We start from the raw sequence: 61,222 nt of genomic DNA, 5'->3' as shown, positions 1-61,222 counted from the left end.
AGAGAGAGGCTGCAGGGGCTCCCTGCCAAGCAGATGGCCTAATGCGGGAGTTGATCCCAGGACCCTGAGATCATGATCTAAGCCGAAGGCAGGGCTTAATTAACCCACTGAGCCACCCAGGTGCCCAAGAGGGTGTTGTTCCTAAAGGGGGAAGGTGAGGAGGTATGGGGATGGATGGCATTTTTCCTTTTTTGGTAACTGTGCCTTTTGTAAGTAGCCCATTGGTGACTTGGGACCTAAGGCTATTTCGGGGTGGGATGGACCTGTCAGTATTCAGCCAGGGTGTGGCTCTGTGCCCTTTCCACATTCCATTGCTCAAGCTGGCTGCCTAAAAGCCACCTCTGCAGTTATTCTCTGCTGGCTTTCCTTTTCTTTGTGATTCAACTTTCCAATGAAGAGCAGTACTCCAAAACCTCTTAGCTCTCATTGGTTCTCTTTGTTGTTTACAAAAGCCCTTCTAGGTCACACGGTCTCCTCATTGAAAGGACTGTGACAAGGACTTAAAAAGACTTAACAGGTGCAAGAATGCATCCAGAGGCAACTGGGACCTAAACACTTAAATAGTCGTATAGAAACAGGGATGAAAAACAACCCTGAAAAGCATATTTTACAACCCTCATCTTCAGATTTATTCCTTTTCTTAAAAAATATTTTATTTATTTGAGAGAGAGAGAGAGACAGAGAAGCAAACACCCTGCTAAGCAGGGAGCCTAACGTGGGATTCAAACCCAGGGCCCTGAGATCATGACCTGAGCCAAAGGCAAATGTTTAACCAACTGAGCTACCCAGGCAACCCTTTAACCTTTATTTCTAATGACTTTCTTGGTATATGAGTTGTATGGCTGAGTGAAATTGGATTTGAAGGTTTTCAAGGCACTGCTAGTAGATAAAAAAAGCTGACTTCGGACATCAGAGCCAAGTTTCCTAAGTTTGAATCCAGGCTTAGCCATTTCCCAGCTGTGTGACACTAATCAAGTCACTCATCTCCCTGTACCTAGTTTTCTCATCTGTAAAATGAGGGTAACAGTGTTACCTCAGAGGATTATTGTGAGAATTAATTGAAATACTCTTGGTGAAACATTTAGAATAGAATTTGGCATACAGTTAACCCTGTATACGTGCATATTCAATAAAAATTTTAAAATGGAAAAAATACACAAACATTTCCTTCTTTGAATATAACTTGAAATGGGGCAGAGTATGATTTCGTGAGGCCAAAAGGCATTGTAAGAACAGTAAAGCATGCTAAAATTGAGCGTGCCTAATATTGATTGCCTTTTATTGGATACCATAGAACATTAAAGGATGATGGCGGTAGAAAACCCAAGGTGGGGATTGAGGAAATGATTTGGTTTTATTAAAAATGTATATTTTAGATTAGATAATATTTTTACAGAGAAAATAAATTTCACTCCAACATTTACAAGTTATCACAAAGCATAAATTGAGTCCAAATTAATGAGGTTTAGCTGAAAGGTTTAAGCCAGCAAGATCTGACACATTAAATTGAAATTATACATGGAATTAAAGCACACAGAACTCATTTGGGAAATGATTCATTCTTTTTTGTGTGTTGCCAAGGTTCTATTTAGCACATCAAAGAAGATTTTGCCACTTATTAGCTGTGTGACTTTGGGAGAATCACTCAGATTATCTAAAGACTCTTCCTCATTAGTAAAATGGAGTTGACAACAACTCCAGAACCTGTCCCCCACCCGCCACCGCAACCCACTTCCTTCTGGGGCAACTGGAAGATGAAACGGTTTTGTATTCAGTAGAGCTATATGGATAACACGGAGTGTGTATCTTAGTTTGGGTTTCCCTGACAGTAGAGCGTATGGCAAGTGTTTGGAAATGGGGTATTTATTAGACAGGTTATCCATGGAAAGATAAAGGAGCAACGGGGAGTGTCTGACTGCAAAACCAGAAAGAAGCCAGTTTCCCCTCTGGACAAATAGGCTCAGTCTCTATGAACCCTATGAGGAACTGCACAGAATTCCCTGTGGAATTGCACCCCCCCCATCCCCAAAGGGGAGGAGGCTGGAGCATTTCTCTAGACTGCCATCCTCCATTGGTTGATGTTCTTTTCTGAGTACAAGAAAACCCTGATTAGACCTATTCGCAGACAGGAGAAAGCCTTGAGATGGAAAACTATAGTGCCCTTAAATTGGCACCACGGGAGTGTGCAAGGTACTGTTCATGTTAGCTGTACATGAGGTCGGAGGTGAACGGAGGAGGTGTGGCATAGACAGGAATGCTCTCTCCTGCAGTAAGGCATAGGGAGTAATAATTCACTCTGGTCCATCAGTGCCTTTTTGTTCGCTGGGCTGCGCTACAATAGAGTACTTACTCTATTCTTCAGAGCAACGCCTGACTTCTCTCATCAGCTCTCTGTAATCCTTTAATTCCCCTATTTTCCCAGCACAGATTCTTCCAGCTTCACGGTGGGAGGCAGAATTTAACAAGTCTGCATCCACCACCATTTGCCTTGCTCTGACCACCATTATTAAAATTGGCATTTTGTATTATGTATGTCCCTAGCTAGCTTTTCTCTGTTTTCATGTTTATCATATTCTGTTGTAAAGGTATTTGAATTTCTACCTTTTCTCTCCCTACCATGATTTATATCACACTGTAAACTACAAGTATGTAATATCAATTAATTTTCAATGCAAATGATTTAATTTTCTCCAACCTTCAGAACATTTTAAAAGTTTATATGGTGGTTAATTTTAACTATCAACTGGCAAGTGCCCAGATACTGAGTTAAACATTATTTCTGTGTGTGTGTGTGTGTGTGTGTGTGTATAGGTGGGTGGGGGGTTGTTCTGTATGGGATTAACATTTAAATCACTAAATCGGGTGGGGAGCCTGGGTGGCTCAGTGGGTTAAGCCTCTGCCTTCAGCTCAAGTCATGATCTCAGGGTCCTGGCATTGAGCTCTGCATTGGGCTCTCTGCTCAGCAAGGAGCCTGCTTCCCCCTCTCTCTCTGCCTGGCTCTCTTCCTACTTATGATCTCTATGTGCCAAATAAATAAATACAATCTTTAAAAAATAAAATAAAATAAAAAATAAATCAGTAGACCAAGCAAAGCGGAGTGCCTTCCCCAATGTGGATGAGCAGTATCCAATCCATTGAAGGCCTGAGTAGAAAAAAAAAAAAAAAAGTGGAGTAAAAAAGAATTCTCTCTCTGCCTGACTGTTCTTGAGCTGGGACATGAATCTTTTCCTGCACTGGGACCCATACTTGGACTCTGACTGAACTTACACTGTTAGCTCTCCAGGGACTGGAATTCTGAGCCTCCATAATCAAGTTAGCCAATTCCTCAAAAAAGAAAAAAATACACACACACACACACACACACACACACACACACACACACACACACGGTTCCGGTTCTGTTTCTCTGGAGAACGTGACAAGTACAGTTTATTTTAGTTTCCAGTGAAATTTGATAAATTCCTCACTGACTTATAATCTTTTATGGTTCTGGTTTCATTTCGTGGGGGAAAAAAAACCAACAACAACAACAACCCGAGGGTACTTTAAGTAACTCTGCTTGTATCAAAAGAAAAAAAGAGAGAGACTCCTTTGATTTTGTATTCTTTTTCCCCCTCAAAATAGCCCATCCAAAATAAATAGAGGGTTAGGGTTGCTCTTATACATTGCCTTAAACTCCCAGCTCACAACTTTATTTCTTATACCTGGGGGACCTTTAGCAGGAAGATGCAGAATGTGTTCCTTCTTTTAATATTTTCATAGGATGAAAAATTTTTTTAAGATTTTATTTATTTGAGAAAGAGGGGGAGAGAGAGAGAGAGAGCTAGAGCTTGAATGGGGGTAGGGGAAGAGGATAGGAGAGAAGCAGACAGCCCACTAAGCAGGGAGCCTAATCCCAGGACCCTGGGATCATGACCTGAGCTGAAGGCAGAGGCTTAACTGACTGAGTCACCAAGGTGCCCCGCACAATAATCTATTTAAAAGGCATGTTAACAAAAAATTTTTTTTTCAAACAAATAGTCTAAATTTTTAAAACTCATACTGTAAGTATGGATAGAATTAAAATTTGGAAAATTACTAAATAAAATACAGTTATTGGTTGAAACTATTAACAGACATCTAAATAAAAGTAGGGGTACTAATTCATGTATTCATAAAAATAAGATTCCTAGATGGCGATTAAAGTGAGTTGAAGGAGAATTATGGATGATCAATGTCTTCTTTGTCTAATTTCAATATCTGTATTACACATTTCAAAGTATTACAGAGAAGTAATGTATGTTAGGACCAAAATTATAAATATATTCCTGGAAATTAAATATCAGTTTTTCTTAAACAACAAATGTCATATTTTAAAAGCATCTTCAAGACACATGTTAATGATGAAGATCACAATATTAGCTATACCCAGTCAGTAATTTTCCTTTGAAAAATTATCAGATATTTCAGAAAGTTTCATCAAAATAGTAAAAAAAAATCATCATCAAAATATAGCTAAAGGTAGAGCATGTTTTTAAGCTATCTTATCCTCCAACAGTTATGCAAAGTTTATAAACACTATAAAGTCTAGATTATTCTTATCTTACTATAAACTATGATAATTTTAATAATTTTAAGCATATAAACATGAGTGAAAAGATGGATTAAAAACCACTAAAATACTATTATCATGGATGGTGAGGCAAGTAGAATAACATCCCCACAAAGATGTCAATGGCCTAATTCCCCAAACCTGTGAATATGCTCTTTTACACGGCAAACAGACTTTTCAGATATGATTAAGCAAAGGATCTTGAGATGGGAAAACTATTCTGATTATCTGACTGGCCCCAATGTGATCACAAGGGTCCTGAAAAGACGGAAGCAGAGGGTGCTTGGCTGGCTCAGTCAGTAGAACATGCCACTCTTTTGATGATCTTAGAATTGTGAGTTCAAGCCCCTTGTTGGGCATGGAGCCTATTTTAAAAAAGAGAGAGAGAGAAGCAGAAGAGTCAAAGTCGAAGAGGAGGGTGTGATGATGGAAGAAGAGACTGAAATGATATTGCCAAGACCTAGGAATGCAGGCAGGCTCCTGAAGCTGGGAGAGGCAAGGGAGAGAGTATCCCCTAGGGTCTTTATAAGCAATAAATCCTGCTGCCACCCTAATCTTAGCCCCATGAGACCCATTTTGACTTCTGACCTCCTGAGTAAAATAATCAATTTCTTCTTTTTTTTAAGATTTTATTTATGTATTTATTTGACAGAGAGAAATCACAAGTAGATGGAGAGGCAGGCAGAGAGAGAGGGAAGCAGGCTCCCCGCTGAGCAGAGAGCCCGATGCGGGACTCAATCCCAGGACCCTGGGATCATGACCTGAGCAGAAGGCAGCGGCTTAACCCACTGAGCCACCCAGGCGCCCTTCTGACTCTTGTTCCTTGCTCTTATGCTCTCCAAACCCTCCCTCTCTCATTCACAGGGTGCCCTACATTTGTTTTTATTCTGCAAACCTACCCCAGCCTCCTTTCTGAATTTAATGTTCTCTGAAGATACTTAGGAGTTACTAACCCATAACTTTGATTTGTATAGAGCTTTAAACTTCTGGAGTGCCAAGTATAGCACTGATACATTAGGTATCAGATCAGCTATCTGCAAATACAGCCTAACATGTCCTTACTCCAATTCCCAAGAGAGGTGTTCTGATTGTCGAGTATCCACTCTTGATCCAGTCAGCCATAGCACAGGAAATAAAAGCATCTGCCCCCAGTATGGCCACCAGGCCCAAAGCAGAATCTCTTATAAAAGAGAATGAAACTGGAGCCAATGGCAGAAATTTGACCTATAGACATTTTATAAATATATTTACATGGCAACTATATTTTTATATGTCAATGTGTTCTGTGTTTTACTCAGTTACAGCTAATTCATTGAATCTTAATTATGTGAATTGATACTAAGTTCTTATGAAGAGCACCATGCACTGTACTGCCAAAAATAAAACAGCAGGGCTATAAATCTTTTACTACAGAAGCTAAACATGAAAACAATGGAGCAATTTTAATTGCTTATCACAGTACAAGCCATTCTAATTAGATGATCTTGTCAAAATGTCTTCAGTGGTAGTATGACATAAAGCTATTTTCTGGGACAGAGTTAAAAGAATTATTTGATAGCTTACAGAAAGCAAATCTTTGTTTCGACCTGGAAGTAGAGACATCCCAGCTCTACAGATAGAGGGTAATTATAAAATGACTCAGCAATTTTCCTCAATGGAAAGGATCTCTGGTAATAATAATACCCAAAATTCACTACTTCACTGCCCATCATGGCTAGGAGCCAAATATTGGAATCCTCTATAAAATCTCTTTTAAAATTCTCAACTATTTTTAATCCTCATTTTATAGAGAAGGAAACAAAGGCTCAGAGATAGAACAATTTGCTCAGAGTCAAATAAGGAAGAGGAAGAACCAGAGTTTGAACCAGATCTGTCTGATCCAATGCTAATATTCTATCCTCTGTATTAAACTATACCACGTTTGTCACTGTAGTGATGACAGCACAATAGATTCTCTTTTGTCAGTTATAAACAATATACACAGCTTAAAATGTATACAGTGTCACTCAATGCTATTATAAATATATTATAAAATTGATAAAAGAAAAGAGCAAGGGTAATATTTTTACAAGCTTTATTATAGTATCTTTACATTCTTCACAAGTCACTTACTTGAATTGGAGACTTAACTACACCATCCCTCATTGCTTTCAGTCTAGGTCCATCTGTGTACCAGCAGTGTTGACAAAATAGCTATCTGATGAAAAAGCACAGTATGTATCTGGGTACATTGTCAGCTCTGTTTAAGAGGCTTCAGTATGCAGCAGATGTTACACCAAAGGCAAGACTGTTCTACTTGTGATATGAGGCACTTGTTCTGGAGTATGGGGGTCTTGAAGGTCACCTGATTTATACAGCTCATTAAGAGAAGAGAATATTAAATTAAAATTTAAAAATTAAAGGGGTACCTGGGTGGCTCAACCAGTTGAGCATCTGACTCTTGATTTCAGCTCAGGTCATGATCTCAGGGTCCTGTGACCGAGCCCTGCTTCAGGATCCCAGCTGATGGGGGAGTCTGCTTGTCTTCCCTCTGCCCCTCCTTTTGCTTGTGAGCTCTCTCTCTCTCTCTTTCTCTCTCTCAAATAAATAAATAAGTAAATCTTTAAAAATAAATAAATAATAAAATTTAAAAATTAGGTTTGAAAAGGACTATTTATTGGGGGTTCTGGCTGGCTCAGTCAGTGGGACATGTGACTTTTGATCTCAGTCTCACACTGGGCAGAGAGCTTATTTTTTTTTTACAAAAGATTAAATGAAAGAAAAGGACTATATATTGAAAATGGGAAAAGAAATAATATCAAATTATAAATTTTGAGAGCTGATATATATGGTATGCACCAAAAGCTGGCATATTGAAAGGTATTTTGAAAGCTGGTATATACTGAAAGGTATATACTGTAAGCTCAAAAAAATCCAGGAAAAATATATAACTTAATTAATTGCTTGAGATATCTGTGAAACATTTTTATCCCTGATATTTCTTATCTGTATACTTATCTATTCCCTTTACACGTTGCAAGAATTTTATAGTGCCATTTTCTATACATAAATCACTTTATGATGGTTAATTTTATGATGGACTAAGGGATGCCCAGATAGCTGGTGAAATATTATTTCTGGATGTGTCTGTAAAGGTATTTCCAGAAGATTAAAATTTGAATCGGTAGAATGAATGAAAGAAATCTCTTTCACCAGAAAGAGATATGATCCAATCCACTGAGGGCCTGCAGAGAAATAAAAAGTGGAGAAAGAAATGGGCTCAGAAAGAAATGGGAGAGGGAAATGGTGGCTCAGTCGGTTAAGCATCTGACTTTTGATTTCAGCTCAGGTCATGATCTCAGGGTCATGATCTCAGGATTGTGAGCTGGAGCATGGTGTCAGGCTCTGTTCTGAGCATGAAGCCTCCTTAAGAATCACACCCCCCCACCCCCCCACCCCCCCCACCCCTGCCAAAAGATTCTCTTTCCCTCTCTTTCTGTGCCACCTCCCCCCATTCTGCTCTCTTTATTCTTTCTCTTTCTCTCTCTCTAAAAAAAAAAAAAAAAAGAAAGAAAGAAAGAAAGAAAAAAGAAAAGCAGAGGAAGAACGGATTTACTCTGTGCTTGAGCTGGGATGTTTTTCTTTCCTGCTCTCCAGTATCAGTGTGCCTGGTTCTCTGGCCTTCCTCCAACTAGGGTTTACACCTTTGGCTCCTCTGGTTCTCAGGCATTTGGGTTTGGACTGAAACTCATCACCAGCTTTCCTGGGTCTCCATGCTGCAAATGGCAGGCCGTAGGACTTCTCAGCCTCCATAACTGCATGAGCCAATTCTTCATAATAAATTTCTTTCAATGGGCACCTGGGTGGCTCAGTTAGTTAAGTGTCTGCCTTCAGCTCAGATCATAGTCCCAGAATCCTGGGACTGAGCTCCACATTGGGCTCCCTGCTCAGAAGGGAGCCTACTTTTCCCTCTCCTTCTGCTGCTCCCCCTGCTTGTGCTCCCTGTTTCTCTCTCTCTCTATGTCAAATAAATAAATAAAATATTTTTAAAAAATAAAAAAATAAAAATACATAAATTATCCTATTGATTCTTCTTCTCTAGAGAACCGTGACTAACACATCAAGTATGTTTCACAAGTGTCGGATGCAATTGTACTCATCTATTTGGATCCACTGCACTGTGATAGTGGATTTCTAAGCTTCCATATAAAGCCTCTAGTTTTAAAGTTTCAGAATTGCTCAAGAATCTTCTCATCCTACTAATTCCAATAGGTTAGTTTAATTACTCACATATTAGGAAAGCAGTTGTGAAGGGTGCTTTGAACTTGAAATCGAGTTTCTAAAAAAATGCATGATGTATAAATAAATAGCTTATGATAAACTCCTATATCTGAGATTCTTACATAAATGCCTTACATGAGAAAAGCTTGTCAAATCACCTTTTCATCTGAATATAAATAACCACTGACAACATGCACAAATTCTTTCTGATTGCCCAAATAGGACACACACACAGACACACAGACACACACACACGCACACATGCATGCATACACACAACGAATTTTATCTTCTCAATATAAATGCAAAATATATTCCAGTTGTTCAAAATTCAGATACAAAGACTTTAAACAAAATGTCAAGAGTGGTTTCATCAGCCACTAGAGCCTTCTTCCTAAAGCGACCTGAATTTATATTCAGTAGAGCATCTACAGCCTGTCGTGCACTGCCAGGAAGAACTAAGTCTCTAACACATAATCAAGAATGCAAATTAATGTTGTGCCAATTAAGTGTGGACTTAATGGTAAATGGTGGAGTTGCAAGAGCATCTTTTCCTCGGCCTGACAAGGTAGATACAGTTGTCAAATTTATGCTTTCCTTCAGTTGGTATATCTTCCTTGATAGTGTTCATGTTTAATTGCACTCCTATTATTATATCACTGAATACATTTTTTTTAAAGATTTTATTTATTTGTTTGACAGAGAGAGATCACAAGTAGGCAGAGAGGCAGGCAGAGAGAGAGGAAGGGAAGCAGGCCCTTGCTGAGCACAGAGCCCGATGCAGGACTCGATCCCAGGATCCTGAGATCATGACCTGAGCTGAAGGCAGCGGCTTAACCCACTGAGCCACCCAGGCGCCCCTGAATACATCTTTTAATATTTAGAAACAATTTTGGTTTTGAAGGGTATTTCTTCCTCCACTCACTACTGACAGGATTCCTGCTGTTGTATGTCAGGTATTGGTCTGGAGGCCAATGCTGCCTGGGTAGGTAAAGGACAGATTGTCTTATGCAAAAACAGAAAATACAGAATACATCATTACTCACTGATTCACTAACATGAATGAATTTATCTAGCCCATCATCTGGGGCTACAATTAGAACATATCTTGGTGTATCTGGGTGGCTCAGATGGTTAAGCATCTACCTTCAGCTCAGGTCATGATGTCAAGAGTCCTGGGATTGAGCCCCACTTTGTGCTCCCAGCTCAGTGGATAATCTGCTTCTGCCTTTCCCTCTTCCTCTCCCCCTTCTTGTGCTCTCCCTGAATAAATAAAATCTTTAAAAAAAAAATGAACTTCTCTTGATTTGAACGATGAGAGCAGGAAGAAAAGGTCAATCAGTCACCAGCCTTGGAGGGTAACACCATGAAGGTGGCTGGAGTTATCATGAACCATCAGAGCCACCTGGGGAAGCAGAGACGGAAAAAGCAAAAGCAAAGAGGAGAGTCCAAAGGACCATGACAAGACCCAAGCAAAACTACTCTCCTTTCTCTAAGTACCTCAAAGCCCTGATTTTGCAATTAATTCCTCTCCTCTGAAAGAGCAATGAAATGGTTTGTAGCAACCATTTGAGGAACTGAAAAACCTGGGGCCAGGGCATATGGTGGCTCAGTCAGTTAAGTATCTGCCTTTGGATCAGGTGATCATCCCAGGGTCCTGTGTTCAAGCCCCATGTCCGGCCCTCTGCTCAGCGGGGAACTTGCTTCTGCCTCTCCCTCTGCTGCTCCCCCTGCTTGCGCTCTCTCACTCGTTCTCTCTGTCAAATAAATAAATAAAATCTTGAAAAACAAAGAGAAAGAAAAACCAGTGACACCTGATTGGTTTTTATGCTTCTACATCTATGCAGCAGACCACACTGGTGATTGGAACAGGACAACAAAATACAAATGCTATCTCAGACAAACTTACACTGTGCTTCCTGGCTTTCTCAGTGAGACAAACTAGAAGAAGGTGGAAGACAGAGTCCAAAATCCACCATATACGCATATCATGTTAGAGAGTTTTCAAAAAAGGGATGTATAACCATCTGGCTATAATTTTTAGGCATTTGCCTGCCAAACTAAGAAGAGAATAGTGGAAAGAAAGAGAAGACAGAAAAAGCAAAAGCTTACATTAGATAATACCTTAGCATTTTCTGTGATGCTATGGTCACAAAGAAACCTAGTTTTCTTTCTTTCTCTCTTCCTCTCTCCCTCCCTTCCTCTTTCTTTCTTTTCTTTCTCTTTTTCTAATGGTAGCACTAGGATTTTTTTTTTTTAAGATTTTATTTATTCATTTGAGAGAGAGACAGAGAGAGCACAAGCTGGGGAAGAGGCAGAGGGAGAGGGAGAAGCAGACTCCCTGCTGAGCGGGGAGCTCCAAATGGTGCTGGATCCTAGGACCTGGAGATCATGACCTTAGTCAAAGGCAGACGCCCAGTCATCTGAGCCACCCAGGCACCCCAGCACTACAATTTATTAAGCTGTGTCTTAGCACAGGCCCTGGGCCTTGCCCCTGGTGCTCTTAATGTATAAAGCCCAGCCATTTTTCCAATTCTTCTTGAGTAATGACACCAGAAAATTGACAGCTAAGTGGATGTACACAAGCTCATCACCTATCATCTTTATGTGGCCAATGGCCACTGTCAGACACAGCAACTTCCTCATCTGGAATTTGATCATGGACTTCACTTCATCCACTTTGGCCACTATGTTCTCATTGTGGGTCAGCAAGGAAGGGAAATTGCCAGCCTTATTCAGGCCTGGGCCCACGATTCATGGGATCTGCTGGATCGGAGATTCTGAAGCCAAAAATGGCATCACAGCTTCTTGACTAATTTTTTTTTCTTGGTGAGTTTCTTCAGCCTTTGATGTCCATGTGGGGACTATCCACAGCCTTGCCCTCATCACAGTGCTGCTGGTCCCCCAAAACACATATAGACAACTTGGGGCCAGCACTTAAGCCTGACAGTGCCTGAGAAAAGTTGATCCTTCAGAGGGACGAACCTGCAGCTCCACTGTCTCCAAAAACTTCTGGCACTTGCACTGGTTCCAGTGCAGGACTTCCCAAACAGTCTAACAGAGGGTGTCAGGGGAAACTCAGCTTTTCTTGTTGCCATGCCGCAATACCTACAAAAGAGCATCACTAGGTTTCTTTCAACACCGAAGAGACAGTATGGCACAGAAATACAAAGTTTTTCCAAAATGTGAGGGTCAGAGATAGGGTGGAGATGGGAGTTAGCATATTAAATAAGAGTGACAAATATTAATTGAGCCCCTATTAGATAAGCACATTAAGCACATTTCATTTATTCTTATTTACTGCCCATGCCTATCCCCAAAAGTTAAATATTATCTATCTTGCAAATAAGAAACCAGATATTCAGTGAGGTTAACTAAATAACTCAAGGTTACACAACTGGACAATAATATAATTGAGGCCTGAGGTCACATTTATCTAATTGCATAGCATAATGGGGAGACCTAATATTTATTTAGTACCTCTGCATGTTCTATGTTAGGAGCTTCACACACTATCAACCACTGATGGCCCAACAGCCGATTATGTAGGGACTATTTATATTATCATTCCATGGGTGAGGAAATTGAGGATGGGAGGGGTAGAGTAACCTGACCCAGATCTCAGAGACAAGAAGTGGTAGGTAGGAGATTCAGAGTCTGTTTCTCATAACATGAGATTATAGGAATCAATCATATTGTGATGATGAGCTTTGATTTTTAAAAAATCATTTTTGAGAAAATATTACATATTCTTATGATACAGAAAATAAACTAAAACTAGCGCTTATGTAAAGTGATTCTCAGTTATTACAATATTGTTGGAAGCCCTGAAATAGCTGCACATCATTTAACTGACAAAAATGAAAGGATGGATTGTTCAGTATGTAACATATAGTTTGGCTTATATTCAAGAAGGAAGAGAAATCTCAAAGATGTCTCATTAAAAAGAAAGAGAAGGGGGTGCCTGGGGGCTCAGTCGGCTAAGCAGCAGACTCTTGATTTTGGCTCAGGTCATGACCTCAGGGTTCTGGATCCAAGCCCCCATCTAGGTTATGCTCAGCCTGGAGTCTGCTTCAGGATTCTCTCCCCGCACTGCCTGTCCCTCCCCCCATCCCCACTTCTCTCTCTCTTTCTCTCCAAAATAAGTAAATAAACCTTTAAAAAGAAAGGAAAGGATTTCTCCATTTATTAAAATGTTAGAAAATAATATTTAAAATATATTTTATAGAATTAAAAATGGAATAAGCTTGTTATAAAAGCTTTATGTTTAAAAAAAAGAAATGTTTTTCCCAGGGGCACCTAGATAGCTCAGTCAGTTGAACTTCCAACTCTTGATTTTGGCTCAGGTCATGATCCCAAGGTGGTGGGATTGAGCCCTGCCTCTGTTTCCCTGCTCAGTGGTGAGTCTGCTTGTCCCTCTCCCTGTGCTTCTCCTCCCTCTCATGCTCTCTCTTGCTCTCTCTCTAAAATAAATAAACAAATGAAATCATTTAAAAAAAGTTTTTCTCAGGTCAACTATTATGATTATAGGATATTGTCTTAAGAACAAGGATAATGCTAAAAATCAAGTGAAATACATAACTTTGCTTTGCCTTGAAATGTTTTCAAAGGGATACTTTAAGAAAGCATTGAAAACCAAATTGTTTGGCTCCTGAATATGTTCTTTTTGCAATAGTAGTTAAATAGAAAATTGCAAAGTATGAGGCACGCCATTTTGCCATTACAATGTGGTGGATAACATAAATATCCTTCCGAAAGTTAAATGAAAGTACAAAATCAAATGGTAGTACTTTTGTTCGGCATCACTTTTTAAAAATGTACAGGGCAAGTGGCATTTCTCATTACACATAGTATTAGAAATCAAATTTTGAACTGAATTTGTCATTTTAAAGATGGCAACTGGTAATAAATATCTTTCTGGAAAGTGTATCATTTCAGAGAATGGCAGAATGTTGACTATAAAAACTATTTCTATCTTGCTTTAATGTAGGCCTAACATAAGAACGACTTTATTGTGCTCACATTAAACATTTTATTTAGACATTAAACAGAAGTTTTCTGATGTCAAGTCTTTACCAAAGCTGAATAAAAGCTTGTTTGCAATTGTTTGGATGAGGCTTTCTTGTGCCAATGTCATAATAGATCTCTTTCCAGTGTGCTAACTTCTGAATTGCAAATTTTCAGAAATGTGTTGCAGCTATAATTCACACTTGCGAGAACTAAATGAATACAATCACTTTTCAGCAAGTAAAAAACCACTTATAGCTCCTATTGAACAAAAATAGAAGGTATTTGTTGATTATGTTAAAATAGATCATTGTTACTTATTTTCTGGAGCTACAAGCTTAACTGACTGTTTCTATCAAAGGTCATGAGTAATAGGATTTAATTTCAGACTACTGTTATTAAGGATGTTCAGGGTAGGGACCCCTAGGTGGCTCAGTTGGTTAAGTGTCTCCCTTCAACTCAGGTCATGATCCCAGAACCCTGGGTTGGAGCCCCATATCAGGCTCCCTTTGGGGGTAGTGTCGCGGCCAGTGCACTGTAAGGGCTAAGAGGATGGTGAAAAGAAATTAAGAGACAAAGAGATGGGGGCAGGAGGGACACTGAGGAGGATGTCCAACGGTGCCAATTTTATTCCACATCTTACAATCATTTATAAGGCAGACCAGAATAGGAGGAGCTAGTCAGATGACTGCAAGTTCCTATAACAAGTTTACATTAACTACAAGCAAACCTCGTGATGCCAGGTAGTTTCTGCCAAAGCCATTAGCAAGACAATCAACCAGGGAGTGTGTTATGGGAGGTACAGGCACATCAAGGACTAACTAAGAATTCAGGACCCTGGCCATATTGTTCCCTACGTAGTAGGGAGAGCGTGTGGGAAGTCACGTAGGCGAGCGCATGACACATAGCACAGACCCTTTCTCAGTGCACTCAACTTTCCCATCCTTAACCTTGTCAAGGTGTCCGGACTTTGAAGAAGACACAAGTCAGGGCCTGGTTTGATCCTCTACTCCAACCATGCTGTGGCCAAGGTCAACATATTAAATTTTCAACAGCATAATTTTTCCAAATAATCTATAGATTCAGTACAATCTCAATGAAACTCAATCAAGTTATTTTGTGGATATCGATGAACTGATTCCACTTTACACAGAGAAGCAAAAGGGGGATGCCTGGCTGGCTCAGTGAGTAGAACATGCAACTCTTGATCTTGGGGTAATGAGTTCAAGTTCAAGTTGAGCCTAGAGCTTACTTTAAAAAAGAAAAAAAAATAGTGAAAGATACAGAATAGCCAATACACTATTGAAGGAGTAGAACAAATTTGAACGACTGACACTACCCAACTTCAAGATTTACTATCAAGCTCTAGTAATTAAGACAGTGTGGCTTTGGTGAAAGAAAAGATAAATAGGTGGATCAGACAGAATGTAGAGCTCGGAAACAGACCCACATGAGTATCAACTGATCTCTGACAAAGGAGCAAAGGAAATATAATGCAGCAAAGATAATCTTTTAAAAAAAAAAGTGTGCCAACAACTGGAAATCAACATGGGAAAAATGAATCTAGACACAGAACTTAACACTCTTCACAAACATGAATTCAAAATGGATCATAGATCAAAATGTAAAACTCAAAACAACAGTGAGAGAGTCACTATACACATATTAGAATGGCCCAAATTTGAAACACTGACAACACCAAAATACTGACAAGGATGTGAAGCAATGGGAGCTCTCATTCAGCTGGTGGAACAGCGAAATGTTACAGTCACTTTGGAAGACACTTTGGCAAATTCTTTCTCTTTTTTTCCAGCTTTACTGAGACATCATTGACAAATAACATTGTATAAGTTTGAGGTGCACAACATGATGATTTGATGTGTATATTGCAGAACAATCGCCACAACAAGGTTAGTTAATACATCAATCTCCTCCCATAATTATTATTATTTATTTTTGTGGTAAGAATCTTTGAGATTGGGCCCCTGGGTGGCTGAGTCAGTTAAGCATCTGCCTTGGGCCCAGGTCATGATCCCAGGGTCCTGGGATTGAGTTCCTCATTGGGGTCCCTGCTAAGTGGGAGTCTGCTTCTCTCTCTGGCCCTCTCCCTGCTTATGCTCTTTCTCTCTCAAATAAATAAAATCTTGAAAAGGAAAAATATCTTTTGAGATTTACTCTCTAGTAACCTCCACATATGTCACACAGTATTGTTAACTATAGTCGCCATGCTGTACATTCTGCCCCAGACTTGTTCATCTTATAACTGCTTACCTTATGCAACACTATACTAGTACTTTGTCCTATGTGTTTAGGGATCTTCTTTCACAAATTCTCTACTCCTCCTCCATGTAGCATTCCTCCAAAGGTTTGTTTTACCTCTCTGCTCTTCTCTGATACTGTACATCAGTATCTCACCATACTCATAACTCCATATAGCATCTTGTTACATATCATTCCCAGCCTTCAGATCAATCTCCCACCTTCAGATCAAAATGAACAAGTGTCCAGAGAGAGAAGCAGACTCCCACTTGCCGGGGACCCCAGTGAGGAACTCAATCCCAGGACCCTGGGATCATGACCTGGGCAAGGTCATTGCCTCAACCACTAAATCAAAGAAATAACATGTCTTTCTCAGGCATATCTAAACTTCTCATTTCTTTGCTTTTGTTTGTATTGCAACAGCTTTCCTATTTACCTCGCCAGGAAATATTATCAGTGAGAGTTTTGACACTTTATCCAAATTCCACATTAATCAAGTCCTGGTAATTCATCACACTGCTTCTTAATTCATTCTTCATTCTTAAGATCAGGACAGAGCTAGTGATAACTCATATTTCTTCCTTGTGTTTACTCAACCCTGGCCTCTGTTGCAAGCCATCTTGTTTACCACTAAGGGAGTTTTAAGGATAAACCCCTACTTGGATCACACTGGCATATTATAAGAAGAGTATTGGAGGCTGAAAAATGTCTATGGATTCAAGTTTAAACTTCTTGTTCTAAAATTTACATTCCTTCACCATCTAGCCTCATTTACATCAAAGGAATGCCCTCAAGGGGAGGATTTGAAATCGATGGTGCAGAGGGACCACTAGACTGACTTGTCAACACCAAATCCACCATGAGATGTGGCCCTAGCAGAAGGTAGTACAGCAGGGTCTGCCATTGCTTTCCAACCCAGCATTCACAGTCTGCACCCCTGAGGTGCCCAGGTATAGGATTCAGAGGATTTGAAAGGAAAAAAATAACATTTATCTTTTCACTAACATCTCACTGAAATGTATCATTTTCTTCAAGTATGAATGTGGGCAACCTAACAAGGAAGAAGTATCTATGACTAGGTCACCAGTAAACATTCTGGGTATTCTGAAATCACGTAACAGTTACATCACACATCTTGAAATGATAAAAATTATGGGACCACTCTCTATATCATGTTGGTCATTGTGTTAAGGCGGACATATACTATACCACAAATGCATTTCATTTTTATTTTGATAGCACTGTTTCCAAATTATTGTTTTCCTTTGCTATTTATACATTTGTGTTTATATACAAACAGTATTCTGAGTCTGTATTTTTTAGACTGCGAAAGGGATCTGTGTCCAAAAACTAGGCTCAAAACAGCTACACTGTACACAGCAGGTTCCAGAAGTAGGGAACTGATAACACAGAAATGCGGTCCTGAAGGTGGCCCTATAAGTTTAAGCACTTACCTGCTTATTGTTATAAGAATTTTCCTTTCTAACGTATATTATTGCCCTGATACTCACAAGCTGAGGGCATCGAGCTGATAGGAGTAACATCCTCATAAGAAATTCAGAACTGTCATGCCAGAGACACACATCTCAGACTTATGATCTACACAGAATATTAAAGAATAACCAGAGAAAATTATCAGAAAAATGATGTACAAGTTATACCACATTGTACAACCTCTAGCTGGTTAATTTTCATAATACTGCATTAGGAGTGAGCTCTCTCTATCTTATGAACATGCATCTTTTATAACCATCTTTAAATTACGTTTATGAATCATATTATGTCATTGCAATCAAAATAAATTTAAGGATTGCTGTTACTAAAGCACAAGTTAACCACTTAGGCCCAATCATATTCACTTAAATTTCTGTCTTGTGCAAAACAAACTTCTTCCTGACAAAAATGGAAATCTACTTGCATATTTCACTACTTCAAGTGAGTAACGGGCCAGAGTACTACATTTCTACAGTTTGTTCTGTATCAATTATGTAATAATGGACAGGAAAATAAGCTTTTCAAATTACAATTCATATCCACACCAGTGAGGTCACTTTATTTATCTTTATTCAAGAGAATCTTAACTTTTATCCTGTCTTAAAGTGTGATATCATTAACATCGTATCTGCCATGGCCTTAAGAAAAATGAACTTCACACACAGTGTTTGCTTGCTTGCTTTGATTTGCTTCTCTTTCTCTCATTGAGATAATGTGGTATTTGTGAAATTAGCTTTCATATTTTCATGTTGAGGACAACTTATTTAATATATTTTCATTTCCTGAAATGTGTTGTTAAAGAAAAAGTAATTTTGACCTCTGAATTTTATCCTCTGAATATTTTATTCAGAGGGGATTTAATCCTCTGAATTTTTTTTCCCTCTTTAAGTTAATGGTGTCACCTTCCTTAGGGTCTTTCAGCACCATTACCATATTTGGCTCTTTTTTCTCCCTCATCTTTCCCTATCCAATCATCATCAAATGTACCTGTGGTGGAAATTGTCAAGTAGCAACCAGGAATATTCCCCCAGCTGCTGGGGTCTTATGGGGTCCTTTTGGCTATAAACTTTCTCTCGGGTTTCCCTCAGCTGAAGAAAATGGCGTCTTCCAATATCATGCCTCCTTCCAAAGCAAACCAACTTCTAGTGACTGATCAACACAGGGCTATAAAGACCTGACCCATTTGCCCTGACTGGGAGCAGTTCTGGAGGGTGACCTCGGCTTTAGTGTTCCCCATGAGGCTGAGGCCTTTGTTGGGATTGTATCACAGCTCAACATGAAACTTTCCCACTTTTATTTCATTCCCTTTTTGCACACCCCCCACACTTGATGATACCAACAGCAGTTTCTAATAAGCATCTTGCATGATAAACCCCATCTTCAAAACTGCTTTCTCTGGAACCTAACCTGTGACAGACCATTTTACCTTTTATTTCTTTTAAAACTGTCTTCCTGTTCCTCACAGACTTAGTTCCATCTACCATTAACATTCATTTTGAGTACCCATTCTACTTTTATTCTATACCAAGTCAGCTTTAAAATAAATGTTCCTCCCACAGACATGTGGACCTTGATTGGAGGTCAGTGAAGGAACACATTTCACCTTCACCTTCTCTTAAAAAAGTTTCCTTACTGGGGCACCTGGGTGGCTCAGTGGGTTAAAGCCTCTGCCTTCGGCTCAGGTCATGATCCCAGGGTCCTGGGATGGAGCCCCACGTTGGGCTCTCGGCTCCACAGGGAACCTGCTTTCTCCCCTCTCTCTGCCTGCCTCTCTGCCTACTTGTGATTTTTCTCTCTCTGTCAAATAAATAAAATCTTAAAAAAAAAAAAGTTTCCTTACTTACCTATACGCTGTGATACCCACTGAAGCACATAGTATTCCTAGCCCACCTGCTCTCCACAATGGTTCCCATACATACTGTTTTCCTGCATCTCTCTGTTTGAAGACATTCTTTGTCATGGGAGCATACGTAGCCTGTTTATGGCAGAAATATCTAGGGGATAATATCTCAAGAGAGTCCCTCAGATAATAAAGCATGAGATATAGTGAATACATATCCAGCTTCTTGACTCCACAGAGTGACAATTCTGAGGGGTATTCTACATAGTCTCTGATAATGCCCCTAGTGAGGTAGTCCAGATTTCAGGAGTAATCTGTTTCTAATTCTACCTTTTATTGGCTTTCACTCTTCAGGGTCCTACTTGCCCACTTCAGAGTGTTTCCTAAGACCAGCTTCTGAATAAATTATATGCATTCAAATCCCTATCTCAGAGTTTGCTTTATGGGAAACTGAAAATAAGGTACTTACATTAATAACTGATGATCTAGAACAGGAATCAACAGGCCTGTGTGCCAAAACTGGCTTGCCAACTGTTTTTGTAAATAAAGTTTCAGTGGAACACAGTCACTCACATTCACTTAGGTATTGTCCCTGGCTGCTTTCGTGCTATATAATAGGGGAGTTCAGCAGCTATAACAGAGACCAGATGACCTGCGGGCATAAAACATTCACTCTCTGAACCTTTACAGGAAAGATTTTTGTTCCATGATCTAAATCGGTACAAAAAGCCTTTAGATGATCTCCCAGATTTAACTGCTCTATCTCTCCCTGACCATGTGTTTTACATATTACCTCCAGATTTCTAAATTTATTGACTCATGCCTCTTGACTCCTGAATCTTCAAAGGCTCCCACTGCAATAAGAAGCTAAACAAAATCTCTGCCCTACAAATTCTGCCTGTATGTTATCCTACATTCCTTCCACACACCCTCCAAACATTCCTCTCTATTCATTATTTACAGAAATTGTCTCTTCTGTGTTTAAATTAGGGTTGTTTCACCTGCTGGAATGCCCTCCTGCACCCATATTGGCTGATAAATCCCAGATCATCCTTCAAGGTTTGAATAAAATCTTATATCTCTTAAGACCTCTCAGATCCACACTGCTGTGATTAATCTCTTTCCACCATGCTCCCCAGCACTTTGTTTAAATTTTCCATATATCAGAGTGTACCTTGCGCTGAGATGATTTATGGATATCTATTTCCACCACCAGATAAGAATTTCTGGGAGGCAGGAGCCATATCATATCCATCTTTCTACCCAGTAATAATATTAAATATAATTAAGAAGTATAGATAAGAATATTTTTTATAAGATCTTATTTATCTATTTGAGAGAGAGCGCAAGAGAGAGTATGAGAGACAGAAAGCACAGACAGGGGGAGGGGTAGAGGGGAGAAGCAGACTCCCTACCCAGCAGGAAGTGTGACACAGAGCTCGATCCCAGGACCCCAGGATCATGACCTGAGCCAAAAGCAGACACTTAACCAACTGAGCCACCCAGACCCATAGATAAAATTTCTTACCAATCTGAAAGGATGCCTGAGCAAGGTTCTGAGGCCCCCTAATGCACTAGGTATTAACTCCTTAGTTGTTACCAGATTGCTGGGGGATCCAGAGGGTTCTGTGGGAGGGCCTGTGATGCTTAGAGTGGGAAGGGTTATGCTACAGTAAAAGCAACTATTATAATAACAAGCAGAGCTTAGTTGGTTGAAGGTCAGCCTTATTCAGAACTACTGTGCTTATCAAGGTTTTCATAATTATAGAACCTCAGTAAATAACTGTTTTATACTTACGAACAATTGAAAATGACCACAACATTTTTTTTTTAAGACTTTATTTATTTATTTGACAGAGAGAAATCACAAGTAGACAGAGAGGCAGGCAGAGAGAGAGAGAGGGAAGCAGGCTCCCTGCTGAGCAGAGAGCCCGATGCGGGACTCGATCCCAGGACCCTGAGATCATGACCTGAGCCGAAGGCAGCGGCTTAACCCACTGAGCCACCCAGGCGCCCACCACAACATTTTTTTTAAAGACTGTTGGTACGTGCAGACACATACACACACTCGCTGATGCACATCTTTGAGGAGAATAGGGAGATTTTCGTGTATTTGTCAAAAATTTATTGTCTAGTTTTCTTATGTCATATTAGTTAACAGCTGTTCAAAAAACAATTATACTTCGTGTTTAAAAATGTGTACAAGTCTTCCAATGGTAATATCAATAAAAATGGAATTAGTCTTTCCTTGACTAGCTCAATTTTTCCAGAGCATAATGACAACATTAATTTAACTGTAAAGGAAAACTCTGGGCAAAGCTATCATAATCATGTTTTGCAAATATTTTTCAAAATAATGAGACGGGCAAAGCCTCTTATGTAACCAGCAACATTTACGGTATTCCGCCCTCACTCTGCACTACACCCTGACTTGCCTTTACTCCCCTAAATTCCTTCTGAAATTTTCTACACAAATATGTCAAAAGAGCTTTTATTTGATTATTAGCATGTCTTGAAATGTACAGCCTTACAAATGCTAATGAGATGAATACAAAAAAGGCTATACAAAGGAAAAGCATATCAAGTGTAATTATTTAATTATTCTGTTCATTTCAACAGCTACTGGCCCAGGAGCTTCTTTCAAGGTTGTCATAAACATTCTTAATCAACAATGCACAGTTCATGGTGCCTCTCATATTCCTTCTCATAAGTAGCAGACTTTGCTGCCTTGTATACAGCAGGACACTGAGGTTCATTATGTTTTGTCTAAAAATAGTCATGCTAATTCTGAGGGACTTGGTGCTCTTCACAAAAAGAATAGTTCAATTGTAGAGCTGTCATTTGGTGATTAAAATTGAAATACAGGGACTCCTAGGTAGTTCAGTTGTTAAGCATCTGTCTTCAGCCTGGGTCATGATCCAGGGTCCTGGGATCGAGCCCTGCATTGGGTTCCTTGCTCAGCAGGAAGCCTGCTTCTCCCTCTCCCACTCCCCCTGCTTGTGTTCCCTCTCTTGCTGTGGCTTTCTCTGTTAAATAAATAATATCTTTAAAAAAAATAAAATTGAAATTATTTAATCAAATTACATCCCCAGATTCCATGCGAAAATGGTGGCTGAAAGCTTTAGACTGGATTTATTATACTCTCTTGTGAATCCTCCCCCCTCAATGTTATAAAGTAAAAGAAAAGGAAAGCAATAGGTTATAAGTAGAACAAATAAGCCAGAATTCCAGATGAGGACACATTAAAGTGAGACTCAGGTAGTGTTCATAAAACACTCCTGCCAGCCGCTGTTGTTACTTTACCTCATAGAAGCCATAAGCGAATTTTTGAGATGAATATTTCTATTCTCTTTTAGAATATGGAAACTAGAGATGAAAAATTTAAACATCTTGTGCCCAGAATGGGTATGAAACCTTAACTCGGGTTTTCCAAGACAAATACTCTATCATAACTGGGTTTTGGTGGAGGTTGGGGGGGGATTGTGGAGATTTTTTTCATGTAATTTTTTTAAAAGACTTTTTTATTTATTTGAGAGAGACAGCATAAACAGGAGGGACAGAGGTAGAGGGAGAAGAGAATCCAAGCAGACTCCGTGCCAAGAGCAGAGCGGCTCAATCTCACAACCCTAAGATCATGACCCAAGCTGAAATCAAGAATTAGACGCTTCACCGATTATGCCACCAAGCACCCCCTTTTTTTCATAAATTCTTAATGGACTGTGTAAAACAAAATTCTTAACAGTTATGTTAAGTTCAGAAGATGTTAATGACTACTGTGTGGTGCCATTTGATGGGAAGCACACCAGAAGCTAAGGAGTAAGCCAGTGGACATTGCAGTGTGTTCTGTTAGAGTGGCAAAGGATGATGGAGTGAAGCAGAACTCCAACTTTATACCATGTTTAGGCCTTTTTAAAATTTCCCTCCTGCTCACTGATAATATTTGAATTAAGTCTACTATCTTTGCACTTCCTTCTTTGCTCTAGTTTTCTACACCTTCTGTGTATGGACCTTCCCATCGAACAATCTTTTGTTCTACCATTCTTACCCAGTCTAGTTCTTAATTCTCTGATGTCTTCCTGCCCATCCTACCCACTCTACCCCCTCACTGGTTTCAAATTCACCCATATAGTCCTACCTAAACTTGAACTGCTATTTCCTTTAACATTTTTTCAGTCATCTCCAAAAAAATGATCTGTTGTCTATTTCTCCAGACTCAAAAGAATGCAAACAGGACATGAATAGAATATCAGAGATAATTTCAGACCAGTATTCTTCTACTGTCATTCATCATAACTTCATAACTTGAACTTGTCTCTCTGTATCATCTATTTACTTCTCGATCATCATGTTTTAATATTTTTTTAAAGATTTTTTATTTATTTGACACAGAGAGAGAAATCACAAGTAGGCAGAGAGGCAGGCAGAGAGAGAGAGAGGAGGAAGCAGGCTCCTCACGGAGCAGAGAGCCCAACGCAGGGCTTGATCCCAGGACCCTGGGATCATGACCTGAGCCGAAGGCAGAGGCCCTAACCCACTGAGCCACCCAGGCGCCCCTCGATCATCATGTTTTAAATACAATATCCAATCCCAGAATCAAGTTTTTCTTTTACTTGTCTCTTGCCTTTATCCTTGGAAATTTAAAGTGATGTCTTAAAAATGTCTAATAGTCACCTTGGTAATTAGGATAGAGCTTATGGACAGTTATTCCCTTGACTCTCTTACTTATTTGACTTTCCAACTCTCGGAAGTTATCTATCCTAGGTTACCCTTACCCCTACTATGTATTTTTCATAATTCCTGCAAAAAGGTAAGGAAAGCACACATATGGGTTAGCCCTAAAATTTTGTGTGCTCTCACTGTCTTTTTTACCCTTGCCTTGCTGTACTTTCATCAATTTCATGTTTTCCTAACATGGCAGTTTCCAAAGAACTCTTCAGATCTTTCCAAGTACTTTAATTCCCAAGCCTCATCTCTTCTCCTTATGCTGAGTATATGGCCTCCTTTCCTAGTCTCTGTGGTAATCAAAGAGATGCAAGATTTTGTATGTGAATGTTTACCTGGCCCCAGCTCTGGATGATTAATTTAAAGAACAGAACATACATACATACACATTTCCATAGGCTACACCTGATCTCATGCAGAATGGGTTGCATTGACCTCTAAGCTGATAGAGCCTTGAAAACTATGGAAACCTTGAGGAACTTTTTGCCTTCATATTTATATCCTCAACCCAGTCAATGCCATTTGAACTATTTAACTTATGGAAAAGCAAAACAAACTGGGTTTGAATAATCATTTTGAGAGTCTTTGAATTGGAGTAGTAGTGTTTGTATGCTGGCCTGGCATACAAGTCTTACCTAATATACTTCGATTTTTCTTTTGCCTCTGCCCCTATCTGTCCATATCCATTCTTATCACTCTAGTTCATAACTTTGTCACTTAATGTCTAGACTACTGCAAATATCTACCAAATTGATTTCATAAACCTAAAATATTTTCTTTCATCTTAGACTGCCATAGTATTTTTCCAAAACTATCTTTATGTCATACTTTCACATGAAAATTTCCTACGACTCCCCACTATTCAGTGAATGATGCAAGAAATTACTGACATGAATATACCTTTACAGCCTCAAGTCCCCAGATTTCCCAAAGGCTCAGTGTCCGAGTCAATTTGGAAAATTCCCTATTCTGAGAACTTGCTCTTGTCATCCACTTTCCCTGGATTTATAACCACCTCCAAGTTTACTTATAAATGCACTAGTCATTCTCCAAGCCTCAATTATAATGCTAGCTCCTATTGATTGCCTTTCCTTAATACCCTAGCTTAAAGGAATCCATCACTTTATGGATTCTTAACATTCATCAGTTCTATGGCATTTTCTTCCCTCTAGGGAGCAGCTTCCTGAGCTTGGAGAGAACAATGCTCCAAAGGACTTTGGCCATTTATACTGGTGCATAAAAACAGTATTTGGACTTTAACAGGTGTTTAGGCAAGTGGGGATGAAGAAAAAGCACTCACTAGGATCCCAGAATTGCTGCTAGTTTTAGGTTTCTCACATGGCAAGTTTGACGCTATTAACTTTTACCAGCCTTTGATCCCTAAAGCTCTTTCTAGATTATATGTTTGTTTATTGCATTACTCAGATCAGTTAACCAACATGCTTTCCTCTGAAGCCATCACTGGTTTAAATCCAAAGGAAAGATGGACATTTTAAAATCTATATAAGCATGGTGGAAAAATGGATTTGTACAAAGACATTTTGGCACCACTGATGTCACACCATATAAGCAGATACCTACTTAAAACCAGCTGTACTGAGGTTGATGGGCAGGAAAAAAACTCAGTCAATTTTGGCACTTGAACTTTCTGTTTAGAAATTTAGTGATATCTATTTACTGGAGCATTAACATCCCTGAGAAACTTGTTACATAGTTCTTCATTTAACATAGATAAAAATTTGCACCTACTATTGAAATATTGAGTCAACTCAACTACTGAAGCCTGGGGGGAAAGCCAGCTGTGAAACTGAGGCTAAGAGCGGTTAAGTAGATTGTTTCAAATTATATAATTAGTATTCAACTGCAAAGTCAGTGCTTTGTAGTTCTTGTGATGAATCAAATACAGCACAGCATGTAAGTCTTCCCTTTCTTTTCCTTCCTTCCTGCCTTCTTCCTTCCTTCCCTTTTCTTCCTTCCTTCCTTCCTTTCCTTCTTTCTTTCTTTTGAAGATTTTTATTTTGGGGTGCCTGGATGGCCCAGTCGTTTAAGCATCCAACTCTTGTTTTCTGCTCAGATCATGGTCTCATGGTTCCTGAGATCCAGCCTTTGTGGGCTCCATGCTCAGTCAGGGCAGAGTCGGCTTGAGTTTCTCTCTTCCTCTGCCTCTGCTTCTGCCCTCCATGTTCTCTAAATAAATAAATAAATAAAACCTTAAGAAAATTTTATTTTATTTTTAAGTAATCTCTACGTTCAATGTGGAGCTCAAACTCAGAAACCCGAGATCACAAGTTGTATGCTCCATTGACTGAGACAGCCAGGTGCCGCTAGGTCATTTCTTTTTAGTCTGATGAATTAGTAATACAGCAAAAACAGTAATAACATTTAATTAGCATCTATCATGTTGCAGATACTGGCTTAAGTGCATTAAATATATCATCATACATTCTTCATTGAACAATCTCTGTCCCAAAATGAGAAAACTGAGTTATAGAGCATTTTGGTGACTTGTCCCAGGGATAGTAAGAGCGGGTCCTAAGGTCTGAAAGTTTGCCTAGTTACACTGTACTATCTGTCAAGTAAAAGGACACTTTATTGCTGTTTGTTTTTATGAAGTTAATGTTCTCCTTGTTTGCTCTCTCATTACATTATAAGCTTGACCCAAATTTTAAATGAGAACAATTACATTACTAATATTGCAACTTTATTAGGTTTCACATATTAGGTTCAATTATCTTTGAAATAAATTACTTTGTTCTTTCATAAGGTCAAGATTAATGACCTGTTAATTTGAGAATTATTATTTTCTCTGTTTTTTTTTTTGTTTGTTTTTTTTTTGTCGAGCAAAATGTTACACCTACTGGGGAATATTATTGTAAGTATGTCTTTTTTGCATATAATTAATCTTAATTAACAATTTACCTTTAACAAAAATTCATGAGTGTATTTTCAGTATACTTGCCTGTATTCAATTTCATCCAACTAGAGAAATACAGGAAACACTGAACATGAGCACTATGCTCAAATTCTGCCTTAATAGGTGCATTTTATTTTAAAGAATATATTTATGACATTATGAAATTCACCATGCTATGATATTGCCCTGTGTTTAAAAATAAGCATAAAGGGGGCACCTGGGTAGCTCAGTGGGTTAGGCCTCTGCCTTTGGCTAAGGTCATGATCTCAGGGTCCTGGGATCGGGCCCTGCATCGGGCTCTCTGCTCTGCAAGCAAGGAGCCTGCTTCTCCATCTCTCTCTGCCTGCCTCTCTGCTTACTGATCTCTCTCTATCAAATAAATAAAATCTTTGAAAAAAAAAAAGGAGAAAAAGTAAGCAAAACTGGAATGTAGTCAAATAAGATTAAAAAAAAAACATGTTTCAGCAGAAGAGGAAAAAAATAGAAAATATCATTAAGTAGGTACAATGCAAGGGGTTTTTGAAAACTCCAAATGACATTTCCTTCCTCTCCAAATATGAGCTTTCTTCTTTATAGCCACACTCGAGTTTCTCGGTATTCTTCTACCTAAATGCAAGAGGCCCATCTCTCACCTGGCCATCCTCAGTCTTTAGTTCCTCCTTTCCCTCAAGAGAATATCTCTTCTCAAACTACCAAGAATGATTTCCTATCCTTTACTGCTCCTGGATTAAGCTCAAAGTTACATAATTTAGTTTCTTGAAAATGCCTGAATTTTAATATGTTTAATTTTTTTTCAAGATTGATTGATTGACTGATTGATGGGGGGTGGGACAGAGGGAAAGGAAGAGAGATCTCCAGCAGGGTCCCTGGCCGAGCACAGAGCTGCATTTTACAACCCTGAGATCATGACCTGAGCCAAAATCAACTTAGCTTATTAACTGAGACATCCAGGTGCCCCATCTAATTTATTTTTTTTTAATCTCCCATGTACTGAAAATTAGTTATTTCCCTAACACAATTTCTGACTCCCATTATTAGTCTTCATTGTTCATTTTGTCACATCTACTGCCAAACACAGACTCTGGCACATATAAGGGCTCTCCAACATTAATTGAATGAATGAATAAATACTTGATTTTCAGTATTTTAGCATGAAATTTGGAGATTTCTACCCTCTGGTCTGATCTTCATGAAATAATTTTCTTTCTTTCTTTCTTTTTTTTTTTTCATTATACAAGTTTCTAATTTGGACTTTGGCCCCAGGGGATTCTTTAGCACCTATCAGGTAAAAGCTTCCTATTATGTCCTAGTAACTTCAGCACTGATTTCCCCTTTACTGTCCTGTTTTATCCTCACCATAATATCTTAGGAGATCTTACTTTTTTTGCCTCCAGACCCCTTTTCTCCCTCTTAAATCTGTGCAAATTATTTTTTTGAGGCTGGCACATAAATAATTCAAGATGCGGGTTTATCCAACTGAGAGAAGGAGACAAGAACAATTTAATGATTATTTTAAATTATTAAAATGTGTTATTAACTGGGGGGCCTGGATGTCTCAGTTGATTAAGATTTCAAATCTTGATTTCAGCTCAGGTCATGATATGAGGGTTGTGAGGTCAAACCCCATGTCAGGTTTCATGCTGGGCATGCAACGTGCTTAAAATTCTCTTTCTCACTCTGTTTCTGCCCCTCCCCCAGCTCTCTATCTCTAAAATAAATAAATAAATAAATAATAAATAAATAATAGTTTCTCCTTAATTTTTTTAAGGAGAAACTGTATCTTTAAATTCATTTCTAGACCACTCACAGGATATCCACTCTTTGTAAGAAATAAGTATATGTATTCTCTCCTGCAAATATATTTAAACAAATGCATAACTTATATCCAGTATATATCCAGAGATACCCATATAAGCTTATTTCTTCCTCAATAGTTTTTGTATTTTGTATTATCTAATTCCACAATAAGTAAAGAAACTTTCCAAAAGTTTATGGCAAGAAGCCAATTAGCTTCCTCCATCGGAGTAACTGTTATTTACCATCCTGAAGCACTGAGTAACATGCCTATTTGTTAAATTCAGCGAAGCTCCTGAGCTGAAATATGTAAAATGTTGAACAAAAGAGAATGAAGCCTATAAATTTTGTCATAAAAAGTATCTTGTTCACTTTCCAGTTTTCTTGAAGTCTAGAATCTCTATTGTGGACTATCTGTCCATCAGAGATTATTGAATAACAATCCCATTCCTTTAAACATGGGAGTTACTACATGGAGCAGGGCATGTTGCTCAAGAGGGTAGAAGGCACTGGGTGCCTGGGTGACTCAGTCTGCTAAGCGTCCAACTCTAGATTTCAACTCAGGTCAGGATCTCAGAGTCAGAGTCGTGAGATCAAGCCCCTCATTGGGCTCACACAGAGCCTGGAGCCCGCTTGGGATTCTCTCACTCTCTCCGCCTCTCCCCCAGCTTGTGTGGGCATGCACATTCTCTCTCCCTCTCTCTCAAAAAAAAAAAAAAAAAAGGTAAAAGGCGCAACAGCTAGATAACATAACCATAAAGAATTACCCTTGCTTTATTGAATATTTTTGTTACCTCGCTGTTTAGTCAGGGAAAGCTTTGCTATTTCTTCAAGGCCTCCCACTGGCTGGGCAAGCTATCCTTTCTTTCACTGATCTATACTGGTCTTCCTTTTGAGCAATGTCACTTTTCCTCAAAGGTAATAATTTTCATAATCCTAATGATATCAGAGCATTGCTTTTTTTTTTTTTTTGAAGATTTTATTTATTTATTTGACAGAGAGAGAGATCACAAGTAGGCAGAGAGGCAAGCAGAGAGAGGGGGAAGCAGGCTCCCTGCTGAGCAGAGAGCTCGATGCGGGGCTCGATCCCAGGACCCTGAGATCATGACCTGAGTCGAAGGCACAGGCTTAACCCACTGAGCTACCCAGGTGCCCCAGAGCATTGTTTTAAATATCTTTTCAACCCTAAGGTAGGATACAGTATAAAAAACAGTACAAATGTCTGAAATTGTTGAATCACTGGGATGCCTGGGTGGCTTAATCAGTTGAGTGTCTGCCTTTGGCTCAGGTCATGATCTCAGGTTCCTGGGATCAAGTTCTACTTGATCCTCTCCCTCTGCCTGCTTCTCCCTCTGCACATGCTCTCTCTCTGACAAATAAATAAATCTTTAAAAAAAAAAATAAAATTGTCAGATCACTACATTGTACACTTGAAACTTTGGATGTCAACTGTACTTAAATAATAAATTAAAAATAATAATACAAATTTAACCATTTTACTCTTCTTTCCATTTATTGCCAATATATGTAAATAATCAATAAACAACAAATGATAAAGTGTCCTAAGCCCCAACTCCATACAAGGAAAATCTCTGGAAAACTAGAAAAAAAGTCAAGCACATTGATCAGACAAGTATCCATGACAATGAAACTGACTGGCTAGAATGTTAATTCACTCAGAGAAACATTTAACACATAAAATATTAAAGATGGCAATTTCGTTTTCAAATACACTGAAATCTAATCTATGAAAATCAGTTCCTCCTGCAGGAGTATTAGCTGCTTCAAGTCCTTTGTAAAATAAATTGAGCTTTTGTATAAGTTTATATTATGTACATGTACTATATTTCAAATAAAAATATTATACATATTAATTATATATTATATAGCATATATTATGTTATATGCTGATATATGCATATACCATATTATAATTTAATATTACATATTAACACAAACTGGCAATGAACCACTATTGGAATCCTTACTCTGTCTAACCAAAGCCCCAGCATTCTCAGCTGCTCCATGGGGGAAACAAACAGTTACTCTCAAAGGCTGTCAAAATATTGCTATTTTTATTCCATCCTACTCAAGTACGAATATAATTTTAGAATATAATTTTCTCTTGGCAAAAAAGGACTCCAGGCACATTTTATCATCTTTGTTCATTGATTACTTTCATTCTGAGAGAAGTATCTGGGTTGTGGCAATCTCATTAGAGCAAATCAGGAGAAAGAATTATTTGATCAAAGTGTGTTGTTTTATTAACAGATATCCAGAAAAAACATGCCTGCTTTTGCTCGCACATAAACAGATTGAAGTGAAAATCTTTAGAATAGAAAATTTATGTAAAATGAAATGTTTAGAATAGAAAATTTAAACATCGCAATAGTAATTATTAATGTTATCGAAGATAAAGAATCTCTAGCTATTTTACAGTCAACAAAAGTGGAAAGACAAGTTAAAGTATAAAGCTTCTGTCCAAAGCTTTATGCTATACACCATTCCCTTTTCCCTAAAACTATTTACCTCCTAATGATACTGAGTCTGAAAGTGAAAGCCAAGGACATTCTTAAGTGTACATTTTCCAACTCATGAAATGTTCATGAGTAAAGACCCTAAGGAATGCCCGGTGCCAGCCTCTCTCCTTTGCCAGTCCCAAAAGGAATCCATCATAACAGTGGAATTCATGGTAAGATAGTTTTATTTTTGAAGATGTACTGATGAAATAACATGTATCCTTTCTTAAACATCTCAAATCATTCTATCTGAGTAACAAACATAAATACTCCTATTATCATATATTATAGATAAGAAGCCACTTCTGGATTAAGAGATTCATTCATCTGTATCCACATCCCTTCAGATGTAAAATAGCAGAGGCAGAAACCATTTTTATTTTTAGGAACTGGGAAATTTTACTGGCCACATTATGCCATCATACCATCATTCCCTTTTAGGGACATGTTTTCTCAAAGTCCTTTTCTATTCTACATAGGTGCAGATGCCATCCATGTCCTGCCGTTCTCCTGGGCATTTAAATACTCCCTGTAGGTCAATGGCTTTGTTGGAAAACTTGTTTCTCCTTGAGGGCTTTCTCATAGGAGAGTGCTCAGCCCTTGCACGGATCAGGCCAGAAGTGGCAGTTAAAGCCTGCAGGAGCAGTTCTCAACTGATGATGGATGGGAATTAGTAAAGAAATCACCCAGATTCCTTGCTCTTTGGTTAGAATAATTCTGAGCTAAATTCTTCCAGAGGTCCTCAGCAGGATTAAGCCCCAACTGCCCACAGTGATACCCTGCTCTTTTAAAAAAATGTTTCTTTAAAAATTTTAAAATTTTTATTGAAGTATAGTTGACATATAATATTAGTTTCAGGTGTATAATAGAGTGATTCAACAATAATACACTACACAATGTTTACCACGATAAGGGTATTAACAGTATTTTGACTGTATTCTCTATGCTATACTTTTTAAACCTGATAACACACTTATTTCATAACTGGACTTTTGCACTTCTTAATCCCCTTCATTGAAATACCCCAAATTGGTCTCCTCTCTTCACTGTCTCCTACTCCCCTATCTATACTTCGTGAGATCACTTACTAAATAAACTATTTGTGGGGGCACCTAAGTGGGCTCAGTCAGTTAAGCAACTGACTTCAGCTCAAGTCATGATCTTGGGGTCCTGGGATCTAGCCCTGTAGTGGGCTCCCACTCAACGGGGAGTCTGTTTGTCCTTCTGCCTCACCCTCTGCCCTCTCTCTCTCAAATAAATAAATAAAATCTTATGAAATAAATAAATAAACTATTTGTTCTCAATGCATAGTCTCAATATCTGCTTCTGGGGGTATACAACCTAAGACATCCTTTCAAAACAATCAGGTGAGATCCTCGTCCTAGGTCTCATGCTTGCCAGGGCCTCTGTCTACCCTTTTGTCTTTGCCACTCCCCACAGGGCAAGAAGTCCAAGGATCCAATGGAACATGTCCATCCCCACCCACATTTCAGGCACCTGTAATACAAAGATTCCTTACTAAATGGCCTGACCCTGCTTCCAGCACTCGCACAGGACTCTTCCTGATGGTAGACTCTTAGGCCCAAGAGCAAATGAAGGGAGGCCTGTTAGAGGGAACATGTGAACTGAGAGCATGCTGACTAAGATACCCATATAATTCAACATCAGGTCCCCCACAAAATGGGTTAGACTCCATAGTATCCCTCAGGTCTCTGAATGTCTCTTTTGTAGTTTTCTACTTTCTCTTTTTATGCTGAATTCTGGATACTTTACTCAAAACTTTGTTACAATTCTCCATTTCTGTCACCATCTGCAAATATCTACAACTTATTACATTCATTGAATACTTAAAAAAAATATCAGTGCCTATATTTTTCACTCAGAAATTTCCAATTCTTCCTGTTATTTTTTTTAAAGACTTTTATTTATTTACTTGAGAGAGAGAGAGAGAGAGTGAGAGAGCATGAGAGGGTCAGGAGCAGAAACAGACTCCCTGCTGAGCAGGGAGCCAGATGCAGGACTCTATCCAGGGACTCCAGGATCAGGACCTGAACTGAAGGCAGTGGCTTAACCAACTGAGCCACACAGGCGCCCTTCCTGTTATTATTTTTTTAAGTCTTATTGGTCTAGGGCACCTGGGTGGCTCAGTGGGTTAAGCTGCTGCCTTCAGCTCAGGTCATGATCTCAGGGTCCTGGGATCGAGTCCTGCATCGGGTTCTCTGCTCCGCGGGGAGCCTGCTTCCTCCTCTCTCTCTCTCTGCCTGCCTCTCTGCCTACTTGTGATCTCTCTGTGTCAAATGAATAAATAAAATCTTTAAAAAAAAAAAAGTCTTATTGGTCTAAAGATTTTATTTATTTATTTTATTTTGAGAGAGAGAGAGAGAGAGAGAAAGCATGCATGCACAAGCATGTGAGCAGGGGGATGAGCAGAAGGGGAGGGGGTGAGAAGGAGAGAGATCACCAAGCATGGAGCCCTTCACAGAGCTCCATCTTATGACCCTGAAATCACGATCTAAGCTGAAACCAAGAGTTAGACACTCAACCAACTGAACCACCTAGGTGCCCATTTCCTGTTATTTTTAATAGGGTCATTTTTCATTACTATTTTTTAAATTATCGTTTCAATTTCATTTTTTCATCTCTTCACCATTTTAAAAATGCTTATATTTTATCTCACATTTGTGTAATATTTGCTCATGTCATTTGGGCCCTACTCCTTCTGAACATTCGATCCATGATTCTTTCTTTTGATAGACTGTTTCTTTATGAGCTTTTGTGTTCATTTTTTCCCCCTCTGTACAGCGTGGATTGTATGAGTGCCTCTCTTGAATTATTTTATGTTTGTTTTTACCAGTAATCCTAGGGGATATAGCAGTCCCTAGACTAATTTCTATGTAAAGTCCTTAGCTTGGGGTTCCTGATCCATTCAAGTGGAATAATACAAACCAAGAGTGCATTGGATGAACATACTGCCCATGTTACCTCTTGGGAAATGCTTTTTCTCATCTAGTGGTCAGATAAAGATGCACAAAACAGAGTGCTTATAAACTTTTGTTGAATTTTATCTAATCAATTATTTCACAAAGGAATACCTATTTTAAAGTTCCAATTTTATGCACAGTTTTCAGTTACAACTTTCATTTTCCCATGAAACCCAAGACCTTATCTCATGTTCTCTCTGGTCATGAGGTAAGCCATTTGACTGCCAAAACAAATGCCACCTCTTCCTGAATCTCTGCCCTGCCTTAGACATGCTTCTCTTGTTTCTATCATCTCTATTTTATAAATTTTGTTTCAAATCGAATCAAATATCCACGATGACAATTTTAATTATTTTATGTGAATAATGCAAATATCATTATAGCAATACATGTTCTATTTATCCAGTGCTACAACAGTGCCTCAAATATTCTAAGAATGTTAGCAACTTGTTGTCATTATTGTGGAGCGATTTTCAAGTATTGCTTTACTCACCATTGCCTGTAATATAGCCAACATAATTATTTTCTCCATTTTACAGATAGTGAATATAAGGCCTACATAAATTTTGTTTCAATTTTCAGATCAATAAAGCACATCAGGATTGTTAAAGATGATGTGAGGAAGGTTTCTATTAACCTTGTAATATTGTAACCACACTAATGTGAGTTTGTTCCTTGGTGACTTACAGATAGAAACTACACTTGGTGTGCACTTGGTGGTGGAGTTATCATACAAAGAAAACTTTATTTGCAGCAAATAAGGAGAATATGGGGAATAAATTCCAAAGCCTGACTCCCCAAGCAAGGGTGAATTAGTTCCTTTTATTTAAGGTTAGGATGAATATTTAGAAAGGGAAGACTTGTCATCATATGTAGATAGGCAGAAGGCAGAAGGTCACTCAGGTGCTTTAAGGAAACATGCCTAGACATACATTGTATGTTATATAAATGAGGCTGAGGCTCCTCCTTGCATGGAGATTTTAATATTATAGTGAGGTAAAGGTAATTGCACAGGTCACTCTATGGTCTGTCTGCGCATGAATGAGCTGGGTGTTAAGTTCACCTTGCCCTGGGTGGTCTGGACCCAAAGGAGCTCCTCCTCTGGGCACTTACTGCCTGAGGGTCAGTTTCAGTTTCATCAAGGGATGCTATGCCCAGGAGACCTTTTGCCCAAGTTAGGAGATAAGCTGGACAGAAAAGTTTAAGGAAAAATATGGGACAAAGATTGGTGAGTACAAGCAGGTGGGCAGTAAAGTCAGGTCTTGGGGTCTAATGACAATATTTTAAAATCTGGTGTGGCATCTATCCACTCCTTCTTAATGCTTCCTGTGTGTGTGTGTGTGTGTGTGTGAGAGAGAGAGAGAGAGAGAGAGAGAGATTATTCTCTGACTTGCTTTCATATGAACTTTAAAATTCCTAAAAGAAAACAAAAGTAATATTTTTAGGAAAATCTATAGACTTTTTTAATGTGTAATGCTGAAAATAGATAAGAAGTATTCCACTCAAAAAGCTAGAAAAGGACTAATGTCACCAAGACAGTGAAGTAAGACACCCACCCCTGTCCCCCAACAAAGATCCATGATTGGGCAGCTAACCCCAAACAAAAACAGCTCCACTCTGGGAGAGCTCAGGAGTCAACTTAAGAATCTTCAGCATATAGTAGAACAAAAATCTGAGAATAATTGCACGAAAAAGGAAAAAAGGAAAGTGCTTCCTTTTGTCTGCCTAACCCCATCCCCAACCCAGCACAGCTCAGTCCCTAGAGGGAACTTCCTAGCTAGAAAGGGAGAGCTGGGTGAGTGACCAGCTTCCCCAGATTTCCCAATGCTACACAAAGGACCCCACTGAGTTTACCTGCAGCTAGCTTCTCCAACTGTGTACCCGTACTTCACCAGCTTGATTCCCAACACCAGCCTCCTCTGCTGCGCATGTGCCCAAGGCTAGAGCTTGCAGTCAGCTGCGCATGTGCCCAAGGCTAGAGCTTGCAGTCACAAGTCAGAAGGAGAAAGACAAATAGTGTATGTTCTCACTTATATGTGAAATCTAAAAAAGCTGAACTTAAAGAAACAGAGTAGAATAGTGATTGCCAGGGGTTGGGGGTGGTGGGGAAAAAGAGGAGATGTTGACTAAAGGGTACAAATTCCAGCTATAAGATGAATAAGATCCGGGGAGCTAATGTACAGCATGGTGACTGTAGTATATACTTGAACATTGTTAAGAGAGTATATTTTACAGTTTTTTTTAAAGATTTTTATTTATTTATTTATTTATTTGACAGAAAGAGAGAGAGAGTGAGCACAAACAGAGGGGCATGGCAGACAGAAGGAGAGGGAGAAACAGGTTCCCCACTGAGCAGGGAGCCCGATGTGGGATGTGGAGCTTGATCGCATCCTGGGACCATGATGTGAGCCGAAGGCAGATGCTTAACTGACTGGGTCAGCCAGGTGCCCCAAGACAGTAGATGTTAAATGTTATCAACACACACGCACACACACTGGTAATTACATGAGGGGATGGAGGTGTTAGCCAAACTTCTTGCAGTAATAAGATTTTATAATATATACAGGTATCTAATCATCACACCGTACATCTTAAACTTACATGTATCAAGTCGGTAACATCTCAATAAAGCTGAAAAAAACATTAAAAAATGAAAAGGAGGGTATCATTAAGAACCAGAAGTTGGGATAAGGCATGAGGAAGACTGAGGTTTTCAGTCAGTGATGTCTCAGTGTCACTCTCATGTCTGTTGTTAGCTCTTTTAAACATAACTGATCCACGTAGGGACAATCAAGGCTAGACTAACTTTTTGACTCTCGTGACTCCTGGAAATGGAAAGGCCTACGTATTGTTTGGATTTCAGCTTTCACCTGTGGACTTCTAGAGCGGCTTCTAGCAAGGGATGTTCTTGGTCACAGGGTATAATCCATTCCTTTCCAGGACCTCCCACTGCCTTTAACTCACTTGTAAGGGTTATTCCAGTTAAGATTGCGGTCCATGCTGAACGTAGAGACCAAAATTCTGTTCTCATCTCTTTCCTTTCACCACAGGAGCACATGAGATGTGAGAGGGAGGAAAGGAGAGATCTGGGCTTGAGGTCCCTTCTACTGCCAGGTAAAGAGTATATACGGAACAAATGAGCTCTCTGATCAAATTGGACTTAACTTCTGCCAAAACATGAAGCAGAGCTTGTTTGCATATCATTTCCTAAGTGCTGTTTAAATAAAGCAGCTGTTTCAATTAGTGATGAACATTTTGGGATCAATAAAACTGCTCAAAGCATTAGCACACAAGATTAGAAGATGATACATTTGTTAATGAAAGTATGGGTGACCCCAGCTCAACCTCGATATTAAAAAATACATAAATGCTACCCTCTGTGAAAGAATTTCATTACAAAAGGAACTTCACTACTGTTAGAAATTAACCTGTATATACACAGCAAAGGAGTCACCCATGAATCTTCAATTTGTTTTTTATGGACTATGTAACAGTTCACACTACCAGGTGTAATGGAAAATTTGAACTGGGAAATAAAGGACTGTTTTATGTACTCATAAACTCCTCTTTCTGGTGGTTTGAAAACATGGCCACAAATCTTTTGACATTGCCTGGAATGTGGTGACATGGTGGGCCGGGTTTAGTGATTTCATCCTAATGTAGTATGCTAACATGCAGCAGAAGGGAAGTGATGTAATTTCTGACACTAGATCAAGAAGTTTTACAAAATTTCTTGCTTCTTTCTCTGTCTTTTTGACTCATTTTCCTTTAGAACCAAACTGCCATCCTGTGAAATAGGCTGGGCCACATGCAGAGGCCATCTGTAGGTGTCTAGGTCAACAATCTCATTGTCCTGTCCATCATTCTACCCATCTTTTCTAAATCTTCAGTGATTTCATGAAACAAAATAAAGCTGTGTTCTCCTTATAATTTTAAACATGGTGATACTTGTCTCCTAAATAGGCTTAAACAGTTCAGAATAGGCCAAAAGTAATATAAAAGTCATTTATCTAAATATAGTCATTGTACAGGTAAGGAAACTAGGACTCGCAGTGAGAAGAAAGATGTGGGCAGAGTCCTCCAAAGTTTCATGAACAGGACAGGCTGAGGACCAGCCTTTGGGCCTCCCACTCTGCCACTAATCCCCAGGGCTTGGCATTCTGTCTACTGTCATAACCATCTTTTGTTGAATATTTCATTTACTAGTATACTACACACAAAAGTCAGAGATGAAGGGGTGCCTGGGTGGCTCAGTCAGTTAAGCATCTGACCCTTGATTTTGGCACAGGTCATGATTTCAGGGTTGTGAGATGGAGCACTGCATCGGATACCCTTTGCCCCTTCCCCTGCTCTCTTCTTTCTCTCTCTAAATATATATATATATATATATATATATATTAATTAAAATAAAATAAAATAAAATCTTTAAAATACGTCTAGCATGAAGACAAAGGAAAGCTTTTGCTTGAGGTACTAACAGGTTCTTAAGGCATTTGGGGAATTGCAATAACCCTCAGCATTATCACACTCAGGGCTACTCCCAGCATCACTGTCATAAGTAAAAAGGTAAATAACTGACGACACAAAACTCAGAACACTTCTTTGTCTTCACTAAATCGTACAGATTCTTAAAAATTATGGCTATCTAATTGATATGCAAAGACCACAGATGTATTTGTATGTATTGACCTTTTATATTGTTTCAAAGTTTTAAAACATGAGAAAAATCCAAAAAGGAAATTCACAATCATTCATATTTCAACCACTCACGTTTTCAGTAAAATGATACATTTTCACTTTCAAACAATGACGAGAAGAATAAATTTGATAATGTAATAATGACGATGGTAATAATAATAATAAACCTAATAGAAGACTCAAAAGTAGGTGGTCAAAAGTTAGGACTGAATAGATACTCTCTCCAAAAATGATGCTTTCTTTTCTTTTAATTAATTACTTTTCTATTAACATATAATGTATTATTTGTTTCAGGGGTACAGGTCTGTGATTCATCAATCTTCATAGCACTCACCATAGCACATACCCTCCCCAGTATCCATAGCCCAGCCATCCCATCTCTCCCACCCTTCTTCCTTCTAGCAACCCTCAGTTTATTTCCTGAGATTAAGAGTCTCTTATGGTTTGTCTCCCTCTCTGGGTTCATCTTGTTTCATTTTTTCCCTCCCTTCCCCTATGATCCTCTATCTTGTTTCTCAAATACCTCATTATCAGTGAGATCATATGATAATTGTCTTTCTCTGACTGACTTAAAGTAATCTCTAAGCCCAATGTGGGGCTTGAATTTACAACCCCAGGATTGAGAGTCATATGCTCTTCTGACTGAGCCAGCTAGGTGCCCCCCAAAATGATGCTTTCTTTTTTTTTTTTAAGATTTTATTTATTGATCAGAGAGAGAGAGGGAGAGAGAGCGAGCACAGGCAGACAGAAAGACAGGCAGAGGCAGAGGGAGAGGCAGGCTCCCTGCTGAGCAAGGAGCCCGATGTGGGACTCGATCCCAGGACGCTGGGATCATGACCTGAGCTGAAGGCAGCTGCTTAACCAACTGAGCCACCCAGGCGTCCCCAAAATGATACTTTATTGAAAAATTCTCTTTTATTAGCTTATGTTTTCCACATTTTTTTCCTCATAATATTATAAGGAGTATTCTGCAGCTGTAAACTCTGGTTGCATTTCTGAAAATTAATTAACAGATAACAACCTTAATAGAAGCAGCTATGTCCCTTAAAAGATTCTTTGGTTTTAGAATCCATCAACTCTAGCCAAATCACTCTTCTCTTAGTATTTGTGATTGCTTTGTTCAACAAGTTGTCAATTAATATTTGGCTGCTGAGGCACTGTTTACCTGATCTATTTTATGAAAAAAGAAAAATAAAGAGAAAAGATCTGCTTACTCAGACATCTACTTTTGCCTGAATTTGGTTTTGTATAAATATATTGGCTATTTCTAAGAAAAATTCTTTCCACAACATCTTCTCGTTTTCTCCATTTGATTTTTATGAATAACACCATCTTTTTGTACAACATTCTTTTTTAAACATTTTTTTTAAAAGATTTTATTTATTTATTTGACAGATAGGTATCACAAGTAGGCAGAGAGGCAGGCAGAGAGAGAGGAGGAAGCAGGCTCCCTGCTGAGCAGAGAGCCCGATGCGGGGCTCGATCCCACGACCCTGGGATCATGACCTGAGCTGAAGGCAGAGGCTTTAACCCACTAAGCCACCCAGGTGCCCCTTGTACAACATTTTTAATGAGATTATATACCCCAACTCCTATATTATTCAGTGCTTTACTTCTACTTGCTGAGATTTAGGTTGGCAGTTTAAATAATAACTTTTTTTTTTAAAAAAGTAAAGAATTATACCTGCTTTATGTCACCCCCACACACACATACTTAAATGTATTTTGAGGGTTTGATGTACACTTTACTTCAAGGCTTTCATAAACATAACAGTAGGATATTTTTGCATTTGTAAGAAAGATCATACACAAAGCAGACAGAACAAAAAAAGAATAAAGATATTTTCATATACACACCCAAGTGGCTATCTAAAGGGTAATAAAAATGGGATATTTGCTACATTTTGTGCCACTTTGCCTCTGGGAAATTGAGTTATTTTAAGCAAGGGGCTCTAACCTGGGGTCCTAGAACAGAGTGGGTATGTGAAATCCCATCTTTATTTTCACTGACTCTTAACTGCAATATAGCATTCCCAAACCACAGTGATATTAGTTGTGCCTATAACTTGGTCACCCAGAACTATAGACGTGTTTATACCACATTTCAGTTGTTAAAGATATCTTGAAATATTGTCTATATTTATCACTACTTTTAAAGTATGACAGTTATATTAATATTAGCCCCACCATAACATCTTATTATGCATTGTGTTAACGAAGAAGTACACATTTTAATGTATCATAACATTTTTACTTTTTGATAACCTACTGGAATATTATTAGTTTTTTCTATAATCCTTGCATCCCCCCCTTACTTTAATTAAGTAGACTCCACTCCCAGCATGAAGCCCAGTGCGGGGCTTGAGCTCATGACCCCGGGTTCAGGACCTGAGCCGAGACTGAAATGGACACTTAACTGACTGAACCACCCAGGCACCCCTATAATTTTTATATCTTACCTTATTTATGTATGAACAACTTATTCTGTGAAGAGGCATAGGCTTCACCAAACTGCCAAAGAGGCTGATGGCATAAAAAAAGAAATTCCGAACCAGAGGAAGAGGATCAAAGCAAATTATTACAACTCCCTCTTTTTTTTTTTTTTAAATATTTATTTATTTATTTGATAGAGAGAGATCACAAGTAGGCAGAGAGGCAGGCAGAGAGAGAGGGGGAAGCAGGCTCCCCGCTGAGCAGAGAGCCCGACGTGGGGCTCGATCCCAGGACCCTGAGATCATGACCTGAGCTGAAGGCAGAGGCTTAAACCACTGAGCCACCCAGGCACCCCCAACTCCCTCTTTAAAAAAAAAAAAAGAAGAAGAAGAAGAAGAAGAAGTTGACTTATTTGAGAGAGAGAGAGAGAGAGAGAGAGAGAGAGAGAAAGCAGCGCAGGGGTGAGCGCCCGTAGCAAGAGGCGTTGTGAGGGAGGGGTAAGTAGAGGAAGAGGGACAAGGAGACTTCTGCTACGCGCAGGGCTCAACCTCCACAACCCTAAGATCATGGGCCCTGAACTCGCCAGGGCACCTGAAACCAAGAGGCAGAGGCTCAACCCTTTGAGCCACCCAGGTACTACTACAATGCCCTTTTATCTGCAGTTTTGTTTTAAGCAGTTTTGCTTCCCCACTTTCGGTTACCTGCAGTCTACTGGGAAGCAGAAGATCCTCTTTCTGACGAATCATCAGAAGTCAATAGTAAACTACTGCTACGTCACGATGCCTGCGCCGTTTTTCTCAGGTCGCCTCTTCGCATAGGCATGTTATCATCTCGCACCATCACAAGAAGGGTGAGTACATATAATAAGTTATTTTGAGAGAGAAAGACCACATTCACATTACGTTTATTATAGCATTTTAAGGTGGTTTGATTTTATTACTAGTTTTTGTTGTTAACCTCTTACTGTGCCTAATTTATAAATGAAACTTTACCCTGGGCAGGTATGTATAGGAAAAACATAGTAATGGGGGTGGTGGGATACGTGAAAGAGATGAAGGGGATCAGAAGAGGTACAAACTTCCAGCTATAAAATAATGAAGTCACAGGAATGAGAAGCATACGGAATGTAGTCAATATTGTAATAACCCTGTATAGGGACAGATGTTAACTACCCTTACTATGGTGAGCTTTAGTAGTGTACATAATTGTCAAACCACTATGTGTTACTCCTGAAACTAATATAATATACCAACCATTCTTCAATTAAAAAACAAAGCAAAACATAGTGTATATAGGTTTCAGTACTATCCATGGTCCCAGGCATCCACTGCGGGGTCTTGGAACTTATCCCTGGTGGATAAGAGGAGACTCCTGTACTTAGTATGTGCACTTGGCCTGTGATCTGCTCTAGTTTCCTAAGAGACTTGCCTAATTCTAATTGCTAATTCAGTGCAGTAAATGAAAAATTTTAAAATCATGGCTCTCCAGAATCCAGCTTTTAAAGTGAGTTTTTACTAAGGGTCAGAACCCACATAAAAATCTTCACTGTAGCATTCTTTCATTTGACTGACTATTCTGGGCCAAGCTACTTTGGGACATGGGATGAATGATGAAGCCCCTAAGCTCATGTACCATTTCTTCCATAAAAATGCAGGCTTGCAAGAAATAATTACAATGCAGAATGATAAACACTTCAACACCTTTTCAGCCTTCATTCATACTATCCTCTGCCAACCCTGTGGTCCATATGCACAAACATGGCTTGTGCTATGGCTTTGTTGTGTTCCCATTGCTTCTGTTATTCTTTCTGTGTTCCCTTTCCTTGAAAGGAACATCTTTCCCTTCTTCTGCCTGGCCATTAAGATCTTATTCATTTTTCAAAGCCCCATTTGTATCTGATAAATAAAAGTAAGAGAGTATAGTATATGCATGAAAAAAGGGTTTAGTACCTCATAACTCTCCTTAAATATATTTTCCTCTCCCATGAAGTTCTCTTTAATATCTAGTGATAGTCTTCTTTTATCAACTCATAGATCACTTCTTTTTCAACTAGCGTATAATACTGAAAGCATCCTGCCTTGTGCAACTGCAAACATTTGTGTATTTTTTTTTCTGCTTGATGGTGGGCTCCTTGAGGACCAGATATAACTGACTCATCACAGTATTCGTCAGTACAAAAAAATGCTTGAGATACCACCTACTATGGATTTGTTGAATGAGTACATAAGTCAATATTTCTGGAAAGAAGAGCAAATCATATTAGTGTAGAAAATTATTTTCAAAAGAGTCATTTCTGAGCATAGCTGATCCATTGATCAGTTTTTTTTTTTTTTTTTTAATTAGATTTTTTTTTTTTTAATTTTTTTTAAGATTTTATTTATTTATTTGACAGAGAGAGATTACAAGTAGGCAGAGAGGCAGGCAGAGAGAGGAGGAAGTAGGCTCCCTGCTGAGCAGAGAGCCCGATGCGGGACTCGATCCCAGGACCCTGAGATCATGACCTGAGCCGAAGGCAGTGGCTTAACCCACTGAGCCACCCAGGCGCCCCCCATTGATCAGTTTTAAATTGTGTCTAAAACTAGTCCTTGCCAGCCAATTCTTTTGGGATTAATTAGAATAAGAACTTGTTAACTATTCTTGCTTATGTGAATGCTTCATATTCTCATAAAGTAAAATGTGTGATGAATATAAATTCTACTTCCAACACTATTTACATTTTTTAAAGTTTATTTATTTTTTAGTAATCTCTACACCCAACGTGGGGCTCAAACCCACAACCGGAGACTAAGAGTTGTATGCTCTTCTGACTGCATCAGCCAAGTGCTCTTAAATTTTTAAAATATTTATCTATCACTTATAAAGAACAGTTTATAAAGATGTTTTAATTTTTAAAATAATATTTTCTATTATATTTTTAACAACACCTAAAAGGTAATATCAGTACCATAAAGCTCATTTGAGAAAATATATCCTTTGGGACACATCATGTTTCAGCAACAAATAACATAGAAAATTAGTGGGTTCACTTAATAGTTTAATTCTTGCTCATAGTACATGTTCATCATAGATGGAGAATGTACATTCAGAAGGTACATCCATGCTGAACAAGGATCAGTTGTATATGTGGCAGTTAAGGAAAATCTGAAAAAGCACCCAATGATACTTAATTTGGAAATAATGTACAGCACATTTTCTCACACATTTTTGGCCAAAGAAGTTATAGATTCACATATAACCTCAACATTGGTAAGAAAATATAGTATTACCATGTGCCTCAAAAGAGAAGAACATGAATTTTTTAAAAAAAGTTCTAATAGCAATCCAGTCATTTTATGAGGAATTTTTTTTTAAAGATTTTTATTTATTTATTTGATAGACAGACAGAGATCACAAGTAGACAGAGAGGCAGGCAGAGAGAGAGGGGGAAGCAGGCTCCCCGCTGAGCAGAGAGCCCTATGCGGGGCTCAATCCCAGGACCCTGAGATCATGACCTGAGCCGAAGGCAGAGGCTTAAACCACTGAGCCACCCAGGCGCCCCTATGAGGATTTTTTTTAACCTTTTCTTATTTCTTAGTGTTACCTTGTCAGTTAAACCTAGAAACCAGAACAGGGGTTTTTGTTGAGACAATGTAATGTTACTACATTTTAGATTACATATAAAAGTTAAATGTAGAGATACCATACAGAACTTCCATTCTAGTTTTGATTTTAAATATGCAATCTTACCTCTATTTGTGCCTGGAACTTTCTTCAAAGGCAAATAATAAGAGCTTTAAGAAAACTGTGATCTTGCAACATTACTATTATTTTATTAAGAAATATTTAAAGATCGAAAGGCCTCATTATGCCAATGAAAGTGGATTGATGAAATATTAGATAACTTTGTGCTGTTTGTGATAAAAACTCTTTCTGTGTGTCCTTGTGAAGGAGACTGTTGATTGCTTACCCCAATAACCATTTGTCCTTTCCTCCTCACTGACAAAACTTTTATTTTATTTAGTCATGTGGAGAGGAAAGAGAGGTTTCCCAGTCTTGGTTCTAGCTAGGTTTAGTCATCTGATTAAGATTTGGGCCCTGAAAAAAGAAAAAAAAAAAAAAAACCATTTGGGCCCTGGACTATAAGCAGAAGTGCTGTGTTGAATCTTTGGGAAGCTTTTCTAAATGGAGAGGGCACACTCTTTCCACGGTCCTTTCTCTTTTTCTTCTGCTGTCTGGAGTGTGGTTATGATGGTTGGAGTTGTGGAAGTTTTCAGTAAGTGAGTAGGGATTTTCCCGCTGCCATGACTCAGAGCCTGGAGGTGTCATAAAGCAAATAGTCAGGATCCCAGAAAATGAAGAAACTCGACCATTTCAGAGAAATCAACCTTTTAGTGAACTTGTGATTATTCTGTCTTCATCATAGGATTTGGGGCTTAGCCATCTATGTCAGTCATAAGATGACACACCAAGGACTTTTATGAACTAATCAGTCCCTTTCCCTTGAGAAATTTTGTGGCTTTGCCTTTGTAAGTCCCGCCTTTGCATTTGATCTGGGTGATAGTCTTCACAGAGGTATATGGAATAAATCTTTAATCCTTTAAACCAATGGCTCGGAGTTATTCTTTGGGGGTTAGTCAGCAGGGGATTGACTCCACTGTGTTGGATCATGTTCTTCCTGGCTCAATGCTGGATCATGACTCCTTCACTCGATGTTTCACCAACTTTATGTTTCTTTAATCACAGAGAGGGTTGAGAGAACTGAGAAAGTTCAGTAATATAAATATAAATGGAAGAGACTATATGAGAAAAAATAATGCATCTTGAGACCATGGTAGACAAACTTCTTAAGCTTTACTTCATGCTGACTTGGCAGTTATTTTAGATGAGTACATCTAAGGTTTCCTTTCCTGCCCAAATGAAATTATAAATATTTTTAAACTCGTGAATTCTATTTTATTTTGGGCTTGGCAAATGTAACTTAACAAGAAAAATACCTTTATTGTAACTTTAGTGTCTATGGCTTCAGTAACTTGGAAACTTTGGATCTAGTCAAATACATTCCAGAACATTACATAAAGAAGTAAACATGGTAAAGTCTGCGAGACAGAATTCTTTTTTCTTCTTCTTTTTTAACTACTCTGCTACAGCTTTATTAAGGATATACCACTTTCAGGGGTGCCTGGGTGGCCCCGTGGGTTAAGCCTCTGCCTTCAGCCTCTGCCTTCAGCTCAGGTCAAGATTCCAGGGTCCCTGGATCAAGCCCCCCATTGCATGGGGCTCTCTGCTCAGCAGGGAGCCCACCCCACCCCCCCCAACCTACTTGTGATCACTCTCTGTCAAATAAATAAAATCCCTAAAAAAAAAAAAAAAAAAGAAAGGATATGCCACTTTCAGTGTTGAGACAGAATTCTTATATTGCATCCCAAATTGTGAAAGTAGACTTAATTTTGCTGTTCATTAAACTGAGTCAATATTTTGTTACTTATGCTTAAAGATACCTACAGCACTGCTTTGAAGTTTGATTCTAGTTTAATATGTGATACTATAAATTGTTCAAAATTACAAGTGAAGAAAATCTTTTTAAATGATTCAGGTGAAACTACATCACAAAGCAACCATTTAGTCAAGAAGATGCAGGACTGAAAAGTTAAGAGTTTTAGACGAACCGTGTACTAGAGAGGCAATAATAATATTTGATATCTACAAATAAATTAGCATAAGCTATCTAAAATCTCCTGGTATGATATGTTAAGAGTGTGATATATACTGTGGTATGGTATGATATAGTATTAAAGCTAAACAATAATTCATGTTTTACTATTTACTAAAGCCAAATGAGAAAGCAAGGCTTTGAATACCCTAGTTAAGCATAACGTGAGCATTCAATAAAGCAAATGCACTGAGAGCAAATGGTATCCTCTTTAACAACTTTTCTCACAGAACAGCCGATAGAGAAATCAAACATTTATACAATCAATCTTTAGAATTTCTTTAAAAATGTGCTTAAGTACAATTTACTTTTGCAGATTAAAATACACTAATTTTAATCTTAGCAAGATTGGCCCAAGCATTGTAATGATTTCAGATGACTTTAACATTGGGAAGTCCCATGTAATCAAAATTACCCCAACTTTTACCTATTGAGCCACTTTTACATCCAAAAGCATCACACAGACAGAAACAAAGGATGTAAAATATACTAACTGCATAGAGATAAAGGCTAATTATCAGTCCATTTCATTAATATAAATCTACATTATTTTCTTTTGCCTTGCCATTCCATAATAGTCATATCAATACTTCTTAAACTATTGCACCCTTGATAGTTTTCTGTAGTTTAAAAGATACTAGAATTATGGAGCACTGGAGTGGCTCAGCTAGTTAAGCATCTGCCTTGGGCTCAGGTCATGAACCCAGGGTCCTGGGATCAAGCCCCACATTGGACTCCCCGCTCAGGGGGGAGTCTGCTCCCTCTGCCCCCCTTCACCCCTGCTCATGCTCACTCACACTTTCTTTCTCTCAAACAAATAAAATCTTTAAAAAAAAGATAATAGAATTATAAAGTAATTTAAGTTTTTAAAACTCTACTTCCATATTCAGAATTCAGTGACTCTTTCTAAACTATGAACACTGACTTCACAAATCAGAAGTTTAAATATTAATGTTATCCGTGCATAGTTATTCAGTTACCATGAACATGAACCTAGTAACACAAACAGATATATTTGAATAAAAGTGTGAATAATATAAATTATTTGAATAAATTAAATTTGTACATTTAGATTAAATTTATTTGATGCAAATTATACTGAATTCCCTCTGATAATTAACAGTTTATAAAATAAAAATATTTACCAGTGGTTCATGTGGTTAATTGTCCAGATTCAGTCTATTGTTATGGTAAAGATACAAAGTTCAGGGGGTGCCTGGGTGGCTCAGTGGGTTAAGCCTCTGCCTTTGGCTCAGGTCATGATCGCAGCGTCCTGGGATCGAGCCCCCATGGGGCTCTCTGCTCAATGGGGAGCCTGCTTCCCTCTCTCTCTCTGCTTGCCTCTCTGCCTACTTGTGATCTCTCTCTGTCAAATAAATAAATAAAATCTTAAAAAAAAAAAGATACAAATGTTCAGGATTCTACCGAAATGACACTGAAATAAATGAAACAAGAATTACTTAGAATTCTGCTGCACCAAAATCAACATGACCACAAAAAATTCTTCCTCTTTTCCCACTATTCATAAAAAATAATTATAATCAGAATTATACAATTTAAAGTCTAAGTCGTCTCCTTCTGCCATTCAGAATATTTATGTTCAAAGAGAACACACAGATTCCCGGGCCCCTCCTTGTGGAGAGTGTGAATCAGTTGATGCTAAATGGGTCCCAGAAATCCATGTATTAAAATAAATATCCCAAGATAGCCTGATCAGAGAAGTTGAGAAGAAATTAGCTAGCCTAAGGAGGAGATTTGGGGAAAGCCCATAATCTACCAAAGGCCCCTTCTGTGCCTCTGTCAATCACTCCTCATATTGCCTTGCCCACTCATGCCAGAAAAAGATCTTAGGGTAAGTGGAGAGATTTCTTCTTCCAGCCAACTTTTTCATAATCATTTTGGTGTTCCTCAAACCAATATTCAAAAAAAAAAAAAAAAAAAAGAGGGGGGAACCATAACATGTATATTCATGATGCTGTGTTATATATATATCTTCTCTTTTATCATCTTTATGCCAAAGCTTAATTTAAATACTTTATTCCTTATATCAACATTTTGATTGGGCATTCTTTAATAGCTGTACTAGGAAAAATTTAAAATAAGCAATATAGGACAACTTATGAATGTAGAAAAATTTAATCAATAAAAAAGCAGGTCAGTAGTAAGATTAAAGTTTGTTTTTTTTTTTTTTTTACTTTTTTAAAAGATTTCATTTATTTATTTGTCACAGAGAGAGCACAAGCAATGGGAGTAGCAGGCAGAGCAGGCAGAGGGAAAAGCAGGCTTCCTCCTGAATAGGGAGCCTGATGTGGAACTTGATCCCAGGGCCCTGGGATCGTGACCTGAGCTGAAGGCAGATGCTAAACCGGCTGAGCCACCCAAGCATACCAATTGAAGGTTGTTTTTGTTTTTGTTTTTTTACACTTTTTGCACAAATAGGTGCACACCTACACACACACACCCACATTCACACACCCATAATATTTTGACACTTGAAAACTAGCATCAGATTTTCTCCTCTTTTTAAAAACTTTTTATATATTTATTTTATTATAATAATAATTATTTTTTTTAAGAGAGGCAGACTGGTGGGGAGAGTCAGAAGGAGAGAGAGAGAGAGAGAGAATCTTAAGCAGGCTCCAAGCCCAGTGTGGAACCTAATGTGGGGCTTGATCTCACAATCCTGAGATCATGATCTGAGCTGAAATCAAGACTCATATGCTTAGCTAATTCATCCAGATGCCCTTTCAGTTTTTATTTAAATCACCCAGTGCTTGTAATGAAAAGTGCCCTCCTTAATCCCCATCACCTATTTCACCCATACTCTCTGGCTGCACCCATGTCCTCGCAAATGGCAAAATTTTATTCTTTTATATGGTTAATTAATATTCCATTGTACTTACACCACTTCTTCTTTATCCATTCATCAGTCAGTGGACACTTGGGCTACTTCCATATCTTGGCTATTGTAAATAATGCTGCTCTAAACATAGGGGTGCGTGTATTTCGTTGAATTAGTGTTTTTGTAGTCTTTGGTTAAATACATAGTAAAGAGCCATTGCTGGATCCCAAGGTAGTTCTATTTTTAACTTTTTGAGGAACCTCCCTACTGATTTCCACAGTGGCTGCATCAGTTTGAATTCCCACCAATAGTGCAAGAAGTTTCCTCTTCCTCCACATCCTCACCCACACATATTAGTTCTTGTGTTGTTAACTTTAGCTATTCTGACAGGTGTGAGGTGATATCTCATTGTGGTTTTGATTTGCATCTCTCTGAATAGTGAGCATCTTTTCATGTGTGTCTTGGCCATCTGGATGTTTTCTTTGGAGAAATGTCTGTTCATGTGTTCTATGCATTGTATTATTTTAATTTTTTTTCTTCTGCCCATTTTATAATTGGATTATTTGTTTTTTGGGTGTTGAGTTGTAGAGTGCTTTATATATTTTAGATACTAACATTTTATTGGATATGTCATTGCAAATATCTTCTCCCATTCCAAAGGTTGCCTCTTAGTTCTATTGATTGTTTCCTTCACTGTGCAGAAGGTTTTTATTTTGATGTACTCCCAGTAGTTTATTTGCTTTTGTTCTCCTTGGCTCAGGGGACCTATGTAGAAAAAAGTTGCTGTAACTGATGTCAGAAAAGTTACTGTTTGTGTTCTCTTCTAGGATTTTTATGGTTTCAGATCTCACATTTAGATTAGACAAGAATTTGGTTTTTTCCCAATTTATAACTGAATCTTTATCAAGCATCGCTCACACTCTTCTACAGGTTGCACAGTTATTTTTTCAAGGAGATTACAGTTATAAATTAAAGATCACTGGAACACACTTTTGAAGATCAGTATGAACACATTTTCAACATAAGAATGAAATTTTTTATCCTAATAAAAGCATGAATAAGAATACATAGAACGGTTCGAAGAAAAGGAATGAACATGAATCAGAGCAAAGTTGTAAAATACTTATACAAAATAAGGTTATATCAGCTCACAGTGTGCTGAGAAAAAAAAGAAGGGGGAGACAGATCTGGTTAATGACTTTATGAAAACTAGTAGAAGGGATAATCTTAGATAAATATAAACAATTTAAAATTGTATGCTAGAAAATATTTCCTAGGTGCTAATAAAGAGCAAATAATTTGAAGAAAAATGAGTTTAATGTAGCCTGACAAGATGTAGATAAGAATAGAGACAGTATTTCCCTACCGAAGAAGATAGTTGCAAACACTGATGTAATTCTATGTAAGTGTTATCAGCAGCACACTCAAATTTCATTTTCAATTTCTTCTGCAAATTGATAAATATGCAATTATACTTTCAGCAATTCCACTGTATATAAAAACATTTACTGGGAATTAGGTGATCCTGATCAGGAGAATTTTCAATTTTACTCCCATTTCTGTATTCTCATTTGAAAAAAATCTAATTGTGTAAATGACTAAAGAAAAGCTGAACATATTCAGATCACTAGATTCTCTTAAAGTGTCAGTCCTTTCATGTGTGAAATGAGTCTCAAGTAGCTTGAAGGGGTAGGATTTTCAAAAGTACTTAACTCTCATTTTCTACCTCCTCAAACTCAATTAATTTCATAAATAAGAAAGGACTGTGACCCATTGAAAGTGGTTATTATTATTAAGTATAAAATATTTCTTTTGTGCATAAATTTTGGGCCTAAAAGGGGCACATTTGCTAAGTCACTCATTTTAATAAAATTATACAGATAATTGCTGTTATTTTGGGCTTATAAAGGAAGTATCAAAAACTTAAGATAGGTGATTAACTCACATTTATTTTGGTCCCAAAGGTATTCATGGCTGTCTTAGCACAGTGTCATATACAGTACAATGAAAAGACATCACTGTCTTGGAGACATTCTTTAGGAATAATTCATACATGCAGTCAGAAAGCATGAGCATTGGGATTGGATTTGGGTCACAAATGTCAGTGACCCACTTTCAAGGAAGAGAAATATATATTAGAATATATACAGATTATTAAAATATATAAAATGGTTAAAACAGTACATTTTTTAAAGAAGTTATTGTCGATAGCACTGACATGTAAAAAGAGAATATAGGAAAATAAAAGCAAATCAGAAGAGTGTGCCCTTTGTGCTAAAAGATTACTTAGTATTACTAGAAGATAAATCAGTTGTGTTCTAAGTAAAACATAGAACTCATAGCTTCAAAACTCTATAACAACCATACAGAGCCCAGAAGAATACTAGAGGCTGGAAATGTCTAAAGTGATTAAGATATTATCCCTCTGCTACAGAATCATAAAATGCAGGAGAATTTAAATGACAAGTAGACAAATGAAAAAACGATAGCTAGAGCTTTGAATGAAAAACACTTTGGGGGAGGTTGCATTTTTAAGAGTGCTATGATTTAAAAAAAAAAAAGTGCTATATATTGAATAGATTGTGTTTGGGGTAGGGAAGATGGTGTATTCTATCAGAAAGGAAGAGCTGTGTAAGATACTATATAAAGATGTATGAAACTGTACAAGCTATATAAAGCACTTTATGGAAGGAGATAAGTAACAAAATGACATTCAAGAAAGAAGAATAAGTACAACTTGGATCATGCCTGAGATAAGAGGGGACAAGTAGTGGGTGAAAAGACTGAGTCGTGTCAGGGCCACATTGTGGAGATATTGTATATCAGAGTAAAGGACTTGGTGTGCAAGCAAGAAATGACACAACAGTCAGGTAGATCAAACAGAAGTGGTTGAGAAAAGTACTTTTTTCAGGAAAGACATAGTATATTAAGATAAGAAAGTATTAAATTGATTAACAAGATAACTTAAAGATGAGGGGTAAGAATAAATTTGAGATAAAATTCAGAACTGTAGAGGAATAACAAACACCATGGTCAATAAATGTTGCCAAAATATAAGTTGGAGTCAAAAGTAGGCTGCAACCTATGGGAAGACCATGTTCAGATAAAGGAGGGGCTCTTTCTGTCAGTTTATTTATTTATTTATTTGACGGGGGGAGAGAGAGCAAGAGATCACAAATAGGCAGAGAGGTAGGCAGAGAGAGAGGGAAGCAGGCTCCCCGCTGAGCAGAGAGCTGAACACGGGGCTCAATCCCAGACCCTGAGATCATGACCTGAGCCAAAGGCAGAGGCTTAACCCACTGAGCCACCCAGGTACCCAGGCACACCTTCTTTCTGTCAGTTTAGATAGTGACTAAGATCTCCTAGAAAAGGGTGTAGGTAGTTGGGGAGAAATATTCATAGCAAAGGAGTATTCAGGTTAGTGTGAGGCAGAGATTAAAAGACACACTGACACCAAGTAAGCCATCATTTTTCTGCACTTCCAGGAAGTGAAAATTTGCTGTGTCTTAATGGCACATACTCAAGTTAGCAATCGCAAATGACCTGGGCCTGGCCTAGAAATGCAGCTGGTAAAATATTAGAAGAAACTTAAGGTGTCATGTGGAAGTAGGTGATGATATTTGGCAGCATTTATTGGAGAATAGCACTATCCCCTCTGATAATCCAAAGTCCACACTTCCTTATAAACTCCTCTCCTTGGGAAGAAGGAAAGTTTTTTTTTGTTGTGGTGGTTGTTTTGGATTTTTGTCAATAAGCAGTAAGGTTTACCAATAAAAGTGCCTTGGAAGAGGATTGTTAGCAAAAATTAGGATAGCTGGTTTGCCTCTGCAGGAAAATTGCCTATGATTATTATTTGAGGAAAATTAAGAAATATATCATGACACCAAAGTTTCTCATCAATATCTGTGATCTCACATTTTTTCAATAGAGAAAACATTAGACAGTAGACACAGGGAAATGATTTCAGAGATAAACAGAATAAAAACAAAATTAAAGAATTTGATTCTCAGGTTCACTTTTATAGCCTAAGGAGATAAATTTCAAAATGAAAAATACATCCCTATTTGACCCTGTATATGATGGACCAGCTTGTGAGTGTGAGATAATAATAATATAAAATGAAATGAAAATAAAATAAAAGTGCTAGCTAGGGTACAGGAAATGTGGTTGTTGTTGCAGTTTGTGTGTTTTGTTTTGTTTTGTTTTGAGAATGGGGAAAACTAGTAGCAGAATGCTCTAGGCTCAAGTCTGGGGTTAATACAATTTTTTGAACCCTTTCCTAGCAGACATGATTTCAAATAGGAAACAGTATAAAAGTTATTTCAAAAACTAGTCTTTGAAAACATATATAGGAGTGTAAGTATTAATAATCTATTTGGCAAATGAAAAAATGTTTATCTCAAAGGAAAAATACACTTCATAATTAAGACAATACAGTGGGAAACCAGATAAAAATAAATGAAAGAATTTTCATGACTTTCCTTATGATACAGTTAAGTGAAAAAAGCAAAACAAATTATGCCTTGCCACTCTTACATTTAAAAAGTGTTCAAATAAATCAGATTTATTTAAAACAAGATTCATATGTTAAATATATTTCAAAGCATAACGATTCCTCTGTATCTATCTAACCAAAAGAACTTCAGTTGTTTAGAACTTTGATTTCTTTCTTCTGAGGATCGTTTTGGACTACTGGACTAGGAAAAGAGAATTTAACCAACAAATGGGGGGAACCTTTTAATAGAAAAGATGCTGGAACAGAAATCAGATAAACTAGCTGCAAGTCCTGCTGCTACAGAGTACTCTGACCTTGGATTGGATGGTATTGAATTAGATTGCCTGGGTCTCATTTTCCTCATTATTAACTAGAAGAGGGGAGATGATCATGAATTTAATGATGGATTTTATATGCTATGATTTCACGATTTCCCCAGCTTTCACACTAAAGTAGCAGTACCATTGATATACTGTAACCCTAGATAGAGCACTTTGTTGATTGCCTTCCTAACAGTGATTTTTCCTTTCGTCTTCACTACTTGTCCCACTTTTTGTGAATGTACCATTCCCTTTACCAAAGACTGGTTTATCCACAAGCATGGTATACCATTCTCTGTTATCCAAAATATAGAAAGAATTCTTAAAGCTCAACAAGTAAATAAAAAACTCCACTAAAAATGGGCTAAAGTCCTAAATAGATACCTCACCAAAAATGATAGGCAGACAGGAGATATGGATATGAAAAAATGCTCCATATCCTGTTATTAGAGAAATAAAAATTAAAACAACAGTGAGATTCCACCACACACCTGTCAGAATAGCCAAAATCCTAAACACTGCCAACATCAAATGCTGATGAGAATGTGGAATGACAGTAACTTTCCTACATCGCTGATGAGAATGCTAAATATTATAACCACTTTGGAAGACAGTTTGTCAATTTCTTACAAAAGTAAACATGCTCTTATATACTCTCATATACGTATGATACCACAGTCATGCATTTTGGTATCAACTCAAATGAGTTGAAAATTTATTTTTTTTAAAGCCTTTTTGTTTTTTTAAGTAAGCTCTACACCCAACATGGAGCTTGAACCCACAAACCTGACATCAAGAGTTGCATGCTCTATGGTCCTGGGTGGCTCACAGGGTTAAGCATCTGCCTTCTCTTCAGGTCATGATCTCAGGGTCCTGGGACTGAACTTCATTTTGAGCTACCTGCTCAGTGGGGAGCCTGCTTCTCCCAGTCCCTCTGCTCCTCCTCCCTGCTCATGCTCTCTCTCTCTCTCAAATAAATAAATAAATAAAATCTTTTAAAAAAAGAAATAAAGTATATTTTACTGGGGAAAATGACATGAAAAGGAGAATATATAATAACTATATATTCCTTCTGGCAGTGTTCTGCAACAGGACAGAACATTGGCAGAGCAACTCATCCAGAACATAAGAAAAAAATTAAATATTAAATGAGCACAGTGCTGTATTGCACAGTATATTACTGTGGTACAGTGCTAAACATTAGTAATAATTACCAGTGGAGACATCAATTTAGTGTTTACATTTTAAAATTTAACTCTCTTTACCACGTAATGTGGTCTGTAAATTCAGCTGATAAAATATTAGGGTATTGGGACTGACTGGTAGAAGCCTGATTATTATCCGCCAAGTTAACTATTTCTCCATTCACCAAATCTTAGACATCTGTATGTTTCTACCAAAAATATGCTCAAATTTTCAAATGTAAATTTCTGGGGCTATGCAATAAAATAAATGTATCTTGAGTCAACATGTCTGTGGAAATTTTATAAAAAAAGAGAAGAAGTGAATCACATTGTATGATACTTGCGATGAGTTTTATATTCCTCTAAGGGACAGCTTATTATATCAACACATTAAAACAAAGTTTAGAAAAGGTTTAAAATACAGTTAGTATACAAAATATTTTAGATGATTGCAGTTGTGGACTGGATGTGAAAGCCCAAATGGAATTATAACTCAGAGGTTAAAAAAAAACCTGTATGCATACAATTCTGCTCCTTAAATTCATTCACAGTGTTCTGGTAATGAGTTGTTGCTGTTATTGTTTTAATAAGATGTGCTCTGAGGACTAAGATGAAACTGAGATACAAAGAATGACCAAGGCAGGAAGCTTTTGTACATTTCAGACAAAGAGCACAAATCTGTGAAGAGTGTGCAGGACAATTATGTTCTTATATTCAGGAGCTATAATTAGTAAGGAGTTCTAAACAGGATTTGTATATGTGCTGCTGAAGCGAGCACTAAACAGGATTTGAACTGGGTAGTAAATTAGTGAAAGTAGCAAGGTTTGTTTATACAGAATTCTTGGCCCTGAATTCCCTATCACTGACAATGAGATGGTCTCTCTACCTTCTGGAGTATGAGCAGGTAATATTCATGTGTGGAATTTATTTCCTCCTTTCTGGAGACAAAGGAGAGTCTTAGTGTTCTTGCACTGGCCATTTCTTAAGTAACTTTAATTCAAAATAATCAGTATGTCACTGTGGAACATTTTGTGGTAGACAGTCCTAAGCCCCTACAGTTCCCTCCTCTGAAACTTCCTTGGAAGCTTAACATACTAAGGGCTGATTATTTGTTCTATCTCATAGAAGGAATCATGGTCCTGACAATGGATTAGTTCTGTTAAGCTAATTTCAGGAGGTGGTGATGCAGGTGTATTTCCAAAGGTAGGCCTCTGGTTCACATTATCAGGTATTAAACAAGAGGCATTTCTATGGAAATAAAAGAAAAGCAATGGTTAATGAGTGGAGAAATGATAAACCATTGCTGTGGCAATTGGAGCTATTTTCTGGTTTGCGTTTGGAATCTTTGGTGATCTTTTTGAGTGACCCACACAGCAATAGGCTCAGACATTGTCTTTATATAAGCTTTGTGGTGATTTCCCTGAAGCTTATGTCACATCATTCACATTCGGTTTGCAAGTCCTCAAGAAAAAGTAGCTTCAGCAGTTCTGGTAATATTAATAATGCACTCAAACTTCGTTCATGTGTTTTATGACACTTGGACCTTTCAACAGAAAGACTTCCTTATTATTTACAGTTGGGTTATGTACCTATATATATAATGTAGTAGATTTCTTTTTTCTTTTTGACATGCTTCCTATTTCAGAATATTTTATTTTAGTGATGTTGGTATTATCTGGGGATGAATGCAAATAACCTTCTTTCAATATTTTGGACTAGCAATATTTTCGGGAACAATTACCACTATACTTTGAGGTAAAAATTAAGGCACATTAATGTTGCAAGAATAAAAATTAATAATTTTATGTCCTATTTTAAAGGCAAACATTTTAATTTTTTCTTAATTTTTTATTTTTTATAAACATGTATTTTTATCCCCAGGGGTACAGGTCTGTGAATCACCAGGTTTACACACTTCACAGCACTCACCAAAGCACATACCCTCCCCAATGTCCATAACCCCACCCCCCTTCTCCCAACCCCCCTCCCCCCAGCAACCCTCAGTTTTTTTTGTGAGATTAAGAGTCACTTATGGTTTGTCTCCCTCCCAGTCCCATCTTGTTTCATTGATTCTTCTCCTACCCACTTAAGCCCCCATGTTGCATCACCACTTCCTCATATCAGGGAGATCATATGATAGTTGTCTTTCTCTGCTTGACTTCTTTCGCTAAGCATGATAAGCTCTAGTTCCATCCATGTTGTCGCAAATGGCAAGATTTCATTTCTTTTGATGGCTGCATAGTATTCCATTGTGTATATATACCATTTCTTCTTGATCCATTCATCTGTTGATGGACATCTAGGTTCTTTCCATAGTTTGGCTATTGTGGACATTGCTGCTATAAACATTCGGGTGCACGTGCCCCTTCGGATCACTACGTTTGTATCTTTAGGGTAAATACCCAATAGTGCAATTGCTGGGTCATAGGGCAGTTCTATTTTCAACATTTTGAGGAACCTCCATGCTGTTTTCCAGAGTGGCTGCACCAGCTTGCATTCCCACCAACAGTGTAGGAGGGTTCCCTTTTCTCCGCATCCTCGCCAGCATCTGTCATTTCCTGACTTGTTGATTTTAGCCATTCTGACTGGTGTGAGGTGAGATCTCATTGTAATTTTGATTTGTATTTCCCTGATGCCGAGTGATATGGAGCACTTTTTTATGTGTCTGTTGGCCATCTGGATGTCTTCTTTGCAGAAATGTCTGTTCATGTCTTCTGCCCATTTCTTGATTGGATTATTTGTTCTTTGGGTGTTGAGTTTGCTAAGTTCTTTATAGATTTTGGACACTAGTCCTTTATCTGATATGTCGTTTGCAAATATCTTCTCCCATTCTGTCAGTTGTCTTTTGATTTTGTTAACTGTTTCCTTTGCTGTGCAAAAGCTTTTGATCTTGATGAAATCCCTATAGTTCATTTTTGCCCTTGCTTCCCTTGCCTTTGGCGATGTTCTTAGGAAGATGTTGCTGCGGCTGAGGTCGAAGAGGTTGCTGCCTGTGTTCTCCTCAAGGATTTGGATGGATTCCTTTCGCACATTGAGGTCCTTCATCCATTTTGAGTCTATTTTCATGTGTGGTGTAAGGAAATGGTCCAATTTCATTTTTCTGCATGTGGCTGTCCAATTTTCCCAACACCATTTATTGAAGAGGCTGTCCTTTTTCCATTGGACATTCTTTCCTGCTTTTTTGAAGATTAGTTGACCATAGAGTTGAGGGTCTATTTCTGGACTCTCTATTCTGTTCCATTGATCTATGTGTCTGTTTTTGTGCCAGTACCATGCTGTCTTGATGATGACAGCTTTGTAATAGAGCTTGAAGTCCGGAATTGTGATGCCACCAACTTTGGCTTTCTTTTTCAATATCCCTTTGGCTATTCGAGGTCTTTCTGGTTCCATATAAATTTTAGAATTATTTGTTCCATTTCTTTGAAAAAGATGGATGGTACTTTGATAGGAATTGCATTAAATATGTAGATTGCTTTAGGTAGCATAGACATTTTCACAATATTTATTCTTCCAATCCAGGAGCATGGGACATTTTTCCATTTCTTTGTGTCTTCCTCAATTTCTTTCATGAGTACTTTATAGTTTTCTGAGTATAGATTCTGTGTCTCTTTGGTTAGGTTTATTCCTAGGTATCTTATGGTTTGGGGTACAATTGTAAATGGGATTGACTCCTTAATTTCTCTTTCTTCTGTAGATTTCTATGGAATCATATTTTAATATGTACACCATAGCTACATCCAATGAAGTCTGTTTCAATTCAGACTTTTACAATTTATATGCAGTGTATTACCATAAAGAAATAAAGAAGCAGAGGATACTCATAAAAAGTTTATAGACTGCATGATATAAAGACATACACCTATGTATCTATGTCAAAGTAAAGTTCACACTGGGCATTCACAGGGATCAGACAATTGCATAGATACTGTTTAGGACAGTTCAAGCTTTTGCATATATCTATAAAATGAAAGTTGGGGAAATATAATACTGAATCCTTTCATAATAGAAGGAAATCATTGCCCCATTAGCTTTATTTGTAGTTTAACAAAAAATATTTAAATGTTAACACTTAGGTCATGTTAGTATATTAAGTGCAAAATGCAACATAAATAAAGCATTGTTGGCAAATCAAATTCTGACGTTTGATTAAAATTAATAAATTAGTTTATAGAAATATTATTTCAAATTTCAACAATAAAGTGATTTGCAATAGAAATTCTGTATAAAAATGGCTCTTACCAAACGTGTGAACTGTGTTATAAAAGTTAGGCCATTAAAAAGGACTTTGCCAAAATTTTTTATCCACATGTCGTAGAAAATACACATATTCTGAAAAGAAGTGAGATAAAACAAGAATCAGTTTTGTTTTCTAAACATCAATCTTTCAGAAACTTAAAAAATAACTACAGAGAAAATTTGCTTCCTATTAAGAAATTATATACACATATGCATGTCCATATATGAAAATAATAAATTGTGAATAGAACAAATGCAGTGTAATTTCTGCAACTGTAAAATCACAGAAGTTTAATATCATGAAAGATATCTGTAAGATTTTATAAGTAACTCTGAGCAATAACCTTTATTTTTATTTGAACCACTTTAAGCAGTACACTATCATATGGCAGTGGAAGGGAAATCCAATATTTCAAAATTACTTTCTGGTGAGTACTATAGAGTACAAATGATTCATCAATAATCATCAAAATGAGTAAGAACTCTCAGAAAGGACAAATTACCTACCTGTAACTTTAAAGTTTTAGTATTGACTTCCCTCTGTTGAGCAAATGTTCACATATGTAGAGCCTGTATATGAAAGGCTTCAAATGAATAATTTTTTTAAAGATTTATTTATTTATTTTAGAGAGAGAAAGAGAAAGAGATCACGCACGTGAGCAAGTATGGAGGTGGGCGGAGGGCAGAGAGAGAGGGAGGGAGGGAGAGAGAGAATCCTGAAGCAGACTCCCCACTGAACCAGACACCAGATTCAACATGGTGCTGATCCCAAGACCCTGAGATTATGACCTGAGCCAAAATCAAGAGACAACCGCTTAACCCACTGACCCACTCAGGTTCCCCTAAATAAGAAAAATGTTATGGCTTAAGGAAGACAGAATTATTTAACTTATAAAATATAAGGCAAGGTGAAGTAATCATAAAAGGAATTCTTAATTACTACA

General features: G+C 38.0%; 1 pseudogene across 1 annotated transcript; it reads right to left on the bottom strand.

Annotated features, from left to right (window-relative positions):
• Positions 1–11,320: 11,320 nt before the first annotated feature.
• On the bottom strand, positions 11,321–20,706 carry LOC309855931 (large ribosomal subunit protein uL1 pseudogene; annotated as a pseudogene). The gene is made up of 2 exons: positions 20,626–20,706; positions 11,321–11,905 (listed from the first exon to the last, which is right to left on the bottom strand). The product of its transcript is annotated as a large ribosomal subunit protein uL1 pseudogene (transcript).
• Between the last annotated feature and the right edge of the window lie 40,516 nt (positions 20,707–61,222).

This window comes from Mustela nivalis (assembly GCF_964662115.1).
Source record: "Mustela nivalis genome assembly, chromosome: X".
In the NCBI taxonomy this organism is placed as follows: domain Eukaryota; kingdom Metazoa; phylum Chordata; class Mammalia; order Carnivora; family Mustelidae; genus Mustela; species Mustela nivalis.
The sequence above is the reverse complement of the archived record's forward strand: the minus strand, read 5'-3'. Positions and strand labels throughout refer to the sequence as shown.